Source organism: Fopius arisanus, unplaced genomic scaffold, assembly GCF_000806365.1.
Source record: "Fopius arisanus strain USDA-PBARC FA_bdor unplaced genomic scaffold, ASM80636v1 scaffold00081, whole genome shotgun sequence".
In the NCBI taxonomy this organism is placed as follows: Eukaryota; Metazoa; Arthropoda; class Insecta; order Hymenoptera; family Braconidae; genus Fopius; species Fopius arisanus.
Genome location: NW_011887820.1, coordinates 366,907 through 438,995, shown reverse-complemented (window position 1 = coordinate 438,995; position 72,089 = coordinate 366,907). Strand labels below are relative to the sequence as shown.

The window sequence follows — 72,089 nt, the reverse complement described above, 5'->3', positions numbered from 1 at the left end:
TGCACACCCGACCTAGGCAGGGGGGGGGGGCTGTCGGGTCTCCTCTTCACCTGAGCTCTCACAACCACATATTCGTTTTTACTGGGAATTGCACTGCCCTATCATCTCTGAGATATCCTATTCGATGTCTTTACACGGAAAGAAATATTTAGTCAAAATTACGGAACTTTTAGTTCACTTACCGATTACGGAGTCGATTCGAAAGATTTAAGTGACGGTATCGTAATTTTTCACCGATAATTCATATAAAATTTACGGAACACCTCAGAAAAATTTCATGACTTTAGATAAAAATTACGTGACAGTTCCATAAAATTTCCAACAACCACATTTCGCTCCAGAATTACAGAAAATACACGTAATTTTTATTGAATATTTCTCTCTGTGTACTATAATTCACATTTTAATTCGTTAATCGAAATTACGATCGGAGAAATGATTTCCAAATACCCTTCGAAAATATATATGTGTTTCTGTGACATTATTACGACACATTCAAGTACTCGTTACACCATTGTGTAATTGTAAATTGTGTAATGGTTCCACTAATTTAAGACGTTTTCCAGAATTCCCAGTATGATTCCCGAAGAAATAATATCACTGCAGAGTCCACAAGTCCAGCCAACCAGCAACGAGCGATTCATCACCAAGATGTATAATGAAATAACGAGTACAACACTATAATTAATCAATTAATCAGTGAAGTGATGAAACTCAATGAGCGAATTTTTTTATTTTCACCAAATGTCAGACTCTCGACCACTACCCATTCTAACTGTTGAAATTATTTTTGGAGAATATTTTCATTATAAAAAAGGTTTCATAGAATATTTTTCCCGCGCCATGCATTTTCAAAGGGATTATTTGAATGAATAAAAATTCAAATAAAAATTCTATTTGTTATATTTTATGATCCTTCTGTCGAATTGATAACTAAATTAGTTAATTATTTATCCATACCATACGACATAAATTAATAATTTATTTATACTGGTATTAATATGGTCGCTCTTGAATAAATTTAATACGTGTAAATTGAGGATACTGCAAAACGATGAAAGGAGCTGGAGATTGTTGAGTGATAAATAAATTAGTGCAAGGCTTGTGAAAATCATAAAAAAATCTCAACATTTTCTTCTTTATTGGCTAGTCCGATGAAAAGAGAGACATGTATCCGAATAAAATTTCAATCTTGCTGTGAATATATTTTTACTAAACCCTTTTAAAGTATTGTGCCAAAATTCCGATGGAAGGTAAACTTATAAAAAAAAATCAATTGTAGAAATTCACGAAAGAATGTTTTCTGCAGGCAAGTGTGTGAACTAAAATAGCTCTTACATCTTTTTTTCTAACGTTGATAAATTCAGAAAAATTGTTTTCAAAATAGTAAGATATTCACCATATTTTCCTGTTTGTCTTCCATCTCATTTTCTGGACCTCATGGAGTTTCCATACAATTGAACTTTTTATGAAATTCTCTTGACATATTCTGATAGCGCCTCAAATATCGTCCGCCTATATTTTTTCGCCCCATAATTAAGACAGAAATGTGATTCTTCAAGATTTTTAAATTTTTTTTAATTTAATAATTGCAATGCATGGAAGGTGAAAATTAACGTAAACGCCACATGGGCTATCTATCGAACGTGATCTTTTGTTTAAAGCTCGGGTGGATTATCTAGAAAAGATAATTTACTCCGAAATTCGCATTCCTAATTACTTTGGCAATTAATCGTTTTTTTCAATAATTGTTAGCTAGCGTTCTAGCGGTTGTCAACAACTAGGCCGCTAGCTAACAATTATCGGAAAAAACGATTAATTGACGGAGTAATTAGAAGTCCCAATTTAGGAGTAAATTATCTTTTCCAGACAGTCCATCCGGGCCTTAAATGTTATTTAGTTAGCCTAAAATATATTAAAATTTCGGATTGAATTTATGTTGCGGGAATTACTCGGCAGCTAATCGAAAGATAATGGGAAAAGAGGAAAAATTATTGAAGGGCACTAAATTGCGATACTGATTGAAAGGGATCTATCGAATTTACAAAAGAATGATAAAAAATAGACACCTTATGATTGCTCCTCGCCGGATTGAGTGATAACTAGACGTAAGGGTAAGCTGGGAATGGTTTATATTTTTTTTGTAAACTTGATAGATCCCTTTCAATCAATATCGCGGGTTAGCGCTCTTCAATAATTTTTCCTCCTTTATTACTTTTTTTTTACAACCATTGGAGTGATTCGCGCAACACAAATTTGATCCCAAATTTTTATGGATTATAGGCTAACAAGATCACATTTTAGCAAAAGATTATGTTCAATGGATAGTCCATGCGGGCCTTAATTGGAACATCCCATTCTGTTCATTACATATCTTACTACAGAAAAACTTATTTACTAAGTAGAAAAAATATTCCGATCATCTTAATTTCTCTTCTTGAAACAAGAAAAATGAAACGGAAGTGAGATTGAAGAACAGAAAAATCATTGTGGGATTTTCAATCATTTCAATTAGTAGTAATTAAACCGAGCTTATGTTTAAATTTTACCACATATGACTGTCAAAAATTTGTAGACGGTTGTTCCTTCTAAAGTTAAAAAATGCATCAATGTTGAAAGTTACTTCGGCAATTTTTCAATAATTGAATGAGACATGTAAAAAAATTTTGCTTCGTTTCGTTAGTACGAATTTGATTTACGTTTTCACCAATAGTTTGCTGAGACGTCACACAAGGTAATAACAGCAAGAGGAATTCCTTTCATTCATCTATGAAGCACCGGCCTCGAGTTCACTGGCTGGTGTATCGGGTTCCTCATCGTTGTAGATATTCTCAGCCATCTGCCACACCTGCATTATGTTGTCTTCAGAGACTGAACAAATGACCCAAGGTTCATTGGGATTCCAAGAGAAGTCGCTAATCTTAGCTGTATGTCCACCATGGATGAACTGTTAAAGAACAAACCAAGTAATTAAACGAGAATACCTAGAGGTCTTAAAGGTTTTAACAGGGAAACGTTAGGTAGTTGTGAAAAAATCGAAATCGTGTAATTTTCTCTTGACAATTCAAAATCATCACTTTAGAAATGATCAATATTTTTGCAGTATTTTTTGTATAAGCATACAATTAAAAATTTAAATTCTAGAAGAAAAAAATGTGGCAGTCGATGTACGCTGGGAGGAATTAATAATTAGAACGCTCGATTAAACGTATGGAAAAGAGAGGGATTTATACATGAGAGCTGTAACGTAAGTGTCTCCCGCGACAAGGGCAATAATATTCGAGGGTGTCTGAATTGTCGCGAATTATCGAAGATGTCCTGCGACAAGGACAACGTGATATACGTCATCGGCATAGAATTCCGTTGCCAAGCCGAAATCAAAACAATGTGTTGAACTGTGCAGAATGAACCGATATAAAAATAAATGTCAATATAAATATATATCCTCATATATACATACAAATATATATATATATATATATGAGGAATTCAACATTGATGAGTTGAATGGAATCGTTAATAACAATATTAATTATTGAATAATTGTTTGAGGCTTTAAAACGAATTTCTCTAATATTTTCAAGACATAATTTCATAAGAAATTTTTCGTAGATTTCAAACGAAAAAATAATTATAATTTTTGAATATATCATTCTTTAAGAAAACATCTCCTAAAGTTCACTTGTCGTTTATTCCAGTGAGAAATTGACGAGTAAATGTGTAAAGGAATTGTATTCTGCAACTTTTAAAATTAGAAGTAAGGAGAAAAAAAAATGTTACCAAAAGTTCAGGTGGGCCGTCTTCAGCATCCTCGCTAGACTGCTCCTCACCAATCTTACTGAGATCCCAGACATGAAGACGACGATCAGTGCCACTACTGGCGAGTATTGTCTCGTTATGCGGTGACCATTGAACCTGGAAGATTTCATCCTTGTGTGATTCAAACGAGTGAAGTTTCAGCTTCAAATTTCGCAAGTCCCAAAGAGCGACAGTCTTGTCAGCGCTTCCAGTTGCAAGAATAAATTCGGAGTAAGGATTGAAGCTCAGGCAGTTAACTTCAGCTGTATGGGCATCCACCGTGTGGCTGGGCTTGCTTGTATTGTTGCATCTAACGTGAAAAAAAATCATACAATTTCAATTAATGAAAAATTTATCCTGTACTACTAACGGGGCGTTAGCCAAAAGAAATGCAGGGGTAAAATCAGACAATATGAAAATGATTATGTACTATTATATTATGGAGAAGTCCTTCAAATAGAGAGGAAATTAAAAATGCATGATTTACAGCAACAAATGTTCAGGATCATGAACTAGGAAGGAGTATGAGCATAAATCCCTTCAAAAATTGTGAAAAGTTTACATTATTTCGCACTCTCTAGATTTAAAAATATTTTTCACAATATTTTTAGTTCACTTCCACCCGGCAGAATAAGAACTTTATAATAAGCACATAATTGTACCGCAAAAGTGGGTAGTTAAAATCTGTCACTTGCCCATAACGTAAAAACTAATTACCACGTTTACATTTCGAAGCAAATTTTACACGCGAGTAATTATTAATCCTTAACTCAGACTATAATGAGTGCCCTTCATTTATGGATAATATTGTTTAAAAAAATGGAAAGGTCGAATAATATAATTTTTTTTAAATAGTCGTCTACGTGCAATAAGACAAAAGATTTACTTTTATCGCCTTCCCGTCTTTTCTGGTAGCGCATATTCACCATAATTAATCATACATTTTATTTGTAATTTCCGAAAAAAATGTAGTTTTCTCTTTAATTCTACGAATAATACAGAATGATATAAAAAATGATTTGTATCAGTTTTTTTTTATTTTGAACTTCAACTGGAAGTTGTATAGATATATAATTCAGTTGATTAAATATCTATCAGATGAGTGTTAAATATTGCAAAATTTGTAATGGGTTTGGGGTTGTGCAAACCATTCCAATGAACATTAATGAATATGATAAAAGAGTTTTGAGTGTACTGGCTCTCTTGAGTTTACTGATAACTAATTAACAACATATAATTTACGATAGGTCAATTGTTTGCAAAGATTCGAAAACGCATGAATCGAGTTTTTAAGAATTTATGTTTTAAGTTCTGTTTCCGACGGCTTCTGAATTTTTACCGAAGCTCAATTGTGCGTTGTTATTCATTTTTCTGCAACTACTACTTCCAATTTTTTGTTTAAAGGCCCCATAAATTAGAGAGACCCATTCGCTAACAATCGGAAATTTTGTTTTTTTTTTAAAATAATTTGTGTAATGACTGCAACAGTTACTGCCACACAATTACCAATGGTAAGTGAAAAATGAAATGAACTACATATAATTATGATTTCAATAGTTTACCGAGTATCCCATATCATGAGCTTCTGATCATCAGCAACAGAGCCAAATAGTGATTCATGAAGCAAATGCCAGGCAACATCTTCAACGACAGCAGTATGTCCAGTGAAAATGGTTTTAGCATCAATGACACGATTTTCCTTCGGAGTTGCATTTATATCCCACAAACAAATAGTGTGATCGTCGGAAGCACTCAGAAGATATCCGTTTAGATTGGGGTTCCAGGAGAGACCATAACCTTCTTTTTGATGGCCGCGTAATCTATTTATCAATAATCGAAATAGAATATTAGAAAACATAGTATAAATTACGTAGAGAACAGATAAAAATAGTTTTTACATAGCTTTACGATATGGCATAGTTCTCTAGATTAAAAACGAAGACCTATTTAAATATTTAACGTTAAGGACCGGTTGAATTATCTGGAAAAGATAATTTATTCCAAAATTGGGATTCCTAATTACTCTGGCAATTAATCGTTTTTTTTTCAATAATTGTTAGCTATCGTTCTAGCGGTTGTCAACGACTAGAGCGCTAGCTGACAATTATCGGAAAAAACAATTAATTGGCGGAGTAATTAGGAATTCCAATTTTGGAGTAAATTATCTTTCCAAAATACTCCATCCGGCCCTTAGGCTGCTTTATTGTCTTGATAGCTTCATAATAATGTTTCGTGCAGAATTACCTAAGATCAGGATGACACTCTCCATTAGGATCAGGCTTGCTAGGATGTTTGGTATAATCAAAAACGAGGACATCGCTTGATGGTGTCTTAGTAGCAATGACACAAGGATTCTGGGGCATGTATCGAGCCCTGTTCACCTCTCCTTCATGATTAATTTTTATCTCGATTTCAATTTTTCCACTGACCGATCCAAACCCTCCAAACTCTCCCTTCTCGTTATCATAGTGAGAGGCATCAAACTGGGCGTCCTCATTTGGCAGTTGAACACTCGCAATCAAGAGATGATTCTGCTCATCAGAGGTATGTGTACCCAGAATGAGACGATGGACTGAGTAGTCTTTGCCCTCCGGCCTAGTTACGTCTGGCAACCATTGAGCTGTTAGCGATGGCCATTCCAGAGCATGGGTCATCACGAGATCGTACAAAAAAGGAGTATTTTTCTTCCATATTTTGTATTCTTCGTTTATCACACGCTCTTCAACAGCGTCGTCGAAAGTTTCCGCTTTAAATGAACATTTTAATTAATTGACAAGTTCGAAACACCGATTTTCCGGCTTTCAATTGATAGGTTACGTTAAGGAGGTTCTGCCGGTATTTTATTATTTTTCCTATTTTTCTGAGATTTATTGAAATCTATCGATCGGATTGAGATATAAAAATGTAGCGTTTGTCCGTTACATCATGATTTATCCTTTCACAAAGTTTCATCCCGATACACCAATTTTTATAACTTTTCACTAAAATTTATTGATTTTTTATTAAATTCTAGTGAAAAGTTACAATTAGTGTATCGGGATGGAACTTTATGAAAGGATCCATCATGATGGAACGGACAAGCGCTATATTTTCATATCCCAATCCGATCGATAGTTTTCAATAAATCTCAGAAAAACAGGAAAAATAACAAAATACCAGCAAAACATCCTTAATAGGCCATGTTACACTGACAGGAATAAACATTTGACACCTCGTCTGCTATGCAAAGCGTCTCTAATTTTCATTAATTCATAACAAATTTCTTTTACAATTTCCATGAAAAACCTTATGTCATAGTCCTCTTCTAATGGTTCCTCAAGTTATTATATGTACAAGAAATTTATAAGCAAACTAAAATGTACAATCGCAAATATGCCCAAACAACTCTATATGAATGAGTATGGGCATGTTCTAACTGATTTGGAAAAAAAAATCATCGGAATTTAATGAGTCCCACAGTTCTTGAGATATTGATAAATATGTTCTTCATAATATCTGAGTAATTACTCCACAAGCGGTGTTGAGATTTCGCACCAAACTTGAGCTTTAGTAATTAATCAAATTTTGATTTCATGTTAATAAACTTTTTAGAAACTGAACTATGGAACTCGAATATACACTTTCTAAGAATATGATTTCTTCTTGCTTCCATTTCGCTTCATTTCTAGGTGAAATTATCAAATGTCAATGACGGACAAATACCATTCTTGTATTCGGTACAGAGAGTAACAAGTTTTTTTTAAGTCTTGATTGAAACAAAAAAAAATGAGAATGGTTCAGGGATAGTTAATAACGCAGAATAGTTTCCTTTTTTCTATATGTTACCATAATTCAATTAGTGGGAGAGCACCTACGAAAAAACTATAAATATTCGAAATAGCTTTATAAGCCAATGCCTATTTTTATATATTTTTTGCTTAACAATTTCAAAGCGTAACTTTTTCAGCATGAAAAATACATGTTAACAAAGGTAAATAATTCATGGAGTTAAAAGTTTGAAATCTCGTTCTCCCAGATTTTACCTCCCGGTTTCTTGAAAATTGTCAGTACGTCATTTTGATTTGTAAAGATCTAAAAAGCTTTTTATTACAAACTTGAGAAAAAAAACTAATTTTCTACAGTGGCAATCGTTGTTACTCAGGGATATTTGATAAAGAGGTAAAACTGAAGAATTCAGCCGCTGGATTGATAATTAAAAGTTTTTCCCAGTAAGAAAACAGTAAGAAACTAACCGAATATTCAAAAATCTCCCAATAATGGATATGTTGCGAAGAAAAATAAGAAGTAACAAAGTTGATAAAATCTTTTCTCTTTCAAAGTTACTTGAATTGACTTGAATAATCTTTTTACCTTTATCTGGCGTTCGATATTACCAATCGTTACCAATAATAATGGTATAAACAGTTGGGTAAAGGAGCCAGAAATGTAAATATTCTTGACTTATTCACATAAGGCACAATCTAGCATAAATAATCTAGATCTTGCATTTAATATTTTGTTTTTGAAAACAGAAGGCTTATTAATGCTTCCAAACCTTCCGTGGTGAAATGGAACAATGGCTATCTTGACAACTATTAAAGTACAATTTTAGTTTTCTAAAATTATATAAAAAATATTCCTTTTGTTCGTCCAGCATAGAATGGATCCAGTCCAAGTTTACTCGACCCAAAAAGTATAGAGACCGGCATGAACGATTTATAGAACGAGATTTTTAGCTTGGCTTGAATCTTTTTAGCCGAAAATATATAAAATCCTAATCAATAAGCTAATAGATTTATCAAAACATAAATTAAGAATGGAGCAAGCGGAGAAGGTGAAAAACATATGTACTGTAACACCAAAGAAAAATAAAGTTATTATTATATTATATTATATAAAAACATGGGAGTAAATTTGTTCTGTCAATATCCCTCCAATAGTTATAAAAAAAATAATCAAGAGGAAAAAACGTTGAAGGGGGATAAATAGGGATATTGTTTCCAAAGGATAGCAATTACTAATTTTACAAGGAAATATATAATATATAATGAAAAATATGTAGTTTACCACCGATAACATTTGACATTCCATTTCGAATCTATATTGTTATTAACTGTCAAATGTATTCTTTTCCTCTACCTTTTACATAGGACATGGTGGCTGATAAGCTGGCTGTTTTAATTATTCTTCTGTAAACTCGGCAGATCCTTTCAAATCAATATCGTGATTTACTCTCCTCCAACAATATTTCCTCGTTTTTTAATCATTTTTTTATAGCCAGTCGAGTGGTTTCAGCAAGACAAATTTAATCCGAGGTCTTTGTATATTTTAGACTAGCAAGAATCAATTCAAATCTAGGATTACGTTCAATAGATAGTACATTCGGGTCTTCATCGAGAAGAAAATAAAAATTTAATTAACAAAGGGCGGGACGGATTAAAATAGACTATTTTCAATTAAGACCACTCTCTAAATTCCAAAATAATACTCATTTAATAATAAGAAATGGAAAATTTCTGTATAAAGATATCAATAAACTAAGATTAAAAGAAAAGTGTTGAAACATCTTTTTTGGCACATAATAAGGTTTTTTGCAAGTTCCTTGTTTCCATCTTCCAAAATGACTCTTCAAAACAAAAATCCAATGTTTATCTAAGTTATCCTATTCAATGATCTAATTTCCCTGATTTTTTATACATAAAATTGAAATCTGATTTTCTTTGGTCGTTTTATTTCTGGGAATTTTATTAAACTGACAATTTTGCTGTGAGGTTATTAATGATTTAATTTTATGATTAAGAAATAATGGGGTATATGAAGACCAAACATATCCGCATCGCCTAATCGCTTTCATCCATTGTGATTCCAATTAAGTTATCCCGATAATTAATTTCGAGTATTTAATAATTGGAGTCAAGTGCAAAGGAAAAACGATGGAATGATAGATATCCTGCAGAAATATTTGCCGACCGTTAAAATGATATTGTTCACAGGTATACCTCTGAGTCTACCAATAGCACGTTTATTCATTGCCATTAAGCCTCCACAAAATCCATCAAATAATATCATCAAACTCACCACCATCTTTGTCACCCATGTCTCCAGTTTAGTAATAAATTTCAGCCTCAGATATTATTCGATGAATTCTCCTTGGTTTTACTCAACCGCCAAAATGGATATTAATGCCCGCCAAAAGAACGATACAACTCATATCCACTCGTATCCAAGTGCCGGGGATTGTGAAAACCGATGAACATGAAATTATTTCTAGAATGGCAAATCAATCCACAGAACCGAAACCGGTGTTTCCAAATTCGACCATCCTCTGTGGTTACGATCTTGAACTTACAGTTAAGGCCCGGGTGGAGGGATTTTTGACCGACATGTCCCTAGGGAATTCCCTAGAAAAAAACGCGTTTTACGGGTAACTAAATGCCAGCCCCTGTAGGCCCTCAAAAAATATAATGGTACGGTCAATCGACAGATAATTATTTTTGCCGGGCCGGTAATTAGGTCTCAGGGGTGGGAAATTGAGGAACGAACGTGTAAATTACGTTCAAAGAGACCCCCTAGATTTCACCAAGATGAATTTTCCAATGATCGTTTGGGGAAAAATATGGCGGCTCAATCACTGCGGAATAAAAACACTCCCCACAATTTATACATCCACTTCTCACTCGCGACACGCAATTACCGGCCCGTGGACACAATTATTACATTTTTCGCGATTTTTCCCGGAAAGATTCGATGCACTGAACGCCCGGAATTTAGGTTCGCGAATACGAAGCGATCAGCTCTCAATTTTAGGGAAACGAAGTTTAGACAGATGGCGATAGTGTGGCCTTCTCAATCTCGGAGAGACGAAAATGAGTTTCACGGCAGAAGTGATCAGGAGCGTATGAAGGAGGGGCACTTTTGGGCGAGTAATATCCCAATGGGGGGATACGAATAAATAGGATTGGGAGGGTGAATGGCTAAATTAGGGGTTGGGCAGATGCGTGAAGGTAGAGGGTGGGTGTAAGGATGAAGCTGGAATTGAGAAAGGGGTATGTGTATAAGCATGGTGTTTGTGGGCATGGTTAGGAACGAAATGAAGGGATGACAATGGGATGAATGCTAGCAAAAAATTGGGGGGTTTTATTTTCGCACTCCGACGCATAGGAAACGAGATAATCGCATTTTTATAAATTGAAAAAAAACTGCGCCTATACCCTTCTTTATATGTTGGATCGACGCGTTTCGCGGTGATATGGACGAAAATACCCTTATTTTCGCGCTAGGACCCATAGGAAGAGAGAAAATCGAGTTTTTCTAAATCGAAAAAAAATTCGCTCAAATCGAATTTTCGATACATGGAATCGATGCGTCTCGACGAGATATAAACGAATCTGGCCGTATTTTTGCGCTAGGACGCATAGGAAGCGAGAAAATCGAGTTTTTCTAGATCGAAAAAAAATTCGCACAAACCGAATTTTCAATACATGGAATCGGTGCGTCTCGACGAGATATAAACGAATCTAGCCGTATTTTTGCGCTACGACCCATAGGAAGCGAGAAAATCGAGTTTTTCTAAATCGAAAAAAAAATCGCTCAAATCGACTTCACGTTAAGTGAAATCGATGCGTCTCGCCGCGCCACTCACGAATCTGGCCGTATTTTTGCGCTACGACCCATAGGAAGCGAGAAAATCGAGTTTTTCTAAATCGAAAAAAAATTCGCTCAAATCGAATTTTCAATACGTGGAATCGATGCGTCTCGCCGTGATATAAACGAATATGACCTTATTTTCGCTGTAGGACCCATAGGAAGCGAGATAATCGCGATTTTATAAATGTCTTTTCGCCAGGTGCTTTGTCTCTCAAGCAAGGACGAATAATAAATGCTAAATAATTATAAGTGAATCTTAATTCATCTATAATTAATCATTAATTATCATTTATTCGATGATTATTGAAATTCGCACGAATACATTTGCTGTAACCATTTTCAAAATATCATTGAATTTCAATTAAAGCGAAAATTAAAATAGTTTTTGATGAATAAATAAGTCCAATTATGAAATAGATGGACGATTAAGTTGTTTCAGTTTATTAATTGAAATCGTCCTTTTCTATTTCTGTTATGGAAAAATTCCACTTTATTATCGATAATTAGGAATGCAAAAAGATTATAATCTGTTACAATTCGATTAGGTGAATCAATTATTATTATTGATTTAATTATTTATACAATGGCAACAATTTAGACAATTCTTTCAGCCAACCATAGGTAATATATAATTGCTCAATATCAAATATTCTGAAATGCCTACGATTGGAAAAATTATCTTTAATTACAAAAAAAAATGAAATTTCGTCAGTTCTGTCAGATTTTAAATATATATATATATATATTTTTTTAAATAATCAAAACCTAGCTGAAATTAGCAATTCTCATCAGTAGATCCTTCCTGAAGCTCATCTTGATCCCTCCTATGTTTATCTGGTCCATCGTCTTCTTCTTCTCCTTCACTTTCGCTCTCGGAATCAATCCCTTCTTCGTTCCGGACTCCCGGTGATTGATTAGAGCGGTTGTCATCATCAGTGCAATTTTGCAAAGGGAAATGCAGGGAATTCTCGCTTTTTCGCATGTGCATCTATTTGCACACTTTGTAATTGCACAAGTACCAGATACCTAGACAAAAATGATTAAAAATTTAACCTCGAGAGACCAATAATGATATATGTACGAGAAAGTCTGTTCGTTGAGGTGAATGTAAAGAGTGTGATACGTTCATGCGTCAATTTATCAAGAGTTGGATCGACCTAAAAATTTGAAGTAGGTTCTCTTGTAAAAAGAGTTTTAGTGAATGTACCTTCATTAAAATTTCAGCTGGCGCAGCAGGGAGTGTTGTTTCCGTGGGTGTCAATATCATGATGCCCTTTCCTAATCATTCCCACCCCCAGACCAGCGGAATCAACTTATTACACATCCATTGCTGAAGTTTGAGATAGACTCTTTAATGTGTTCCATCAGAGCAGCTTTTATTGGCAGTAAAGAAGGCAATATATCCTTCTTTGCAGTGGCTACTGACGAGACGAAGATTTTGTATCGAAGTTTATTTATGGACAGATTTTGTTCTTCATCAGAAGTGTAAAGGTGCTTCATAATATGGGATATAGAAGGGATATAGGAGAGCGATGTTGCCTCACGAAGTTTTCCGAATGTTGCAATAAGGAGATGATTTTTTGCATGCCCTTGTTAAAAAGTGCACTTGTTGTATCGCAACCAACAAATGCATGGGCGAATAGAATAAAAGATTTCAAGCATCTGTTGTCGCGAATGTCATACAGCTTCTTCTTTTTGCCAGTTGATGTAATTGTATGGAAATACAAATTCATGTTACATTGGATAAGACCAATAAATAACACAAAAAGGTCAACATCATTTCTCACCATCACTGGATAACAATCGATTAGATGACGACCTCTCATAGTAATTGCTGTATGAACAATTGAGCTGTCAGCATTTTCATACGCCAATTTCGGTAAGAGATGGTACTATTTCAAGTATGCCGAAAAAAGTTGGACAAATTTGAATTTGTTGATGATATTTGCGAAGAACACTTGGGTAACAGTTATCGACATGTCCTCACAGATACCGATATCAGCAGCGACGAACCTCCTTTCGTCAAAGTCTTTCATACGACTTGACTGCGACGATGTCATTTGTATACTCATTAAAAACGATAGTAGAATCAGACCCGATATACTGGATAATATACTTGCGGTACATGTTAAAGATTTAGAGAAAAGTTTTACCATGGCGCCAATTAATTTGCCGCAGAAGCCAACCGCCATCCACCACGAATTTTAAGTTGTTGAACAACGCTGACTCATATATAGCTGCGTTGAAAACCGTATAAAGATCAGACTTGTTAGTCCGTCTCATCCAGCCTTCCTCATCAAATAGATTTAATGAAACTGGAGAGAGTTCGTATTTCAACGCTTGCTGAGTTAAGGTAGCGGTCCCACTGAACAGAATAGAAATTTTCTGGAAAAGCAGATAGGTATCGAGCTTAATCCCTCGATCTGGTCTACCCAGATGCATCGATTATGTCGCTGAATTGAGATTTTTCACTTCGAATGATTGAAAAATAGGAGCTGCCGTTCTTTACCATTTTCTTCATGGATTGCAAGCCCTTTTCAACTGCGTTATGACAGTTAATGAAATCACCTCCAATAACTCCCGCAGACAGTGACACTAATGAGGTTCGGTTATAAAATGGATGGTGAGAATTCAGCCAGTATAACAGTCTTTCAATGTTTGCATCATCTCTTGATATTCTACTGCTCTCAAATTCCACATGTTGCTCGCTGTTGAATGTTCTCACCCCACAATAATCTTCTAATCCTTCCATAATACTGAATGCTGCTGACATGGCAAGTAGATATCGGTTGACTACATTTGGTGTTACTCGATTTAAAGCACATACTACGTAACACATAACACGTTTTTTAAATCGGTTCCGAAGAATCTATTTAGTGTTTGTTCGATGACCATGTCTCTGGATATTTTAGCCCAAGCCTTATCTGTGCGACGAATCGTGAAATATCTTTCCTCGTAAACAACGTGCACTCATCAGGGTCCATATGGCTTTTCAAATCGGCCACGTCTTGAAGGTATATTTGAGCACTTTTGACGTAAGCACGATGGCCACTAGAATTAAATAGTGGAAGAAAATTTGCCACTGATTGCAGATAGAGTTTCCAATTTCCGAGCCTCTCAGTTTCGATCAGTTGTAACAGGACTTTAATCAATTTAAAGTACTGAATCCAGTTTGCTCGTCTTACCATTCTTCTTTTCCAGTTTCCATAATTCCATCTCAAAATCTTTTGTCAACTTCTTAATCATTTCAGTACTGCAATCTCCGCTGGTCAGATTTTTCGAATCCGAGAAGAATTCAAGCATAATCTTTTCCTAAGATTAGCTGCACTCAATTGTTGATCTGTCTTTGCCTCTTCGTTCTCAATACGTGCGCAGATCTTCATTCCTAACGCAGTGAATGTCAAGATATGTGCTCTTACAGCTCGAGACAATGCGTACCCAGTAAGCATTGTTTATAACAAACCGTGAATCATCAAGACCACTTCCAGCTATGGTGTGCCCAGTAGCTTCCATGTATGACATAATCAGATGAAAAATGCCGAGTAAAATGATGATCCTTTTTATAGAAGGATGAGCATGAGATGTGACTATTCCTCTTGTTCTCCAGTAAATAGGCTGATCCAAAGTGATGAAAGTGGTCTTTTTATCAAGTTTGGCGGCCTCAGTAAGAGCATAATTTACAGCTGTATGAAGCGTTGTCGATTTTAAGGGTGGAGAATTGATGAAGGTTAGACAAACGATGCTCGATTATTTGATTAATAAATCACTCTGTGATGATAACACCTTCATAAATCCCCGCCATGATGAACAGTACGGAGATGCTTTCCTCGAGAATAAGTGGAGTAACTCCACGGAATCAGAGCGGGTTTTCCTATATTAAGAGCTTCGATGTCATAGAATATGATTTCATTTCACTTTGTTTCGGAGCTTCATAACGAACGATCGTAATGTGTTTTTGTGCAGCTGCAACTGCCTTACTAGGTATTGCCCTTAATTTCTTCGAACCTCCAAGATACGAAATGTTCTCCGCGGGGGTGTATGGAGCCATTGCTCCGAGGCAGTGAAATGTTTCATATTATGGTCTGTATTATCAAATATGTAGTGCACGAATGCATTTTCATCAACGATCATTTTGTGTGGATCCATGGTCGTGCTCCGCTCGAACAGTTTAATCCGATACCAACTAGCACACACCCCAATCGTTGACAACAAATTGATGATTAGTTTGGAGCCAGTTTTTCGTTCTCAATAAAGGCTGCTGCACCGCTTGGTTCCAAAACCTCAACATCTCCAGACCCTAAATAGTTACAACACCCGTATGGGAACCGACGTAGCTCAGTGGCTAAATGCGAGCCCAGTGTTCTGAAAGTTGTGAGTTCGATTCTCCGTTGAATCGAATTTTTGACAGGCACCGATGAGCGGCAGGCTGCTAATAGTGCAACCGCCTGTACTGACATGGTTTTTTCTGTGGTTTCCCATGTCACTCCTATGTTTTATAGGAGAGTGAATACGGTACAGTGTAGGATCCACAGCTGCATGTATAGGGTGAGATAGAGCCAATTAGCCAGACCAGGGCAGAAATAGCCCGATTTTATTTATTAAAAAAAAAAATATCGCATGGGATCAAATCATTCTGAATCTCACTGAAAGCTTACAGAGACTGCACATCGTTCACTCGAACCTCTGAAATACGGACAAATTGAATCGGTGCAGAACAATAGCAAAAAATATATTCAATACTATATTCAACACTTCAAAATATATTCAACACCTATTATCATTTACTCTCATCGGATTGGCAGAAACTTCAGTTTTATTTTTTTTTGTGATAATACATAATAAGTAACAACAAATATTTACACTAATAAATTATCGACATTTCTAAAGATTTACTTTGTTGTCATATGTATAAAGTATCACGGAAATAGAATCCATTATTTTCGTATAATCTAATTTACAACTGCAGTAATCTATCGCTAAATCTATCTGCTGATATTGTACAGATAATGCAAATGCCCTATGGAGATTTGACAGTAATTTCAATAATTATGCCAGTTATTGCAAAAGGATTTTTCATATCCAACGATTTTTATGATTATGTACATATATCCACAATCATAGATTTCATATAATACTGCGAAGACTCACCGGTAGCCTCCGATGCCTACGACTGCCTCAGAATCGTCGAGCACATAATTTATAAGTGAAATTATTGTTTCATCATTTAATAGGCACTCGCCCTTCTGTCAGATATTACATCTCAAAATATCATTTCCACAGAGCGAACTTCAACATAAATTTTATCAATACTTTAGAACCATGAATAACTTCGTGTTAGAATCTTTTCCGCTTGCATTATTTACTTAGGTTATTACATTGGAGACGTGTCCCTTCAAACAATAATGTACGCATTAAATTCTGCACAAATGTATCTCGCGCTTTTCAAATGAAATAAAAAATTTTTGACAACGTGGCTCTGCACATTCATGTTAAATGCCATCAGAGAGGCAAGTGAAGTACATGAAATAGTTATAGAGAACTTAAATATATATATGATAAAATTTTCATATCGTTGTCAGCGATGATTATCAGATTGCGATGCTGCTGTCTCCTGTGTCAAGATACGCGTAGAATTCGAGAGCGATTCTTGATCTTTCTGGACTATTTTACGTTGCTTCAATCCAGTCGCCAGATATGAAAACACGCAGATTACCGCATAGCAAATCTCTTGAGACTATACAAATCAAAACCAATCGTAGGATAATTAGATTCTTAATGAGCGAGGATATTCCGTGGGATGAGGTAATTATGAAAGTCGAGGATATCAGAGATGAAAATAAAATAAAATAATCGAAATATGAAGGCACGAGGCAGATCGACACAGAGTCTAGCTTTCTCATTGCTAATTATTTTTAGAATAATCCGATATGAGTATTATTGTACCCATATTTTAACGCGCTCTCGAGCCGCATACACACAAAAACACTAATATAACACTTTACACGATCTTATGCAAATTTCATGCACATTTTTCGGTACAATCACTCTATGCGAGAAGTTAGAATAATTACGCATAGAATATGCATAAAACCATCTGATATTATACTGTTAAATTGCCTGATATAATATGCACTGCTAAGACATATTTAACCCATAGTGAAATATTGATAAATGAATTTCAAATAAATGAACTGAATCCCTGAAAAAATGCTCAGGATCAGTGCAATTTTATTGCTTTATGTTTGTACTCAGCTAATGAAAAAGTATGCACTATTATTTATGATTCCCGTATTAACTCATCAAAACTTATACATATGAAAGCTTTTTTCTGTATTGCTAAGATGTATTGTTTATTTTTACATTTTGTTTATACATAAAATCTGCATAAGATTGTGTAAAGTAGTCTTAGCGTTTTCTGTGTGTACTTAATTTTTTTATAATTTGCATAATTGCGATATAAAAAATAGAGAATAGAAGTGAATAGATAAGAATAGAGTGTGAGATCTGCATATTTGATTCGTGAATAATAAATTACTCACCATCGGAGATATATATTTGCGTTGAATAATCTGTCGATTTTTTGGATCTGTAAAAGGGAAAAATAATTTATAATTATTATGTCCTATAATTTTCAATAAAATAAAATAAAATGAAAAATGAATTATTAAACTTACTGTATTGCTCCAACACGAAAACACCCCCCTCCTGGGCGAAGCACTTGCGGATGTGATCAATTCTTACAAAGAACTGCAAATCAATCGATATTGAATTAATAAATACGTTTAAATGCCGACAAAAAACATCACATGCGTTTTCATATTCACTTTGTCGTTCAATAAAATCCTCTCAATTCATGAACCACCAACTGATGAATATTTCTACGTGAAATAATGAATTTTTTAATAGTGCCATTGAAATTTTCAATTTCGACTCGAAAGTCAAGAGATTTTTTCTCAATTCACTTCTCAGTTTCTCTTCAATAAATTTGTTTTTCTATGAGTTCATCAGCAATTTTAGATAAACTATTGGAAACACAAATAATTAGAGGTGAAGTGTGCATCATCATTACAATACTACTAATTACTCATGCATGGGAAATCAGCGTAGCATGCACATTTCTGTTCACAAACGCAATTGCTTGATGTGAATTGTAGGAAAAACAGTTAGCGTATTAATTTGAAAAAAAAAATAAATAAATGTTCTTCACCAAAGGATAAGGTGAGGCAGTGACAGGCAACTCTGGAGATGGCCTAAACTTATCAGAACGTAATTAATTAATAGCTTTGAATTCTTGGTGCCATGTGTGCAACGGAATGTGTGTTTTTCTCGATAAACGAGCGGTGAAGAATAGTCAGCTAGTTAATAACTATCCTCGATGCAAACGAAAGATTTTTCTCTCCTGTCAATATCTCAATATTTCTTTGATTATTCAGTTGAATCTGGATTTTTTTCTAGTCATTATTTTACATGCTACTTCTATTGGAATTCGTGGAGTGTATTAGTGTAATATAGGAACATCGAAAAAACATAGTGTTATGGTGCCATGGACCAACCCATTGTTTCAATCCATTGCTTTCTAATTAGGGCCTCTATGCAGGCTAGTAGCGCACTTATTTAATATATTATATATTTTTTTTCATTAATTTTACATTAAAAATTGAATGAATCATAAAGCGGCGAAATATAAAGAGAAAATATTCAGCATTATTTTGTTAATTTACCAGTCTCAAAAATATATTTTTGAGTAAGAGTTTTTTATTTTTAAATAAGGGTTGTCAATTAAGAAGTGATGGTTAAAAGATCGATTGTTTGAGACTCGATACTCGATTTTTAAATGGATTTTCGCGGGTCCATCTTTTTTATCCTCATGGTTATTTTTAGTTATGTATTTTTTATATCGACTGTTACAAATTGCTATTCTTATTTATCAGAGTGAAAGGAAAATGGAAAATGGATTTTTTTTGTCGAGGAAAAAATCTTATTATCATCCGGTCTCTTGGTCTATTTCGCCACTGCATGAATCATCCCTTTAGTTTCTGTATTTTCCCCGAAGAATAGCAAATACGAAAACATACAGAAGGGATTTGAGTTTTCGATGTCAAACCTCTAAATTCAATTTAGCAAATAACTTAATGTAAATGAAAATCGAACAAAAAAACTAGCACAACTACAAATTTTTTTGATGGATCCTTTTGTTTTCTATGGAGATTGTGCAAATTTTGATAATCGCCAATATCATGCAGCTACTTTTCTATTTGCCAGTGAATTCCTTAATTTGCACTGCCTCCAGAAAAAATTTATGTGAAAATTCACTTAATAATGAATAATAATCGATGACCTAGTTAAAAAATTTTGACTTGAATTGGTTCAATCGATTTCATCTCATTTCAATATTAGAATTATTTAAAAACATTTAATCACAACTAACACCAATTTTAGTGGTAAACAGTCAAGTAGGAGAGAGCATTTCTATTTGTAGAATGTAATGCTATGTAATTCTGAAAAAGGGTATGTAGTCAAATACTCTTAGCACGGCTATATAAAAAAAAACTAATATAGATAATATAAAATGATAAATAAGCATTTATGGATAAATTTTTTAAATGGTAAAAATAATAATGATAAATAACGGCCAACACTGAGTTATAAAATTAATGGATATATTGAATTGTAACAATGAGTCACTTGATTATTTTCAATACCTCAAAATCCTGTTTGTCCAGCGAGGGCAATGTCGTGAGACAGGACAAAAACAGAAAGAGTAGAGTAAGAAATGAATAAATTTTTTTTCCTTTTTTTTGCCTATATAAAAATTATTGTCTGATATACACCGCTACTTATAGTTGTTTCAACTTTCAATGTTATTAATAATATTCAACAAATGACTATTCAAGGACCATCTCAAAAGTTCCCGAAAGAAGTAGAAAAAAGTCTATTTTTGCATTGTTTACATAAAAGAACAATAATATTTTCATATGATTATTAAATGGGCATAGAAAAAAATCTAATCAATTGCTACAGAAAGAATAACATCAATTATTTAAATAGACTTTTCCTAGCGAATTGGAATACCAGACGTAAAAGATTTGCTCTTTTTCATTATCAATCCAAATAGTTATGTAATATTTAATAGGCATTCAACATCCAATACGAAAAAATATATATATATATAATCTTGATCGGATAACGAGTAAAAATTGATAGTATAATTTTTCAGAAACAGCAATCGATGTGGAGTTTATCTCTGATTTAATCCTCTAATCGACCAAAAAATAACGGGAATATAAAACAGAGAAAGAAAAGATGGGCGGTTCAACCAAATATGAAAATCTGACGTGGAAAGTTCTCACAAGTTTTGTCACTGGAATTGGAGAGTTCGCCGTTTTATCTCAAAATTCATTTTTCTTCAGAAAATTTGAGACATTTCGGATAAAAATTATGTTCCTACATTTTCTGCTTCTGTGACATTTAAGAATAATCAAGCGAGAAATGTGTAATCAAGAAAATGAAATGCAGCCAATATTATGCAAATTTTTTCATTCATCGATGAAATTATTTTACAATGATGTGCAAAATTTGACATAGCCTGAGAGCAGGGTAACAGCAGAAAAAAATCGTATAGTTGCTGCCCCTACATGAGATTACATGGGCGATTGATAACTGTTAAGGCTCGGATGGATTATCTAGAAAAGATAATTTACTCCGAAATTCAGATTCCTAATTACTTTGGCAATTAATCATTTTTTAAAATAATTGTTAGCTAGCGTTCCAGCGGTTGTCAACAACTAGGCCGCTAGCTAACATTTATCGGAAAAAACGATTAATTGACAGAGTAATTAGAAGTCCCAATTTTGGAGTAAATTATCTTTTCCAGACAGTCCATCCGGGCCTTAAATTCTCTCTACTTCCCGCCAGTCCGACCAGTCGGCAAGGTAGGAAAAATACTGAGTTAATTGTCCACCTGCTATCTAGGCTATCTGAAATTTTGGAAATCATTCCTTAATGAATCCATCATTTTCTTACTCCCTCTATCTCGCTCGATCATCCTTCAATTCAATTTTCCTACACGGAGAGAAAAATACCGGAAAAATTACGGAATTTTCACGTATTCGTGGGGTGACCTTGCTTTTCGGAAAAAGTACTGGAGGTACCGTAAAATTGTCCTGAAAGTTTCGTAAAAATTCCTGCTCGATACGAAAAATTTTACGGAATTTACAGTATTTTTCCCTTAAAACCAAGGTCACGCCAGGAATACGTGAAAGTTCCGTAATTTTTCCGGTATTTTTCTTTCTGTGTAGGATTTCAATAGTTCCCATCAATCTCATCCAAATTAGTCCTTTCAATCTTTAATATTTCATTCGAATATTGAATTATGCTCTTAGAAATTTATAATCCTCTTGAAGAACAGTTTGAACATAGCTTGGATTAAAATTATCAAAAACTTCGCAAAGATGATTAATCACGAGATCTACTGCGCACTCCGTGCGCCGAATTTGAATTTTGACTTCGGATTCGAGTTGACCAATAGGGAATCAGCCTTACGAGTTTCGACTCAGGCGAACTTCATTTACCTATCCTGCTTTCATGATAAGGAAATGGTAAAAAGTATTTTTCACCGTTGGAAAAATTCCCTCCGGGATTCTGAGCAGGAAATCATCAGAAAACTTGTCAAGAAAAACAATGGAATATTTCACGTAATCACCAAGCGATAATGATTTTTGATGAATTTCCATAGAAATATAAGGAAAAAATTAAAACGTTCAGTTTTTGGGTCTGTCCTAATTTTTCTGGAAACTGTAAAATCCAACAGAGATTTCACAAATCATTATGTTCAAGAATTTTTATGTAACAGTTCATAAATTTTATAAATTTCTTTGGGTAAGTTTTATTGGAGTTTTCTGTCCGTGAATTGTAATGCATGAAGGCTCACAGAATTCAATGGTAAGAATAAAAAATCTTTAGTCAGAGATGACTATTCTTGTGGGATCCACTCAAAGAATTAAAATTTGGAGAGAAGAAAAATCCCACTTTCGGGATTCAAATCTGGTTCTCTGAATTATTTCACAAACACGGTTCTCGCCACAAATGAAAAAACAAATGTTCGAAAAAAATTGATAATTTTTGAAATTTTTATATTTATATTCATCGTTTCTTAAGGTTGTTGTATCGCGATAGTCTCTGCAAAAAGTTTATCCGCTGTAAAACGAGCGTTTAGACCACAATCTTTTGACGGTATATAGTCGCACTTGATTGATTGCATTGTGCATGGATGGCTAAAGCATAATTATATATTTTCCATATTAACTATTTTCAATTATATAAATTTATGGTTTTTCGATAATTATATCGTGTAAACCAACTGGTCAATTGATTTGATTTTTTTCTGTATTCCCTCCTACTATATATATTCCATTTTTTTTTAATTTGGAAAACTGTCAAGCCGTTGATATTATAAAATTTCTAATCGGTGAAACTCTGTTTAAACACGCGTTAAATCATTTGATTTTCAAAAATGTCAACTACAAACGGAATGGGCTATTTTTTTAAACTATTTACTAGAAAATTTATACCGAAAACTGTCGAACTGAAATTTTACGATACAACAACCTTAAGGGTGTCAGGGATATACAGCCAAAGTCAACGTTTTTTTTTATTTTTCTGAGAAACTTAATTATGGAATTGACATGAATTATTATTTAATGATTCACGAAGTTTCAAGGTTGTGCAACCGTTCTTCTCCGTTTTTTCTCAATTTTTAAGAGTAATCAAAAAATTGAAGAGAAAATGCATGAAAATGATCATACCACCATAAAACTTCGTAAGCCATTAGATAACATTATATTATATTACGACAAAACGGCAAAATGTTATACTTTTTTACATCAATACCGTCGATAATTTGCCAAGAAATTTTGAAAACTTAAATTTTGGCTATTGGTGAGTGGAACGCCCTTAAGGTTGTTGTCGCGTAGAATTTTTTTCCGACAGTTTTCGTTAAAAATTTTATGGTGAATAGTTTGAAAAATTAGCAACAAAATGAGCCTTTTTCGTTTGCAATTGACCGTTTTGAACTTGAGATATAAATTTTTGAAATTCGAGTGATTTAACACGTGTTTAAATGGAGTTTTGCCGATTAGAATTTTTTAAAAATCAACGGCTCGACAGTTTCAGAAATAAAAAAAACGTGGAATATACATCGTGGGAGGAAATACAGAAAAAAAATCAAATCGATTGACCGTTTGGTTTACGGAATATAATTATCGGAAATTCATAAATTTATATAATTGAAAATAGTTAATATGGAAAATATATAGTTATGCTTTAGCTATCCATGCACAATGCAATCAATCAAGTGAGACTATATATCGCTAAAAGATTGTGTTCTAAACTGGCCCGTTTTACAGCGGATAAACTTTTTACAGAGACTGTCGCGCGACAACAACCTTAATAATAAATCAATCGTAACTTTGAATTGAAAATTAACCCAATTAAGATTTAGTATTAAATTTGCTGCATATTTAAAAAATTAAAATAATCAAACTAAACAATTGTGGTTCCGAAATTTTTATTCAAATTTATTCTTTTATTTTCAATAATTTAAAAACGTAAATTTTGGCTATTTGTGAGTGGAACATCCTCAATAATAAATTCAATCCTAACTTTGAATTGAAAATTAATCCAATTAAGATCTAGTATTGAATTTGCTCCATATTGAAAAATTTAAAATAGTCAAACTAAACAATTGCGGTTTCGAAATTTTTATTAAAATTTATTCTCTTATTTTCAATAATTAAAAAATTATTGAAAATAGGAGAATTTCCATATTATAAAAACAACTCAAAATGACGACTGAATTTACTACGATGAAAAAAGTAGTAAGGTTAAAAAATTTCTAAAATTAATGGATTTATTTCGAACTTTTAGAATTTTTTTTTGTTAAATTATTTTTTATCTCTAAAATTTTTGAATAAGCATTTGACGGTTTGCAAAAGTTGAACATTTCAGTACGAAATGGTCATAATAATATTACCAAAAAATCTTATTTATTACATAATGACCAATGACTGATCTTCAAAACTCGACAGATCTCTCCGTTCATGCAATTGAAAAAAAAAACAATTTAAAAAACAGTTGGAAAATTTGAAGCCGGATTTCCATACGATCATTGGTGGAACAGCCCATATCATAGATATGTCATAGTATTATTTGGTTACAGATAAAAGAGAGACTGCTGCTGCACATCGAGCTCCATGCAAGAAAAACATTTAGAAATAGTTTTAAAGGGTTATAAATTAATCGTTTAATGAAAAGTAAATATTAATCAATTGAAGAATTTTATTCACTGTTCCATTTTGATTTCTGACTTCAATGTTCAGGAAGAACCAAGAGTAATTTTTTTTTAAGTAAATAACTTTTATAGGATGCTTCGTGACAGAAAGAGAGATAAAAGTCAGTGAAAATGGAATTCTTGAATGTCTTTTATAAGTTGTCAGCAATTTATAATCAATTTTAATTATGAATGGGTCTCTCTTTAAATTTCAAAGGAGGGCTTTAAGTTGTCTTGAATGGTCCTTGCGAAAGAATAGAAATAAAATACAACGAGAATGGTAAATGAGTAAAATGAAGCAATGGAACTAACAAGAAATTATTAGAATAAATAAAAGACCAATCCTGAACTTACAGAGAATATCCGTCTGTAACAGTGTAACCAAATCAATCCGGAAGAGGTCAAGTTAAAAAATTTTCGAAACACAAGTTGTGGAGGTTCAAGGGTAACCACTCTTTCAATTGCAAAAAATATTTTGTGTTATGACAACTTTCTATTTCATTTCAATAGATTATTCATTCCCTCGAATGTGAGTTATTTTCCGTGTCAGAATTACCGCGACATAATTCGTCATACAATAATTTCCTTCCTATGATTTGGCCCTTAAAAAATTCTTTACTAAATTTTTCTTAAAAATTTGAAATTACGAAAATTCAGCTGATTGCCGAGATAATTGATTACTGCCACATTATTGATTATCGATGAATTCAAATGTTTATATTTCGCTTTAGTAATTATCGTTATACTATTTGAGTAATTAATTAAATGAGGATTTGATTATTATTATCATTATTATGTTTGGTAAGTGTCTACTTCAGGTCCACCAAACCATTCTGGATGTTTTTTATTTGATTGGATGAGTTTCCGTTACCTAATTAAGGATCTGGTCACTTTTTTATCCGGAAACAATTAGTATAGGAGATATGACATTTAATACACCGCTCTTTGCGTTATCCAGGGCCACGGCGAGGACGTGGCGGTGTGTCGGCCCCAAAGACACCACATGTTAGCACATTTATAGACAATGGACACACAGAAAGATGGATTTCATCAAATAGTCCTGAGCATTTCACTAAAACTCTGAATGCACCTCTCACTACCATCTACCATCGCTGACTGAACACAACGAGTGATTTATCCGCCGCTACCCTTCTGTAGAAATTCAAAATATTGAATTTAATATCATTGACTCGTCACGTCAACAGCGATAGCAGGGGGAAGGGGGGTTTTAAGGAATTTCAGGGACACCAGAGTTTACTTCAGGATTATTTTTCGATGTATTGACCTCCTTGTTGTTTTTCACTCTCTTCTTTCGTCTTGTTAATGGGAACTGAGAGGATAAGAATGGATTTTTTATCAGAGAAAATTGATATTTCAATGATTTTTTTTGGTGGACCTAAACCATACATTTACCAAGTCTTCTTTGAAACAATACAACATGTGTTTTGAATATTTTATTACTATCTGCTTCCTTCAATATACATTTGCTCGCACTGTTTCTGAAGGAACACTTGGTATAAAAATAATTCCTGAACTTTCAGTGTGATTGATTCTATTTTTAAGGAATATTCTCTAGATGCTTTTTTATTATAATTATCTTCTAATAGTTGACCCATCTTTTGCAGCTTTTCGTGTTATTCAGTCGTCTATTACCTTCTATAACCTTTGATAGTTAAGTTGATCAGTTACGCATAATAGTTTTCCTCGCTTTCATCGTTTCTGTTAATAGTCCAACTAATATACGAGTAGGATAAAAGAATTGATTTATAAGAACAAAAAAAGAACTGAAAGTAAAAAAACGGGAAAAATATAGGCAGAAAATCAGTGAAGATTAATGTGAAGTATGCATGAAGAACGTCTCGTACCTTGCTATTAGCAAAAAGTAGACCTACACCTTCAAGACAAACTTGAAGAAGTCCACCCTCGCCAGTTCGCATGTCTTGAACAGGAAATTCATCACCAAGCTCGCCATTAAGATTTGCCCGACCTCTGGCTGCCGCTTTTTCTATTGCATCTTTTATACAATAATAGAGATCTTTGCACTGCAGAAATAAAAAAAAGATTCATTAAATTTTAACAACTCACTGCAACAATTCCCAAACGTGGTAAACAATTGCGCCTAATTCATCAATGAACACTCGATAACTATTTTATTTTTAACTACTGGGAAAAGATATTCCCATATTTTTTAGCCGATATGGATCTTACAATGAAATTAAGTATTTTTCAGGAGATAGGATTAGCTAGGAGCTTAGATAGGATACGTCATTGAATATAATATAATAATATATAATATATACTCGAAGGTATGAATTTTTAAACAGTTGCAGTGGCGCACATTCGTCAAGAATTAGTGCTTCGCTGAAAATTAATCATAATATAATTGAATTGAAGGATTACCTCATTTTTCTGCCATTTTAATTCTTAAAAAGGCGGCCCATAAAATGGCGGAAAGCGTCAGGTAACTCCTCAATTCTTCTGTTATCCTATTATACAACTCCCATTTTATTTAACTTTTAACAGGATCACGAAAGAATTAACGAGGTGTCCGATTTTTTACGCCATTTAGATTCTTAGTAAGGCGACCACTCTGTTTTAAGCCAAATCGAGCATTGGTAAAAAATCAACTCGTACTGGTTGAGATTGAAACAGATAAAAAATCCCTTGCTCTTTTAATCTAGGGGATATTAATAAATATGTAATAAACATAGGATCTACATCTTCCAATTCAGTTTCATATTCCATTATTTCGGCCATGGTTCTCATGTAATTTAAATTAACGATTACCTAAAGTTCATTTATCCGTCTAAATTATTTATTTCCAAGTTTTCCGAGTTTTCTTGATCCGAAGACTTAACGATAAGTGCAAATGTGCAAAGCACTTTAAAGCCCAGATGGACTGTCTGGAAAAGATAATTTACTCCAAAATTGGGACTTCTAATTACTCCGTCAATTAATCGTTTTTTCCGATAGTTGTTAGCTAGCGGCCTAGTTGGTGACAACCGCTAGAACGCTAGCTAACAATTATTGAAAAAAACGATTAATTGCCAAAGTAATTAGGAATCCGAATTTCGGAGTAAATTATCTTTTCTAGATAATTCATCCGAGCCTTAAAGAAGATAAATATCCACTAATTTATTCCACATTTATTTATTATAATAAATAAACCCCAATTGGTCCGAACCAAACGAGTCTCTTGCGGATTTGCGATTTAACTTTGAGGATTTAATCATTCTGTTTTGGTACTCACTTTTTTGGCATAATAATTATGCAACTCCAGTTGATCTCCATTCCTCTTGGACAGACACAGTACTTTCTTCTTGGGACTGCAGGTCATGTTGACTAAACGCTCGTACCACCAACGCTCGACAATTACACCGTTTACCGATCTCAAAACAAGTCCGTCATGCCGTACTTCGAGAAAACGGAGTTCGCCGTCGGCATCCGTACCGGCATGGACGGTAAACGATTGCCTGTGCATTTGTCGAGACGTCAGTGGCTTCAGATCAATGTCATTTCCATGCTAAAATCCAGAATTAATTATAATTTTCTTGTGATACTTAACAATAACAGATAAATACACAAACAAAAAATCCTCCTTACCAAATTATCAATTTGATCAAGTAGTTGATTCAACTCTTGACTGTAAATTAATCCGATATGACTTTTTCCAAGTAATCTTCGAATTTTTCTCTTCACTTCGAGTTTATTAACATTCAGCATCACCAAAATAGCTGTTAAATTATGGAGCAGAGTGCAGAGTAGTCTGTCCTCATCGTGTTCAAGTCTTCGTCGCTCGCTATCACTCAAACATTTGTACTTCTCCATCATCTCGCCTGGTCCTTGATCCATTCCCATCATATCACGTTCCTGAGACACAGCATCTAAGAATGCATCCTCCCAAAATTGCATTTGGTCCCATAATCGAGAGCGTTCTTTTCCCAATAAACCTTTCAAATAAATCATTTGAGGGGATGATTAATAATATTTTACTTCAAATACAATATCTTCTTTTTTAATAAATTTAAAATTACCTTCAAACAAATATGTCCTGGCTGCCTCAGGACTTGGAGTATTTGCTGTTGTCACTAAATTACCTCCGTGGTACCTGAAGCCCGTGCTGAGTGATGATTTACTGGACCATATGCTTCCTGAACGCTTGTCACGACTATTACCATCCACTTCGCTGTCAGATACAGCACTCCGAATTGATGATTGATTGGCTGGTCTAAATGCTGGATGATTCAATATACTAATTCTCTCTGATGATTGAGAATCACTCGAGAGTGCTGATGAACTTTTATTCCCCTGTGAATTACGGAATTTCAAATCAATGCACCTGTCCCGATAATTACCTATTTCCATAGAAATTCCGGAAAATGATTCTTCAGTGGTTACCAGTGCTTCAAAATTATCGCATATTTTTGGATAGCTTCGTTGCCTAAACACAATTCTATCAATTTTCTTCTTCTGCCATAATTGTTACACGCGTTCCTAGCTGGAGAAGTTTCGGGGCAATATCCGATTAATTTTGACGCACGAGTGGTATATGTCGGATTCTTCTTCCACTCGGATTTCGGCTGAGCACAGTGCAGTGAATAGCTTCCGGATACATCACAATCATACAGAAGATCGATTTGAGAAAAATTTTAGAGGAGGCAAGTGACACTCAAAGAGCTCATAGAGCTTTGCTTATTAATGTCTCGGCTTCTAGTGATTTCCGAGAGTATTGGACATCTCACACAGTATATTCAACATATCTTTTTTTGTCTTGAGACCGTTTTTTAAATTCAAGCTTGTATCAGTAGTTCTCGGTTTGTCATTGGGACGTTTAATTTAATGAAGGGCAGATTATAAATAATTGAGAAAAACCAGAGGACTGACTTTTTGAGCTGTCACTGGTACAACGAAATTATTTATAAATTTTTGAAATGAAACTGTTCGACGGCCACGAATCCTGCGCTCTGATTGGCGGAAATCCGAGTTGAAATAATTATTCATAATGGTGAAGTGTAAAAAGAAAGACTTTTGATGTTCTCTCATCGGGTTAATTATTCGGTGGTGTAATGATTAAAACTATTTTGCTCAAGTCATTTGATACTCACTTCGGAATCGAACGATGCTAATTTACTTAGTAACTTGCCCTTCTTCGAAAACATATCGAGGAATAAATCCGTAGTCGATTGATTATTGTCAGAGTTTGCCGGTGCCGACGAAGCATGAGAAATTTCGAGACGCACTTGCGAAGGATCTTGGGATGATAATTTTCTTGTTACTTCACCGTATTCTGATTGCTTTGATGGTGGATGAGATCTTAAACTATCATGACTACCGTATGAAGTTGTTTGAAGCATAAGCGGTCCTTCAAATACTCCCTCCGACAGATCTTTACTCCAATAGTGGGTGTGAGCAATTTCCATCAGTTGGAAAACCGAGGCCATACCACCGAGACCAAAATTATTGTAGGTGTAAGCGAGACCGTGGGCAACTGCTTGAAGGCACATGAACATTCCTTTGTAGATTCCTCGAGAAATACACTGAAACATTAAATAATTATAATTAGGAGAGACCCCGCTACATGAGTCACCAGATAAAACGAAATGAAAGGGTTAAATGGGACGAATCAGGAGATTCAATGGGAGATGAGTTGAAAAAATCGATAGTAAAAATTTTACCACTATTCAGCATCTCAGTTTTTCCAGACTTTTTTTATGCTTGACTGATAAAAAAATGTTAAATTCCTATATAAGAAATCTTATGATCAGGTGGCGTATTTTTTGAGAATAATGAAAAATTAAAAATAGTAAGAAAAATACAGGATTAAGAGGAAAAATAAATTTTAGACTGTCTCCGATATTTTTTAGCAAAAAAAATAACAGGGAATGAGTTAAAAACGTTTCTTTGCCAGTGTCCCATTTTACCTGGCTTCCGCCTATATTTCACTATTACACTAACTAAAAAAAATAGTTTCTGACAAGTGTAATTTCAATATATAACTCTCGAAGTCGTCAGAAAATCGATTTCTCCATTTTTCAAGAAGATTTCTGTTGGATTTCGGGGTTTTCCCCCGAGTTCAAAATTCACTCTTCTAGTTCTTATATTTCCGGATTTAATAAATATTTGTTTCTTTATTGCTGTGAGACATTTCCTCAATGCTATAACAAAAAAAAGGGAAAGTCCCAGGGGACTGGCGGGTCGCCAGAAAATATAGCATTTGTCCGTTACATCATGATTAACTCTTTCATAAAGTTTTATCCCGCTACACTAATTTTTGTAACTTTTCACTAAAATTTAATAAAAAATCAATAAATTTTGGTGAAAAGTTATAAAAATTGGTGTATCGGGATGAAACTGTGTGAAAGGATAAATGATGATGTAAAGGACAAACGCTATATTTTCATATCCCAATCCGATCGATAGTTTTCAATAAATCTCAGAAAAACGGGAAGAATAACAAAATACCGGCAGAACATTCTTAATCAAATCTATAATCTAGAAGACAAAAATTAATGATATAACTTACCACGTCATCGATATGATCATCAGGACTGATTCGCCGATTCAATCCTTTGTTCAATTTAGTAACAACGAGATCCCGATAGCTCTCATCCTCCATAAGTTTCTTCAACCGATTGAGCTTGAAAAATCCCACCCCCTCACCTGCCAAAACCTGATGTACCACATCCGTTAAAAATGCCTGATTGTCACTATTAGTATTCGTTCTCTCCGTATTCTGAATTCTCTGTAAATCTTCTCTACTATCTCTACTTGCAGAGTGCTTTATAGAAGATGTTTTCTCCACGCTTCCAGTTTTTCCTCTTCGGAATGGTCCAAAAGCCGATGGCTTATTTTTGCCTTTCTGCCCCTGACCCAAAAGACCAGAATTTTTATTCGCTCCTTTATTGCCGAATAAACCACTGAACATATCGCTGGTTTGTGCTGCTATGCCGTTTATATCACTGCTGACGTTGCTGAAGAAGTCTCGACCGATGTCCCGTTTTGCTCGGGTTTCTGGAGCTACCAATTGAGAATTGTTGACATCTCTTCGCTGTTGAATGCTCGGAGAGGGAGGAGTGTGTGGTGGAGATTGCTGAGAGTCTCCCAAGCTCTGTACCAAAAAAAACAGTCTTAGAATTATTCTTAGAATTTTATTATTGAACGTGAACTGAAGAGAATATATCCAAAAACTTGGTCGCAAAATCTTTGTCGAAAAAAAATTAAATATAGTAAAAATAATTTTTTTTAATCTCCCACTAAAATGACTTTCGAATTTTAAACTTCATTCTGAAAAATCTATCTTTAAAAATATTGTCGGCAAAAACCCGTTTGTTTTTGTTCTGTTTTTTTGTGGTTACTCATTTTTGATAAAGGTATTTCAACTCTAGCTTGTTCTCGACTTAGTCTTGAAGAAGTTTTTGCAATCCATTGTGTTTAGCGCAAGTTTTTGACAAATGGCGGCATAATTACCTTCAATAAACCTTTCTTGGTAGCAACTTCCTTAGCGCTTTTCGTCAAATCTCCAATAGTACTCTTGCCAACATAGGTCAAGTCATCTAGAGTATTCTTACTAACACCAGCAGCAGTTTTTCCAGCTTCCATTGCACTTTTCGATGCCTCCTGCACTGATTTGGTGGCACCATCAACCGCTTTCTTTGTCTGCTGAGTCAAATGCTCGAAAGCTGCAAAAGGGCTGTCCTCACCAGCCTCGGTGATCTTCTCTTTTGCATGATGCTTAAATTTATCCATGTGAGCTAAAAATCCATCCTGACTACTTTGTCTCGTAGTTTCCCTGACTAGATCCTTAGCTTGATGAGCGATCTGCTCAAAGAGAGAGCCTTGAGAGCCCTGTCTAAGAACTCCATTACCACTTCCTGAATTTCCACTATTTTGCCGTTGGGGAATTGGCGGTTGTGGAGGAATGTCCGGTGGCATTCCTGTCAAGCTTCTCCGAGGAGATGTGTTTTCACTGACCTGACGACTTAATACAGGTCCAATTGGGCTGCTGAAGCTCGAGGTCTTACTCGTTACATTTCCGGTGCTCGGTTGCCTCTCCAAGCTCGGAATTATCGACACTGGCTGCTGTTGAGAGAACATTCAAAAAGAATATGAGGATTTATGTGGAAGTTTTGATTGTAGAAGGAGAGAGCTTCCTATTTGTTTTCATGACATTTAGTGTTTGATAGAGTTCAGTGATATCAGGAAAAGCCAGGAGTAGAAGCGACAGATAACGAGGTTTTTATGGGTGTCTTCATTGCTAACAATGAACAAGAGGCAAATGGCGAGTTGACAGAATGGGTCGAGTGTATCGTAAACGGTATCTGGACTATTCAGCGAATACCGATACGTCAGATGCCACTTTACCTAATTATATTTCCGCTAAATGTCAATTTCCTAAAATCATTTCACTTAACTCTCAATTTAGTAGCGAAGTGGTAAACTAGAATAAGTGCATTATTTTCGAGTCCAGTTTTTAGCCAATATCTCGCAATTGAAGGAACATTTTCAACAAGGCGAATTTTTAGCATACACTTTTTTAAAGAAAAAGATGAGAGCTAGAAAAAAAATGTATATGAAAATACGTTTAATTGTTAATTAGTTGAAAAATAGTTGTGTTGCTTCGAAATAGTGTCTTCTGCTGTGTGTCTAGTGTTGTTTTATTAATTTGTTTTTCTTATTTTCTCATTGATTTTGGGTGATATCCACGCGATCAGAACATTGGACGAATCATGAATTTAGCGAAATGATTTTGAGGCGAATTGAGATTTAGGGGAAACGATTTCAATCAAATCGCACCGTTAGGCGAATTATCATTATTAAAAGTTGCATTTGGCGAATTGGTATTGGGAGAATTTCACCTAATCCTTCCTAAACGTCTCGGTGATTATACAATTATTTCTAGGATCAATGGTTAGACGCAGTGATTGAAAAGCTTTTTTTAGCAGATCGATCTTCTCTCTCAAAGTTATCGCTTAAAATTCACGAGATCTACTGCGCACTCCGTGCGCCGAATTCGAATTTCTACTTCGGATTCGAATTGACCAATAAGGAATCAGTCTTACGAGTTTCGACTCAGGCGAACTTCATTTACGTATCTCTGCTTTCATGATAAGGATTATTAACTTTTCGTTACTCGTGCTTTTCTCCAGTCTCATTCACTCTAGAGAGATTTCTATTCAATCTGTATTAGAGGGAGTAACAAAAAGCTAATGAAACGTGAAGTTTGAGTTGAATGAACTCCAACACTTAAGGTAATTTTGCAGTTAATCAACAGTTTTATCAGTATCATGAAGAGCGATTTTTTATGAATATAATTGTTCTGCTTGAAAAAGAAAATTGTTCATTGCCGTCTAAAGTTAATGACTGTCGAAATAAATGCATAATTCATCGAATTTTAATGGTTTCCTATACTATCCTATATTCTATTGAATGTCTAGAAGTAATTAGTTAGTGAGAAGAATACAAAGTTTTGTGTAGAACTATCTGGTGCTGGAAACTACCAATGCGCGATGATCCCGACTCTATCCTACCTAGTGCTCGGTGAATTTATCCCACGATAATTCATCACAAGAAATCTTATCCTCTCATTACTCCATCCCGTTTTGTTCTCTCTTTAAAGACCGGTTGGATTATCTGGAAAAGATAATTTACTTCAAAGTTGGGATTCCTAATTACTCTGGCAATTAATCGTTTTTTTTTTCAATAATTGTTAGCTAGTGTTCTAGCGGTTGTCAACGACTAGAACGCTAGCTAACAATTATCGGAGAAAACAATTAATTGGCGGAGTAATTAGGCATCCCAATTTTGGAGTAAATTATCTTTCCGAGATACTCCATCCGGCCCTTAATTTTATTTCATAATCTTTTTTCATTCTTATTTTTGAGTTGTTTGTTGAGTATTTTGGGATTACCGCTGTGTCATTATGGATTGGTTTGATTATTCATTTTTCAGAAATGAAATCGATTATTGAATTCAGACGTCTGCAGAAACCCCACGCTCTAACTTCTTGTGAAATTTGCGCTGAAAATGTTACCTTTTGAATTATACTGTACACTGTCGACATTCATGTACGATCATCCTTCGATTGAATCGTTATTTTTCCTTTTTACATCAGAATCCACGAACGAACGCGGCTTTAATTTACAAACTATCTAATTAACATTTATTTAACAATATTGATATTCGAATTGTGACGTTTTCAAGTTCAAATGTTACTATTTGTTCTTCGTACTTGCGTTACGTTATTTTACGCTATTGGTTTTACTCTTCAAGTTTGAAGAATTTTCATTGAACATGTTCAATAAATTATTGTCTGAATTTCCCTTAATTTATTTTTTCTGCGATGATTTTTCCTGGGATAAATTTGCCGGAATCGATTTACCTAGCTCTATCCTACCTGAATGACCGACATCATCCAAGTCGTACGTCATGTTGCTAATATTTTTTGCTGTAAGTATACTTAATAGACTTCATTGGAATTTTCATAGAAACCTTTTGCTCGCTGTATTGTGAGTTTTCCATGCAATGGAAAATAAATGCTAAAGTTTCCAATAAAAATCTAATGAAATCTATTGAGCAGTGTCTGAATAACTGAAATACATTCGAATGCCAATTGATCAATGAGATGATTCCTTGAGAATCGATGATTCTAATGATATTTTACACAAAGAAATTTAGTAAATAACATAGACGTCCAAACACTGCTTGTATTATCTTACGTGCTTCGGGAGTTGAAATTGTTCTTGGCTCTTTGGTATCAATTCTAACTCAGAATCCCGATTAAAACTTGGACTACTCAAATCACTGTGACTCGACGATGTACTCGGTGGACTGTCTGCACGTGCCTGTACGTCCTCCTCAATTCCTGGGTACTGCAGTGTATCTGGTGGATTGTACACGTTTTTCGGATCCACTGACAAAGACATCACTTGTGGTTGTGCGGTTTGCGATTGACAGTTGTAGCCTACAAGTAAAATATTCATCTTGAAATTCCTTTATTAATTCGATAATGAGTGTATAATTGTGTATTACTACTCCGAAGAATTACTAACGAGTCATTTTCTACATAATTGGTGCTACAAGAAATTAGCATTTGTCCGGGAAAAAAGTTGAAGGTGTTATCATAGCTAATTACCATTTAATTACAAGTGAAGAAAACAACATTGCGAATGGAAGTCGAAACTATAACTGAGAAGAATTAAAGCTTATAACACCACGAGAGGTTTGAAATTATCGGAATATTTACCAATAGATGCGTTGCAAACAAATGAGTGCATTAAGTTTTCCAGGTTAAAAAATCTTTCTGGAAAACTTAATAAACTCATTTGTGTGCAGGGAACCTTGAGGTAAATATTTCCGTAAATTTCAAAGCTCGAGTGGTATTCGGGAGATTATTTTTCCCGCCAAATTTCAGTCAGTAGAATTGCACCATGAGACGAACTTTATATTCAAAAATGAGGAAAGCTATTTGAGAAACACAAGATATTTTAATTCATATTCAGATTAGATCCTTGAAGATTTCCCTTCACTTCCTTATCTATCTTTGATAGAGAAGAATCACCAAATTTATTCATTTTTCAAGAAATACTCGATAAATAACACAATTGAATTCAATCTGTCGATTCCAATCAGTGGTTAACCCAATCCACTAGTTTTTTGTTTTATATTGACGAGATCTACTGCGCACTCCGTGCGCCGAATTCGAATTTCGACTTCGGATTCGAGTTGACCAATAAGGAATCAGTTTTACGAGTTTCGACTCAGGCGAACTTCGTTTACGTATCTCTGCTTTCATGATGAGGATAGGTAAGTGACAAAATTATCGAAAAATTATCAGTATAATACCGAGTAACCTCGTCAAATGGTGCAATTCTATTAGCTGAAATTTGGCGGGAAAAAATAATCACTAAAATTCGTTCTGATGAGTGATAAAAATGATAAATTTTTAAAATAGGAAAAAAGTGAAATTTCCTTTCCAAAGTTATCTGAATTTCCAAGCAAGTAAATTAGAATTGAATTTTAATTCAAAACAGTCGATAAATTTCCGTTTATCTTTGAAAATCAATCCTAATTCAAATTGAAAATTTAAATGAATAAAAAAAATGCAGGTTCATCATGAAAACTTAACGTCAAATACAATTTTAAATATATTGCAATTTTGCAATTTTTTTTAAATGCAATTTTAAATATATTGAAAATCCGCGGAAATTATTGCCTCAATTTTCCACATTGTCACTATTCTACGAGGGATCACTCGATTGAGAGATTGTTCACTTGGTGGAGTATTGATTGATGATTGATCGATGACTAATTTTGGTGGACCAACGATCGACTATCATCAAATGAACACTTGGATGAATCGGGTTGCTATCGAGTCGCTCTCGAGTTATTTGTTAAAGATTTATGGTGGAAAAATATTTTGAATTGTTAAATGGTACGTACTTGGTGATAAATCCGACGACACCATCTCAGAGACAAAATCACTGAGGGAGGAATAACTTGAGCTGGTGCTCTCTGCGCCCTCAGAGTCCGAGCCACTCTCGTCGGTCGGCTGATTCTCCATTTCCTCAATGTTCTTCAAAGCGCTGACCAGCGAGCTGCAGGTCTCCCAGACCGAGAATTGAATGGGCTCTAAAGAAGCGGCATACCACTTGGGTTTATCTCCAATTTGTGCCGGATCAAATACCCCAGTCTGAACCCTCAAGAACGCCACATTATTGGGAGTGAGTGACCACTCAGCCAAAAACTCCACAGCCTGAGTTCGCGCAAATTTATCAAGGAATTCACTGGTTCTAGGTCTCGATCTGAGGAACGAGTTTATTTGAAAAGCAACTACAGGTCTTGGGTAGAGCCTTAAAATCCTGGTGTGCTCTGTAAAATTAGCGAGTAGATTCTGGGAGTTGAAGAAACGAACCATTGCAACTCTAGTTGCTACGTCCACAGAATCGACATCATTGCCGTAGATGAATGGATTGAAGGGAGGTTGAGGTGCTTTTTGGATAGGTGGTGTGAAGTTTCTACTAGGTGAAGAGGCTCCAGAGGCTCCTGGTGAACTAATTGGGCTGTGGCCTACACCGATGTCCATGCTGGCTCGATGTTTCGTAGAAGAGACAACGCTGAGGGTTGAGTGATGGGACGAAGTGCTCTCTCGGCGTGATGGAGATGGAAGACCTGGTTGGGGGGATATGGAGGATCTTTGTGAGCCTGGAGCACTTAGAATCATGTTGGAACCAGCCTGATCCATCAGCTGCATTGCTTGTCTCAAATGATTCTTCAGTATTGATCCCTCAGGTTCAGGTAGCGCTGGGAGGTGCTCACAGGGACCTGTAGGTGCTGTTATTTTATTGCTGTCGAGATCTACTAGCCAAATGTCATCAGGTAGCTCAAAGTTCTTCTTGTACAAGAGGAATGATGCCGGGATTCCGATTACAAAGGGTGTTGGAGCCAGCAGAAGCTGTTCTGCGCAGTTCATACATGTTGGGAGTAATGGGATTGCTGGGAACATGTACTCCAAGGGATAGATCATCGTCACGAATGCCATCACTGACATTGAGAGTGCGTTGTAGTCACGTGATTGCATTACTATCTGCAATTTTAAAATCGATAAGTTATGAACGCACCGTGGGGCTTCAATTTCTGGGTGTGGCTGTAGCTTTAGTTTGCCATCTTTCCATTCACCATTGGTCATTTAAAAATCTATTGTTTTTGTTTTTTTTTCTGATTTGCGATGAACAATTTTATAGGATTACTATTGTGTCATGATAATGATAATAATTATTTTGTAATTACTTCATTGAATTTATAGTATTAAGCCACAATTTCCATTCTTCTTTCAGAAATGTTAGATCTAGCGATTGCTAGATACTTTTGATAACTTTTACTGAATTAATAAATGAATGCTTCCTAATTAAACAGTAGGAATTACAAAAATTCAATTATGAAAAATTAATTTGAGATGAATAAAGTGAATGAATAATTAGCAAATGACCGACGAGTGATAGCAAGTAAAATGATCTATCTTTTCCAAAGATCACTAATTACCAAGACAATTAAATATTCCTTTGTAATGGAATATTTAATTAGATGAACGAGCTACCGGGAGTTTAATTGATAACGGATTGGCATAATCAATGGTTAATTACCTTGTACTCGAGGAGTATCAGGGTCAGGACTTTGAGACAAATATCCACGCCGAGAAGCTCAAGGGGGAGATGGAGAGGGAAATCGACGAGGGAGAAACGGACGTGATCTGGAAGAGCGAAACAAAGAGGGGGTTGAATCTGGGGCGAGACGATCTCCATTTCGAGACGAGTTTTTTCGGGTACGGGGACAGGAGCACTCAGCAGCCGGAGAATCCAGGTCTCTATTTCACGGACGTCATGAAGCACCAGAGATGAGGCGCCCTCGAAACATTGATTTGCCAAGACACTCCATACACTGTCTCTATGAATAACAAAGTATGAGTTTTTTAATAATTTTTAGTGAATATTCAGGCGTAATAATGTAATGATTTTTTAATATTTCAATATTTTTTCAAAATACTATTTTCAAATTTATATCTATATTTTCAAATTTTAAAGCATTGCTATTGAAATATTTAAAAAATAATATCATAAAAAATGGAAAACCTTCATAAGCTGGGGTAATATCAATGGAAAGAGGAAGGGGAATTAAAATTAATGATCAAGGGGTGAAAATGTACAAATCCATCAATCGGTTGGCGAATAATCTGCAAAAAGATTGTAATGAAACCGGATACATACGGACATATTCATCCACGGATATACACACATACGAACGCGATCTAACAATCGCATTTTCAGTTCTCTTCCTTTTTTTATTTTAATTTACGATATTGACGTTAAAAAATCCACCGGTTTTCCGTTTTGTCATTATTTAATGCGAATATTTTCCTTTTTTTTCTAAACTTCAAAAAAAATCACAAAACTAGAAAAAAAAGCACTAAATAATCAGTACCACCAATGATTAGCCAAAAATTTGTTTTCAAAACGTGAATTTCAACTAAAAAATTTTTGAATATCCTTACTAAAAAAATCTGGAGCTTTGACAGCTGAAATTCTCAGAGACAACGATTTTTTAAAGAACGATTCGATGAATAATCCAGTAGAAGAAATAAATGAGAAAGAGCAAGATGACAGCAATTGACAGTTAAACGAATGAATACCAGATTGATAGAATTTACCTATTGGCTTGTCTCGAGGCCCCAACTTTCTGCGGTGACATGTTGTCATTGCAGGCATCGATGATCCTCTTCAATATGAATAAGCACTCTCGAAATCTCGAAAAGAATGGATGATGCGAGATGATACAGAGAGAAGTCAACGAGTGATTCCTGATCTTTTGTCTTCTTCTTGATGCTCTTGGTGAGGGTGAATGGCTACCACCACTCTCACTGTCTCCACTAGGAGCTGTTATACCCAGACGAGGTGGTCTTGTTGTCATAGGTGTATCTGAGTCCCTCCTGCTAGGATATTCTCTGTCGGAATCACTTGGCCCGATAACACTGCTCCTATAGTCGCTGGAATCATAAAATCGATAAAGCGCTCAGGGCCAATAAAAAAATGGGGAATACGTGAAATTAATTGGAACACAAGGTCACCTCGAGAACGCTGAATCTGAACTCTTTTCCATGCTTTTTCTCCAACTCTCTTTACGCAATTTTGGATCATTCTTGTCTTTTCGGATTCTCATTCCTGGGCTGATTGAGCTTGTTATTCTTTCCACTGGACGATAGAAGTTTACACATGTTCCGTAACGAGTTTTGCCTATTTTCCGAAAATATATAAAAAGTAACAGTTTGATTGTTTAAACTAGACACATAAAAAATAATGTACACTCTATATTGTATGTTATACTTTATAAGCTACTTAATATGTCCTGAGGGCGTCATTTTCCCCTGTTTTTCAATGTTTTTATAGTAGCTCTAAGGGGCGTAGGGTATACATTTGGAAATAAAAATAAGAAACATAAAGTTTTGAGAGAATTAAAGTATTGAATGTTGTATTTTGATGATGAATAATTTTTTAATGACTGAAAATGTCATAAGAGTGCAATAATTCTCTTACATTTTTTCTGAACTTCGAAATTCATAAAATTTTATAAATAAATACTGGAATATTATTGCACGTTGAAAATTTAGACATCATGAAATAATTATAAAATGCAAAATTGTAGGTTTGTTTGGGCCAATCTGATTAACAATTCGTCAAAAAGATTTTCTAGTCTCTTTAATTTTTTTTTATTACTCTGAAAGGTGCAATGAGATCTGTATTATTTTTACCTGAATCCTTATCAGTGAGGGTGAAGGTGAATGACGTAGCTTCTCTCAAAGCTGTACGTTTTGGGCCAACACTGGTGCATCCTTCCGGTTGACAAAAGTACACCATGTCCAGAGGCAAAGGAAAATCCTTATGATCCTCCAGTGGATAACGGCGCAATAATTCCGGCACCTGGCATCACCCGCAATCATCATTAGCCCAAATTTTATCAATAGCAAATAAACTGCATTGAGGGACTATTAAATTAAAAAATAATTGGTTTCAATTGAATAAATCTGTTCAATATTACTCATTGAAATGTTCTAGTTCAACTGTAAGATTTCTTCTTTACAAGAATTCATATTTGAAATGAGTATTCGTCAAAATATGAGAAAAATATTTTTCAACTTCTTGATATAGTTATAAAAAAATAATATAATAGAATTAAATAATTCGATTTTCTGTTCTTTAAATTTTATATAACAATGTCATTAAGAGCATAACTATTTGTTTTTACACCATATTTGTTAAGAAATAGAAAATTGAAGCGAATCTATCAAAAGATTAGATGAATTAAATAATTATTTACTCCAAAAATATTTTTAATTATTTGTTATCTAATTTAATGAAAAATAAGAATTTTTGGGGGGAAACAAATGGATTTGCTACATTTTACAAAATTTTTATCTTAGTGTGAACAAAAGCTAATGTACCTGAACAGGTTGCCTGGAACCTGGACATGACCTTGCCCCGACAATGGCCATGTAATCCATCAGTCGTGGACACAAAGATTTCTTCTGCTCGTCCATTTTTTAATTTTAACGTATAGATTTTTAATACCAGTCACCGAATTTTATTTTTTTGCAACATTGATTCGGTAGAATCGATTGAATAAACGTCACTTTGTTGTTGCATCATCAATTATCTGCAATAAATTATAAATTTCCTTCAATTTTTGTTAACTCGAAAAAATTTAATGAATTACATCAAATGATAATAATAATAATTATTATAAAAAACAATATATTTTTACATTATTCTGAGAATATTTTTCAACTATAAAAACGTTTTCTCTGACTTTTTCAAAAAATTTTTATCCTAACGACATTTTACCAAGAGAAACACCGAAGAGATTGTTCGTAATTTTCAAGTAATTCTCCTTTTTCAAAATTATTCTGCCAACATTCGCGAGATAATTTGTTCACTCAATTAAACTACAATAACAATTTAATATAAAAATGGATTTTTCGTTGTGTTTGAGGATAAATTTTCGTTAAATCCCGCAATTTTCACGCGATAATTGTCTTGTATGATCGCACCCACAGCAAGACTAACTACTGACATACCATTTAATACCCACAGCCCCACCACCAACTGTTCGACTAATTAATTCCTCCTAAAATGTCAATCACCGACTGACAGGAAGAGAGAAAAAAAAATGGTATAAACTGATAAGAACATTATAAAAACCTTGAGAAACCTGGGAGTCCTTGAGAACGTGTCATAAATGTCAAAGCCCTTCTACTCCTTTAAAAGCTCTTGATGATTTGAAGAATAAATGAATTTTTAGAAATTAATTACGTCCGCACTATCGGAAAAATAATGAAAAACTGACTGAAATAATGAAATACTGTCGATGACTTTCCAACGAAACGATCAATAAATGTGCCAGGACATCATTGAGTCAAATAGTTCATACTGAGCCGATGAAAAGCTTCAATACTAGTTGGGGGTCTTGATGTTGGGAATATGCGCGAGCGCAGGAGAGCCTCCGCGCAGCTTTACTTTTCCGACGAATCGTGTTAAAGTAAAAAATGTAGAATGGCGATAAGGAGGAAGCGGGTGTTCTGGTTACGCGCACAAGTGCCATAAGAATGGATCAATACACCTACATAGCCTTGTATCACCAAATCTATGTTATGTACTACATAATAGGCGAGGCCTCTCTCAAATCAACTCGATCATTTTATTCATTTTTTTTGTATTTTTGGGCATTTGCATTTTTAGATTTCTATTTTTTTCATTCAACTTCTGAATTTTTTGTGTTATGACCATTTTCGCAGCGAATCTGGGGGTTTCTGATATGTATGTGGCAATTCTTTTTTAATGCATCCGGAAAATAGCAATAAAGTATTGTTTGCTTGTGTGTAAGTATTGAAAAGTCCCAGTCGCCGGTGTTCATTAAAATTCAATTTGTATATTAATTTTCTTGGTTTTGACTTTTTTCGCAACAGAATCCATTTTTCCACGGTGATTGACGAAGAAATTGAATGGAATACATCGATGATGGTTTCAAATGTATCGATGTGAAAACAATATTGGCCAAAATTTGTACTTGGGAAACATTTGCATTATGGGCCTGTCGCGGGATATTCTACTTCAATTGATTTGATTATTGATTACAGCTTAAGACTCGGGTGGATTATCTAGAAAAGATAATTTACTCCGAAATTCGGATTCCTAATTACTTTGGCAATTAATCGTTTTTTTCAATAATTGTTAGCTAGCGTTCTAGCGGTTGTCAACAACTAGGCCGCTAGCTAACAATTATCGGAAAAAACGATTAATTGACGGAGTAATTAGAAGTCCCAATTTTGGAGTAAATTATCTTTTCCAGACAGTCCGTCCGGGCCTTAAAATGATTGTTTCGATGCTGTACTCTTGAAATTAGGAGATAATTACCATAGCTATATATTTTGCTACCATTTTTCGATGATTTTTTCTAATGTCAAATTTTTCATTGATTTTTTTGTCAGCTACCTGATTTTTCCATCTTTTCGGGTTTTCTTTCCCTATTATCTCCCAAATTCATTCGATTATGCGTGATGAAAATATTTTGCTGAGATTTTATCGAAATTTTAAGATTATTGCAGACAATCATTTAACAGCGTAAATTTTATTAGTAAAAATAATTGTATTATTATGGAAGATAAATTTCCCAAGGGTTTATCTAGTATTGTGTCCTTGAGTTTTATCGCTCCAAGGGTGTAATTATAGCCGACGATTTTTAGGGAATTGAAGGTTTATTAAGGAGGACATAGTAAATAAGACTGTGATGCGTTTTTAGATTGTCTAATAAATATTTTCATCATTCATAAATAGGAGAATGTCGAGAATCTAGATGAAGAGCTTTTTTGCCGGAAATTCCATGTCATGGAGAATATTTACGACTTTCTATTGACTGACAAGGTGCGGAGATAATAAAAAAATGAAATGTACATCTGATTTATGTTTATTTGTCCTTTGCTGTGGGAAATTTTAATTACCAAAAATTTTGTTAATATCTGCAAAAAGAAAAGTTTAAGACAGTCGCAAATAAATTTCCAACTGTTCTCAAAGATAAAATTATCCCGACGATGAATACTTCAATTAAAAAAATATGATTTATTTGATTGCCTCACTTCAAATTAATAATTAATTTGATTGCATTAAAAAATTGGAAAAAATCCTGTCAATATCTTCAGAAATAGACATTTGGTGTTAATCACCAAATTTTTATGATGTGAAAATTATGATAATTATCTAAGTCGAAGCATTTTTTAGGGATTCTTTTTCAAAACTGCAAGAATGGCACAAATCGAAAATATTCACCGAAAAATCTCAAAATTAATAGCGGCAAAATAACAAATTCTTATCCTATTACCAATACAAATATACGAATAAAGCAGAGTAACATATTGACTTTAAAAATTAACAATTTTCAATTTATTCACAATATATCTCAACAAAGATAGAGACGCTCTTTGAATATAAAATTTGTTTGTCACTCATCTCTGATTAAATTACAATTCAAAGAAAAAAACGAGACAAAATTCAAAACGATTTAACAATAAGTGATTAATAAAACAGTTGTACATGGCTCACTCGACTATTTCGATGAAAATTATAACAATTTTGATTTTTAATTCAACTGAAGAGAAGGAAAATGAAATTTGTTGGTTTCAATTATAGTAAAGGGATTAAGATAGATATATGGACAGATAGATTTCAGTCATTAAATTATTACATTGCAACTCTTAATTTTTCATTAACAACACCATTGATAATATATTTCCGACAAACGCCACAAATTATCCTTTCGACTACATTACAATTTGTTCTTATATATGTATATCATACTATATACATGTAGAGAAAGTGATGAAGACCAAATAAATTATCATCATTTTTCCAACACAAAATATTCGAAATAAGGAAGAAATTTGTCAAATCGATTAAATAAAAACAATAAAAATGTAATAACGGAAGGCATCGATAGCAAATAAATGTATAAAAATTTAAATTTTCAATATAAAAACCCCTTCTGAAGACATCCAAGTGTGAATTTTATTGGTGATTAAATTTTCTCCATTGGACCAGTTTCATAGAAAAACGCCATTAAATTTTTTGAATGGCTAGATAATTTTTAAAAAGATCGCGTAACATTGAGCTTACAATGATTATCAAGATACTTTTGTAATCAATGAAACAAAATGAAAGATCTTCATATTTTTAGACTCTAAAGATATGTAACGAACCACTTACGTGAGGTACTTCAACGTCAAACGAATAAAGACGTTCTTAGAATTATATGAGACATTATTATTGCCTTCTGAAAGTTCAAATTATGAAATTCTCGTTCTCTCGAACATCTTAGTATACAGTTCTACTAATTACTCTCATTATCCCGCTAATAACTCCTGACCATTTCCAATCTTGGATCTCTTCAAATTCGACAATATCAAAGTGTCACTCAAAAATGAAAAAGCAAAAAATTGAACCCACACGAGCTTCAAAATTTAAAAACAACCTTCAAATAGATTTTCAAATCTTCTGAAATATCAAATTAACCCGATGATGAATGATTCCGTTAAAATAAATTACTCGTTTGATTTTCTTATTTATCCTTAGATGTTTTTAAAGCATAAATTGAATGGACAGTAGAATGTTCAGTTTAATCCTCCCCTCTAGACGATGGTAAAAATAAAATAACAATTGATTGAAACAACAATTGTACACAAATAATAAAATTTGGAGGCACATGGCATACCATTAATAATAATTCCTCCATTGCAGTAATATTTTTTTGATATTTTGAAACTTGTCCTAACGTCCCCCGATTCTTTCTCCAGAATCACTCATCATTGAAGTTTTCATATTTCACTCCAAAAACAATGAATGTAATTACATTCATAATTTAAAAAATTGCCTCGTCCCTAGTCTCAGGAATGTTATAGAATTCTACTCAGTCTGAAATACTAATGCAACTGTTAATTCTGAGAAAAAATGTATTTTTGTCAATCATTCATTTACTCGAGAGAAATATCCTGATTAGGTTTTCATTATCAAGATCATATTGCTCTCAAAGATGATAATGCTAGATATGACCTTGAGTGAACTTCTCGGAAATTCCCAAGTTTTTGGAAATCTTATGGTCGATCTAATTGCGTAGAGAATCCCTTAGAGTCGTAATTGACAAAATCATCTTCGAGAGTTATATAATTGTCGCAATTGAAGACGAATGGTCTTGGAAAAAACTCGATAGGAGAAATACAATGATAAATGATGATGAGAGGGTGGGGTAATGCGGTTCTTTTTTTCTGTAATTTTTTCTTATAACACAAGATTATTTAATTCAGAACCGAAGTGATGAAGTGATGGAATAAGTGGAATTCGCTCATAGCTCAGTTTTCCATGAGTATCTCCAAATCAAGGGAGAATTTTCATAATTGAAAAATGTAATTAAGGTGTCGATTTCCCCCTTTTCCGCTTATTCTATGACTATTTGAAGGCTGTTACATGCCAGGGGTAATGAATTTTCACTATGCGAAAAGAAATAGTGGAAAAATCCACGTCCAATTTCTGACATTTAAAATATTTATTAAAAAACTGTGTTACCCCACCCTCCCCTAAATACTCCTCTCGAGTGAATGGATAGATATATTTTTCCAGTGCCCCACCTCGAGGAAAACTTTGAGAATATTCAGAGATATTATTTAGAGATGAAATTCCTCAGAACATTTGTCTTCTCTATTCTATCATGATTTATTAGCACTGCAGCAGGTTGAGCAATCGAAACAGCTGGTGTGCTATCTTTTGATAGACCATGAGGGTCGCCCACTGTTCGCTGATTCGTTGGACTTTGTCAATTGCTTCTGAAGTACAGTAACAGTATCCTGAAGGGCCTGTTTCTCTTTCAATAATTCAGAGATGTAGTCCTGGGCACCATTGAGACTCGATTTTAGAATCTCCAACTCTTGATGGGATCGCCTCAGTCGTGAATTCTCCTCTGAAAGTTTTTCTAAGGCGGCGAGTCGTCGTTTCAACTCCTCATTGTCTCCTTTCAACTGGCTTGATGACTGTCTCAAAAAATTCAACTCTATTTCCGTCTCATCGCTGATAGTACATTTATCAATTCCATTTGTTAAATTTGCTAGTAAGCGTTTATCACTCTGGGGTTCAACGTGGAATATTCCTTTTTTATCTCGCAAAATTTTGAGATTTGAGATTACTACGTCAATGGGAATCGGTCCTGGGGATGTGATGTTGTTGGGGGGACGATCCTCGTTCAGTCGAAGACTTATATTCTCCAGAAATATCTGAAAAATGAATGTAAATAGATTAATCCGATTAGTGGATTTATTATTAAACGGATTAATGACGCGAATATTTATTCCCTGAATATTAGATACCGGTCACACACATTGAATCTTTCCTATTCACTTCAGTCAACTCACGGAGAGGACAGAACGAGTATTACGACTTTGCGGTAATTATTTGCGGAAATATGGGAGAAAGTACAGGGAGGCAAAGTTTTTTTCACCACCAATTCACTTTTATTGGATTTTAAGGCCCAAAAATAATCAGTAATACCCCAAGACCTTCAAAATTATCGGATATTTTCCAAATCTTTCGTTGCGTGGCAATGAGAGGAGAAATTGAAAATATCGTAAATATCAATTTCAATAAATTTATCAATAGTATCAAAACATTTTTTCCACACCGACCCATTTTTAATTAATTTGTTGGTATGAGATTTTTTTTATCTTCACCGTTATGTCACGCTTAAAAATTCACGTTTATTACTAATTACCATAGCATTCGATGTAATTTATGGGAACATATTGTACAGTATTTTATAGGCCTCAACGAGTTTTTTACAGTGCAGTTCGAATTCTTCAATCGCTCTTGATCAAACCATTGGTTTGATCAAGAGCGATTGATGATAATATGTTGACGTGTCACGTTTTGAAAAATATTCATTCCATTCAAATAAAATCTATACTCATGTCTTTTATTTTCGTATACTAACTCATGTAATAAACTAAAAAAAAAGTACTTGAATTGTTTAATTTCTATAATTTAGTGGCAATTTATAAGATTTTGTTTGAAATTATAGAATTTTAATGTTAATTTAAATGTGATCTCATATGCAATTTAAAATCGCAAGAGGAAATAAGAATGATAGAAAAACGATCTAATGCCGATTTTTTAATCAATATTAAAGTGATTAGATCGATTACATGCAAAATAGACGACGTTCCTAAAGAGAAAAACAATTCTTCCCAAATGGCCAGGCCCTTCAGCACACGTAAATATTCTGAGAATATAATGTCCCGCCCTTATTTTATGAATCCCCTCTCCTTTTATTAATTTGTAAAATGACAATATTTACCTCCATAGGCAGCGGATCCGGAATGATCTCGTCCTCCACGAGATCTGTCAAACCAGCCACATAGCTCATAGACAGAGCCAAATTGACATTCATAATCCTCGCCTTCAACTCATCCTGGAACATGGCCATGAGTCCCTCCTTGCTGTGCAGGTGACTCCCTTTCCGGCCCAGGGTGTCTACATTTTCCTCCCTCAGCCCATGAGAAAGCCTTATCCTAGCGCATGCCCCACAATCAGCATCCGAAAAAACCTCAACCCAGCCCCTCGATCTAGAGCTGAATTTCGACTGAAATTCATCCCAGGGTATCGATGAGCATTCCTCACTGGCAATTTTAGCGACCTGAACCTTGATAACCGAATCAAAGCCAGAGCTCTGCTGGATAACTTCAACTTTAGACAATTTAAATGTTATCATCGAGACTAGATCCTTTCGTTTACAGGCAGAATCCATTGATTTCTCACTCTGTGTGTCTGGAGTCTCTTCAACAACCTCAGTAGCTTCCTCCACAGTAGTTATACCAGTAACATTAAGCCCTCCAAAGAAGGAATCCCCTTCCTCCAATTTATCCGCAACATAGTTCTCAGAATCCGAGCTCATGTCACTCCTCATAGAGACAGTGTCACTGCTACCATCCTCTGGAGATGCCTTCAATGCGGAGTCAATGGATGTCATTAGATTAGCAAAGCCCTTTTTCATAGATGATAAACCAACATTGAAGTTATTTGGTATGAAAGGAGTTGTCTCTGATGGCTGACGCTTTAGCCTTGGGAAGTCCAACTCTTGGATTGAATCGGGTCGTTCCTGCTTGAACGTGACCACTTGTTGCGTTGGGTGTTCCGATAATATCATCGAGCAGACTTCACTCTGTGGTGTTTCCACGTCGTTCGAAGTGTTCAATCGTTTAGAGCCGAATTCCATTCGTGCTGCGGTTGCCAGTGGATGAGGAAGGGACGTGGGGAGGAGATCCTCGGCGATGCTGGACGAGTCTGGTACCACTGACTCCAGATCTCCACCTGAGTTCTCTTTTCCTGGTGTTTGGGATGGCATTATCAAGGTAACTTCCACTTGTGGGATGAGTGCGCCAATTGTCAGGGAGCCAGACTCCACATTGAGGATTCGATTCGAGTCCACGCCGAGGTAGGTACTCATCTCCGTGAGGGATTCCAATTGGCGGAGGAGGAAGAGGTACTGATAATGATTCAGTTGGACGGAAATGAGATTGCTTATGTACGCTAAACCGTGGATATTTGCTCCAATGGATTTTGAGGTGGCGGAAGAGGGTGAGGGGGGAGAAAGGTGTAGCCAAATGGTGACGGGGAAGGCGTCCAGGAATGGAACTGGCCGGTTAGAGCCAACGGCTCGGGCTCCAAAGAAATCTGCCCACACCGGCTCCAAACTGCAGCACCACATGTCCTTTGAGTCAATCCACAGGAGTTTTTTTGTCAACTGTTTTGTGAGCTCTTCAATTGTTGAAGCATTGAAATTTGGAGGGTAAGATCGTACGTTGTCTGTGCCTAGGTGAGAAAATACGGAATTTATCCATCAATTTTTTTAACGAATAAAAATAAATTAACCAATGAATCAAAAAGTATGAATTAAAAAATAATTGATATAGAAACTTGGAATTCTGTATAGACAGAAAATATAGGGGAAATTAAATCCAGCAATCATTAAATAGATCACTTTATTTCGAGTAAGTGTAGAGAGAAAGGAATTTTACGTGAAAATAGAGATTTACCTGCACAGTGGCTCAAGAATTTCTCAGGGATCACCCGAAAATCCGTATCCTTGCTGGGGAATTCACTCGAATAAAACATTTGACCCATTTGAAAGGCATTTAAACACTCAGCTAAATCGGCTCTTGATGATCTCTCTGTGGATCTCACGTTCGTTACTGAAACTCTTGAAATTTGAAGGTGAAGGGATTTTGGTCGGTCCCTTTGATTCGGGTAATCATGTTGAGTTTCCAGAACTATCTGTTCAAATCATAAAATATTTGCTTCATTATTTTTAATCTTTGTTAATTACCAGACAAAATTTGTCATAAAAAATTAATTGCCCCACCCTTGGTAATATGGCCTCAAGTTTAACATCGAAATACATCACATCTGTATCTTCCGTATGATTCTCAGCACTCAGAAGAGATTGATATAGATTCAACACAAATGAATTGAACCACAAGCAGCTGAACACGTCGTAATTTATTTGCAGAGGATTCGCCTGGACGTAGAACTTTGGTGGTGGCACTGGTAATACAAATGGATTTTCATTAATATTGTATAAAAAATGGACAAAGTATATAAGAAGTGGTGGAATGTTTTCAAATATAAAATTGTCAATGGTTAATTGTGAATGAAAACAAAACGTTAAAACATTAACAGTCTACAATAATTTAGATACAATGAAAACACAAATTTACTTGATAAAAATAATTACTTTCTTCAGTGCAATTAAAATAAAAAAAATAATTATGTTCAAGTAATCAAGCAAACATGACAATTTTCTTTTTTTTTAAATATCTTCAGTCAATTTATTTTGTACTCCTTTACCCTCTCGATGAATTTTTCGAATTTAAAATAAACGAAAATTTGATATTTCACCACTTCTTCATTGAATTGCTATAATTTTGAAATCTCACATGGAAATGAAATATCTCCAGGGTAATAGTAATATGTAAACTCGGCGTGAATAATGGTAACATCGTCAGGTAGACAGAATTTGTCTCGATCCCCTGCAGACAGAGAAATGGAAATTATAAAACCATTAATGACTATCAAATGGAAAACATGAGGATACAGGGACTACCGTACAGTGAATTAATTACAATATTATTGAATGTTCAAAGTTTGAAGAATTTATGAGAATCGTCCAGAAGTTGACATTCTACTATCAATAACTACTGCCAACAAGTTGAGGCAAATTTTCATACAAACATAGTAAAAAACCTATGTGAATTTTAACGGTGAATGGATACATTCAAATGCGACGTGCTCTATGCCACTACTGCATCGAGGATTTTACCTGTACCTGTCATCATATGCTTCTTCCTCGTTTGGGCTGTCCATTTAACGAATAAGTGCACAAAATGGTTATTCAAAGACCAAATAAATTACCTTGTAATAAAATAAACTATTCATTTAAGACGATATAAAAGACGACAGTAATATGAAAGAAAGAATTGTAAAAGTGATTTAAATAATTGGAAATAAATTCACCTGTAATGAATTCCTTCGTTGTAGGCTTTCGCGTTGATGTTGTTACTTTGTAAACAGTGAAATCATTTATTCTAATGACAATACAGGTTGTCATGAGGGTTGATAATTGCTCGAGAACAAAATTTTTAACTACATTTCCACTCGGCTGGGTTTTTTTCGTCTCGGATGATATTAATGAGCTCTGCTGGTCCATACTCTTTCGTTTTTCCTCCCACCCTTGTTTTTTCTCATCACCTGAAAAAATTTAATTAGTTTATTTTGTTTTGATTTACATTATTTCCTGTAACACAAGTTGAATGGCGTAATCAAGTAGTGAAAATTGCATTTCGAAACGAATGATTTGCGATTATTATACAGTTAGAGCGATGAGTGACAATTAATTCTAGGGAGCTTGGCAATAAATAAATTATAGATCTAGCTAGAATTTTTTGTTGTTATTCTAATCGAAAAACTTTGGAGAAAAGAATGATGAATTTGTAAATTCATTATTATTTCACAAGTTCATAATCTCTTTTTCAGGAATTATACATTGAAGAAAAAAAAACAATTTAGATAACGCAATGATTTTTTCCTTCACTTTTATAAAATGGTGTATTCCAAAATTAATATTTGTAAAGTACTCCTCAGGTAAATTTCGAATTGTTAAGAAAGTTCGATTCAGATACTTTGTAATCTTATGAATATATAAAAAATGATTAATCTACTAATCACTAATATTTTTCATAAATTCCCAGATATTTGTAAATTATAAACAAATTTCTCTTACAAACTTAAAAATTTCGGTTTTAAATTCGTGTGCTTTCAATTTATCTTCAGTTAATTTGACTTATCTCATTTCACCACTTGATTACTGACTAAAAGAATTTAATTTCCATCATCTTTCATTACTGTGATCGGTGCTGACACGTTTTGATGGCCCATGACTCTGTCCGATATCGATGAGATCCATAAATTGTCCACGGAATGCATTGAGAGACTGCTGTAACCATTGAGCATGGGGAGTGGCATTCTCCTTGTATTTAGCCCAGTGTTTTCGATCAGCCATGGCCAAGTGATAAGGATAATAATCTATTTGAAATTTAACTAAGGATATCTGAAGAGCGCCGCCGTCCTGTAGGTCAGGGTGAGACGAACGACCAGCTATTCCATGAAATAAAAACAGAAATTATAAACTAATCCTAGAGATATCAATACAATTATTGTTATCTTATCAATAGCCTCTCCTATAATTTTATTTATCATTCGGAGCGTATTTTCAATAAGTTTCATTTCTCCCATCAATATTCACCAGTTGCCAATAATTAAACGAAAATTGAATCAGCATTTCTACTAGTTTGTTTTTATAAATCAAGTTTAATTCTTGTATTCTATAATTAAGTTCTTTAATGACGTGCGTCGTAGTTGTCCAGTTGTCATTCAGAAAATCAATTTATAAAATAGACTGCAGGGAAAATATAGTTCAAACAATTGGAAATTTTCAATTGTAAACTAAAACTACTAAAATTTAATGTTCTAAATGAATGGGTAGAATAAAAACCAGGAGGAAAATTCCAAGTCAACAACAGTTACGGTTTTCCCTGCATAAAAATATACTAGAGGGCGGAATATGAATTCTTTTTATCAGTAGTTTTCCATTTAATTTCCAAACCACAAAATGCCTCGACAATCAGAAGAGAAATCGTTTACTGGCGGAAAAAAATGGAACGTTAATTAAGAGTAGTAGTAAAACTTACGGCCAGGATCATCGCACAGATGGAGATCAATTCTCTGACATAGAAAATGGTAACAGGTTTCAACTACATCATATCTCATAAATATCTTGGATATTGCTGTATTGCACTGAATTTTACTTCTCGCTTGCTGCGATACCTGAGCCTGATACTCCGGTAGAAGCTATAAAGAATGAAACGTTTTTCGTTACTGTTTTTTTAAAAGAATCGAATTTTTATTACTGGCAAAATATTCAGAGGAAAATGCCAAGAAAACTTTCTGTCGGACTTTCATGTAAAATTGGAAATTAATGAATGAGGACAATTCAAAATTATTTAGTGTGATTGATTCATCTTAATTATGACATTTTCCTCTAGTCACTCTCAAATAAAAAAGTTCCTTGACACGTCCGTCTGTAATCGCTCATTACAAAAATTATTTTTAATTTTTCTGAAAAATTAAAAAAACTGATGTGTTCTTTAATAACAAGAAAATGGAAATTTCAATCTTTTAATGTCTTAGGAATTGTTTCAAATAATGAAATAATCCATTAAAAAATTGTAAATAATAATAATTACTCCAATAATTATGTACTTATAATTATATTAGTGAGCAATGATCATGAAGGGAATCGTGTGGTTAATTAATGAATGCAAACCTCAAGTTTTCTTGCTGCTTTCACTTTCCTTTCCAACATGGTGGCCCTCTCAATGAGTCCACCAAGAGAATCAATGAATCGTAATGCAGCCTTCAGCTGCGAATCCGTGAGGACCCACAGTAGATCATCCAGAATAAGAACCAAACGTGATCCCAAAACAAAACAGTCAGACAGTCTCTTTTTAATAGTAATACGGCATCTAGCTTGATTAGTTAACAAACGTAGTGGTGTCAAGTCTTTGTCTTTTGTACTTTGTGCTTCTATTCTAACAGTCTGCCATTCCATTTCCTTGAATATAAGTAGTTGCCCTCTATCAGTATCTTTAAGTCTTGTCATTCTCAAATCACAACGCTGCCAGGCCGGCGATTTTGACTCAACCGTTATTCTCGCAATCTGTAATTTTCATTTAAACATTATGTAAGTGCAATTTTGCTAATTGCAAATTTTTTCATTCATCTTAAACATGAAGAAAAAAAGTCATTCAATTAGTTAATTAAAGGAATTAGAGTAATTCACTTCTGAGAAGTAGATTCAATTGGTATTAGTAAATTTATGGGAATATATGGATTTTCTCAGTGTTAGTAAATTTACTGGGGAAAGTAATTATTGTCCAGAGCTCCTACAATTGAATGCAGGAATATGTGGATTATTCCGCAAATACCGTCTGAGCTAAAGGATCCGAGTCGGGGGCTTTTTATGGTAGATATTGAAAATTCCTACAAAGAATGCCTGCTGAGGAATTCGTATGAACCATGTAAATTAGTTTGCAAGTCTCAAGCTGATCGATTCAATCCCGATTGACAATGAATAGAATAATCTTTATAACCCTTTAAGGCTCGGGTGGATTATCTAGAAAAGATAATTTACTCCGAAATTCGGATTCCTAATTACTTTGGCAATTAATCGTTTTTTTTCAATAATTGTTAGCTAGCGTTCTAACGGTTGTCAACCACTAGGCCGCTAGCTAACAATTATCGGAAAAAACGATTGATTGACGGAGTAATTACGAGTCCCAATTTTGGAGTAAATTATCTTTTCCAGACAGTCCATCCGGGCCCTAAATTATCGAGAAAAATTCTCTCAAAGAATTCTATAAATCAATTATTCATAATGTCCACGGATAGGATTTGTGAAGCGTAAACGGAAAAAGGAAAAATATAGAAATTTATGAATTGGTTTATCTTATTTTATCTTTCAAAAAGGGCAATTAATCATTCCGTTGTTATGATAATTTAACTAGTCCGTAATAGTGTGAAGATAGTACATACCTGAACATTTGCAATGAAAGCAGGACTTCTGAACGTAACAGTAACTGTATTAACAGCAATTGTGATCCCATCGATGACTTTATGGATAAACGAATATTTTGTTGCCCCTGGAAAGGCAGTTGCATTGTTTGGTGACGTTGGGCTTCTCAATTCCTCGCAAGTTACCAGTTCGATATGCACTTCATCTAGATGCTGATGGGCCATAATAATAAACATTAACTGTGGTTATAAACCAAAATTGAATTATCAGAATTGAATACTTTCCCGTGAGTACTGCATACTTGGAAAAATACACTCTAAGGCCCGGGTGGACTATCTATCGAACGTCGACTTTTGTTTAAATTTTATCTTTTTAATCTAAAATACATTAAAATTTGGGATGAATTTTGTGTTACGGGAAGCACTTGAATGGACATGAAAAAATAATGAAAAAAAAAGAGGAAAAATTATTGAAGGACGCTAAAGATTGATATTATTCAAAAGGGATTTACCAAAAATAAAAAATTTACTAAAAAATAATAAAAAAACACGTAGCTTACTATTGCATCTAGCTGTCACTCAATCTTCTGGAGAGCTATGGTAAGCGTAAGTTTTATTATTTTTTTGTAAACTTGGTAGATGCCTTTTGAATAATATCGCTTTTTAGCGCCCTTCGATAATTTTTCCTCTTTTTTTTCATTATTTTTTTATAACCATTAGAGTAGCTCTCGCAACACAAATTTGATCCCAAATTTTAATCTATTTTAGGCTAAAGAGATAAAATTTAAACAAAAGATGACATTCGATAGATAGTGCACCCGGGCCTTAAATGATTAATAACAACAAAATCACATGAAATTTCTGCAGAATCCTTCATTCATGAATCACCTCATGTTTCGGATATTTTTGTAATTCTCTATTTTTAGCTCCATATGGCACTGAGAGCTCGTGGAAATTTTGAACATTCAAATTGTACTTGTTGAATTTCCACGTTTACCATGAAAATTTGCGCTTTCATTAAAAAATGGTGATTAATTATAGGAAATAATTAGAAAAAAGCTTCCATTCGGAAGCAAAAAGCGGAAAAATTGGAGGGTAATAAATCGGGATATTGATTTCAAGGGAACTGTCAAGTTAACAGAAAAATGAGAAATAACTGAAAAATAAGGGAAACAATGATTGCTAATAATTACTCTGCGGCTAACAAACTTTCTCAACAAAAGGAAATGATTTTCTTTTATGATTAGAACACATCCAAACGTTTTCCATTGTCGCAAAAAATTCGTTGGCAGTTTCCCCTTCGACTGACTGCCCACAAAATTATTTGCAGATTACCAATGAACAAGATTCGCCACTCAAGAGAATTATCCGATTATCTTAGATCGTCAAGGTCCTTGGATGTTTTCCCATAAGAACAGTCACTACATAATAAACCAAAAGATCCAAGTCTAGATATTTACACAAGTGGATTCCACAATGATTTCAATAATAATACTTCATAGTCCATTGAATACTCAACGAAAAATTAGCGTTACGACAGTATCTATAGTGCAGACTCTATACGCTTCACTTCAGGAGTAATTTATAATTTAAAAAAAGTGCAAAACATTCCGACACTGATATTGATTGTTCGATTGATTGTTGATGGATAAAAAAGAATTCATTGAATGTTCGAAAGACGCCGGCGTTCCGATTCCACAGGAAAATTCGATACCTATTCTCGTTTCAATCATTGGAATATACAATTTAATAGCATCTGGCAGTCTGAGTAACCAGAACTGAAGTATTAATAGTATTTACAATATTCATGTCCTTCAGATCTCCATAATACATCATGATCGATTGCCCATCGTCTTGACCCAGACAATCATGTTTATCAAATTGTTTGGACAACTGTTTTAAAAAATTGATGCTTATCTCATCTATTCACGCTATTGATAGCCAATTAATTATGACTTTTACTCTTATTTACCAAAAATATAGGAACACTCTTGAGCTTGGTCCATTGTACACGTAGATTAACTTTGTTGCACCAAGCACTCGTCAATTTCAGCCAGGATGGTAACTCCAGTAGATCAGTCAACACCGCTTCGTCCAGTTCTAAGTTTGTCAATTCACCTTCCCCTCTTAATGTACTCAAGTTTATTTTATCAGCTGACAGGTTCTTTGTGAACCTATTGATAAGAAAGAATTATTAAACATTACGATGTCACTCCAGTCGTTCACATTGAAAACAGTTCTCTACATGCATGAGCTTTTCGTGACATTTTGGCTGCAAAAAGGTCATCTGATCTTTAGATTTTAGATCAATTATTCCAAATACACTTGATTAATCAACAAGCTCCACATATTCAACTAATTACGCTTTTTCCATATGTAGCATAAACAATTACTGCTAATTACTAGAATTAGAAGATAATGAGCGAATAGAAGAATTAGTTAAGTTTGTTGGGGGGAAATTAAAATTTTTGTTGTAAGTTTTGTTGATAAATAGACACTCGATATGATAATAAGTGAAGCAATTGATCATCTGAGTTGAAAGATATTGGATAAAGAGATGAATTGATGATTATAGATAAGAATTACAACTTCAAAGTTTTTTTATGTTTATCAGTGAAAAAAATGAATGAAAGAAAATGAATTTAAATCGTCACACAATAATCGAAGATATGAGATATAAATAGGAATAATGATTAAGCGATGGATTTTCATTTGAAACGCAATAACAAGAGTTGATAAACAACAAAAAATGTCAAATTTCATTGATAAAGAAATTAAAAGCATAATCCATGCATTTTTTTTAGTTGATATAAATAGAATGCAAAAATATTGAATAATTATTAGTAGTGTCTCTCTGCCTGGTTCGTGTATAGATTTAGTAATTGAATGAATGACACGTGGGTGAGGATCTTAAATTTCACCTTCTGTGGTTAGAAAGCGATTTTACTCTGAAGTGAATCAGAAAGTGGAAATGTGTCACTTTCTGTCAGATGGTACAGATAATATTACAGCAATTGGAAGAAGAGAGACAGAATTTTTAATAGTTATGACATTGAAAATTTGTTAATTTGCATTAACTATACTGAGGTCAAGGACTATAACGAGAAATGATGACAAACCTTGATAGATGCTTGAGCAGCTGATTTTTTATTATTGAGACCATTGTATCATCACCAACTAACAAAAAATGTGATATTTTGTTGAACTAACAACTAGTATAACTATCTACATTGGGACCAACAGTTCTCCACATGTTTTGGCAATAAAATTGTGACAGAGCTAGTAAGTGAACGCCTTGAACGTTTTTTCTTTTCCTTTTTCCTCGGAAGAACTGCTTGAATCACTAGGAGAGCTGATTATTCACTCAAGACAATATCACAATGGGTTATCAGTACTTTAAGTATGTCTCATGTTGAATAATATTGAGGGGTTGAATGAAAATTGTTTAATTTGTTATCACTGAAACTATTAACCCTCTATCGACCAACATTTCTAGACTAACTTATTTCCTCCTAACCTTCACTCCGTCATGAATCATGATCAACTGAGCTGGTTGACATGTTTGCGTAATTGTCCCTATTCTTTTTGTCGTAACTAGTGATTATATTTTAGGCTGACAAGGCAGATTCCCGCTAACTCGTCCCGACGTTGACAAAATGGCGGACTTGGGGATTTCTGGGGTAATATTTACGCGGGAACAACACAGTCTCTCTTCCGGTGTTCAAAAGCAAGTTCAAAGGCGATAGCGTTTAAAATTCCATTCACAATAAATCGTGACAATTCGATGACAATTAACAATTGTCAGTAAAATTATGAGGACTCTGGACCCAATGACGTGAAACCCGGAATTTTTCCGGTTGAGTCTGTGATTTCTATAACAAAGTGGAGAAGTGAAAAACTGTTGTGGGTTTTGGGAATGTGTAAAAGTCCGGAGATAATTATTCTATTTATTATTTTTTATGCGTGTCTCGTGGGGATTTTTCGAGCTGATGACTATCTGGAGCCCTCGGACAGTTGACAAATGTGATTTCAGATAATCATTTGCCTTTTTTGTTAAGTTAGTGACATTGACCTGACCTGAAATTTGAATTCCGAAATATTCCGGAATTCAAAAAGGATGGGATACAACATGAAAAATATGAGAATAAATTGACTTTAAAAACATCAGTCCACTTGTTTTGGAGTCAGTGTATTTACTAATTATTTATTAATTTATTACAAAATCAGGGGTAGAACTACTGAAAATACGTCGTGCAAATTTTCTATAAATTCGACTAAAAGAGTTACTTAAGAACATTTATAAAAATTGCGTTTATACAATCAACAATCGGATGTGGAAAATTTGTATTGTTCCTCGAGGAAGGCTGATGCCAGTTCAGCTTCATTAAAATCGTAACATCGAAGCTCTTAGCTCGTTATTTTTAAATATAAAGGAAGTTTCTCGGGTTGAGAAGACATTTCAGAATTCACCGGGTCGTGATTTTTATTCCCATTGAGGTGCAACAGTTAATGAATTCATTAAATTTCTGGTTGTTGGAGACTGAGTCATTCATCTGCACAGAGTGGCATCTAGTTGTGTCAGCCATGGTAGCAGAAGTTTTATTTTTCTTCTGTAGTTGGGGTCCTTGGAGATGGGATTGTGCTCTAGGTAAACCGTCTGAAGCTTTTTGTTTTCAGCTAGAGCCTCCAGTGCGGCCCAGTCCTCAATCTTGTTGTTATTCATCTGTAGGAAAGATGTTATGTCTTTAATTGTAATTATTTCGAGATAATTAGAGAGGATAAAGAAAAATATCCAGTAGAACTTTTTTCTAGGAAATTTCAGACTACAAAAATGCTATCTAACTTTTTTTTTCAGAGTCACTGGATATCAAGATTAATAGAGAAATCAACGTTAATGTGCAATTACCCATAATTCCTCGAGGAGTTCCATCTGGCTGATTCCCTCGATTTTCTTGATCTGATTGTCTGCCAGATCCAGTGTTGTTAATTTCGTCTGCGCTTTGAGGTTTTCAATGCAAGTCAATCCGTTCTCGGAAAGGTACAGTTGATCCAGCTCTATAAGTTCCTCCAGATTTTCTATTTTCGTGAGACGATTGCTCTGCACACTCAGGAGCGTCAGATTCACCAGGTGTGCCAGATTCTCCAATTTAATTATTTTATTTTTACCCAGGAAGAGATTCGTCAGGCGCTGGAGACCCTGTAGATTTTCGATTACTCGAATTTTGTTATCCCCTAGTTCCAGAAGAACTAAATTCTCCAAATGAGAGAGATTTTCAATTTTTGCGATTTTGTTGGACGACAGAAAAAGCTCCTGGAGTTTCTTCAAGTTGTCCAAGTTCTCTATTTTCTTCAGTCGGTTGAAGGACAGGTCTAGAATCCTAAGAGAACATCAATGAATGTTTTAGAAATTCAATATTTTTCATAATGATCCATTTGCGGCTTATAAAATTTGCGACAGAAATGATCTTTTGACATTTTTTCATAAAATCAATAGTTTTTGAAGATCAATTGATATTTAACAAAGAATTTGGCTGGAGCCACCGAGGCGTACGAACGTGTTCTCCAAAGTTTTCCGCTCAGCTGAAGTGTAAATATTTCGAATGAATGGGAACAAACTCGAAGGAAACACAGACTCCTGCGAAAGAGCCTGCGAAACCAAAGATCCCCAAGACTATGCGGAACACAAAGCAATAGTTGTACAAACGAGGAAACTATGTCGTAGCAAAAGGACTACATCATTTCTCTCATTTGCAGAGAGCATTAATCAAACGTTCCACTGAACATTTCCTTCAACAATATGAGAGTTATCCTAGTAAATAGACGTCGTATCAATAGTACTAGGTTGTAGTAAATATCAAAAAATATTCCTCAAATATTTTCTCAAAATTTTGGGAATTTTTTCAGATTCTTAGAGCATGGCGTTTTTTTCCTAGCTTTCAGCTTAAACAAAAAACTAACTAATCATAGAAAAAAAAATTGCGATTGCTTTTTCAGCTAGCTAGATTAGATTAGATTTAAGTACGCGGATGGTCGGACTAGCCTCCCCAATGCCACCGAACTCAGATTAGAGTTATTGTAGCTCCGCTTGTTTTATGCACGGATTATAACTAAATCTCATTAAAAATCGCGTTCAAAATCTAGGGGATCGAGGTCATGGGTTGGCCGAGTTGGCATGGAATCCCCCATATATATTTTTTTAAAAAGATAAATTTTTTAGTTTTATTTTTTATATAAAGCGGTATAAACTTTAAGGTTTCGGGCAAATAAAAAAAAAGAAGAAAAAAAAAGAAGAAAAATAAAAATAAAAATTTTCGTAGAAAAAAAATTAAAATTAAAAATTCTTTGATTCAATTTATACATCAATTTCCTAGAAGTATCTTGATATCTAATAGAGATGCGGAAATTTTGGTTTTATCTTTTATAGACTTTTTTAATCTCCCAGTCCCACTCCACAAAAGATGACTTGGAGAAAATTTTGCTAATTGTATTCTATGAAGAGATTTTCCTTGAATAATTAACGAATGAACTTCTTGGGTTGCATCTTTCGAGAGATTTTGATTAAAATTATGATTTTATTCGGTTTCTACTCACTTTAAATTAACTAATGCATCCAAATTCTCGATCACAGTAATTTGATTATCTCGCAGTTCCAACTCCACGAGTGTCGTGAGAGTATCGAGATTTTCAATCTTCTTGATTAAATTCCAAGTGAAGCACAGCTTTTTTATGTTTGTCAGAGGCTCCAGATTCTCCAGTTTCGATAGCCTCGAGTGATTAAAATCGAGTTCCTGAAATCCCCAGGAATAAAAACAATAAAGAGTCCACCCGGATAGGCATAGTGAATCGGCCCCCAACCAATTTCAAAGCACCCATTTTTTTACATATTTACGACTCAGAAAGATAAATCTGCGGAAAATTTCAGATCTTTATCATTCCTGATATTGATTATTTAAAAAACCCGTTTTTTACTCTTATCTCTTTTTCCATTCTAAAAATGGTTTTAAAAATCTGGAAAAACTCTTAAAAAATCAAGAATACTTCAAAGTTGTAGAAAATAATTTTTCATATTTTTGCCTTGGTAAATTCTATTTTGTATCACTTAATCTTTTATTCTTATTAATTTTGATGTGTACAGATTTTTCTACCACTCTAAGAGAATTCGAAATGATTGTACTCTCAATTCCTTTAAAATTGAGGGGAAAAAAGTTTCAATATTTTGCCTGCAACATATTTGAAAGAAATAAAAACTGCAAATTTCCACGTTTTTTCGTCAAAAATACAAGCAAACATTATTCCTAGAGGTTAATTAACTAGTAATTACAACTATGCATATATATAGTTGATTAACTTGTAGGAGTGATCTCTACATGGATTTTTAACAAAAAATGTGGGGATTTCCATTTCTCAGTTGTTGAAAAATGTGTTGCAGGCAGACGTGATTTTTTTTCCTCAATTTGAGAAGAATTGAGAGTACAATCATCTCAAATTTCCTTAGAGTAGTATAAAAATCTGTGCACATCGATATTAATAAAAAATAAAAAGATTAACTAATAAAAAATAGAATTTAGCAAGTAAAAAATATGAAAAAAAATCGACAATTTTGAAGTGTTTTTGTTTTTTGGGATTTTTCCTGATTTTTAAAACAATTTTTAGAATGAGAAAAAAATGAAATTGAAGACGGCTTTTTAATTACTAACAGTCAGGAAATAGATAAAGATCTGAAATTTCCCACAGGAGTATCTTTGCGGGAGATAAATGTATAAAAAAATTGGCGCCTTGAAATTCGTTGAGGGCATTACATTTTTCTTCAATTTTCTTGCATCTAACACAGTTCAATATCAATCGTCCCGAAAACTCTTGATTGTAAAAGAAAATGTTAATATTTTCTTTTTAATTAGTCATTAAAAAGTTTTCCATCATTTCCCCCTAAAATCAATAGTTTTCGGAATAAATACACTAAATCCAATAAATATTAGACTCGCCCAAACTGGCAAGTTGAATTTTGCAGTTTAACAATACAGATTGTTTAAAAAAACAATTGATTTTAGGAGAAAATACCACAAGATCGATTAACTATTTTCACTTCAAATCGATAGTTTTCGAATGATAAGAACAAATGTTTAATCCAATACGAATCACTAGAATGGATAAATTGAGATTGAAAACTGAAAAGATGGATTTAATTTTCGAGTTTTGTAAATAAAAAACATCTAAACTTGGAAAAGTACCTCAGAATCAGGATGAAGTACATAAATTTTCTCAGTTTCCTCGTCCCCACTGATTTTTTCTTTCTCCGGCTCCACTTCGACGGACTCTTCACTTCTGTCATCATCTGAAAATTATTAAAATATTCATTACCCCATAACCTCGTCCCTCCAAACAATTATATTATTACAAAAAAAAGGGAATTTACCTATTACCACCGCTTTGTCGACGTTTCCATCGCTTTTATCCATCTTATCATGTGCTAGAATAATTTGGGATCGAGTGCCAATTAATTAATTCTCCCAACAATTGAACTGTTACTGTTCTTGTTCATTGATTCTCCAGCGTTATTCCACCCGCAAATTGTTTGGAGGGGGCACTCAATGCTTTGCGAAGTCTTCAGATCGGAATTTATCCCCATCTTCTCACCTAGGGGAAATGCGAAATTTTTTTTCTCATAAAAAAAATTATAGTAATTTTTATTGATCAATTAAAATATTGATATTCATATTTTTGGAGGGGACGGTATTTTTTTCGATTTTTAATTCATTTCATCGAGGTTTTTACAATCAAATATTCAAAATTGTTGAAGAAATGATTTATCTTCATGAGAATTGGACTTGAGTAGTTGGTAGTTATTCAACTTGTGCGCAATCCCGCGGCGCAGGTGTGTTGGTACCAGTGAATTTAACTGTTAATTGTCGTTTGCAGGTAATGATTGTGCGTTTAATAATGGCAATTAAATTAAATTTCGGTATTAGAGGAATTAAAAAATGAGGTGAAGGTGACAAGTTAATTTAGTTGGCTTACTGACTGGTTTTTGATTAATATCTCAGAATCAGAAGGACATAGCGGATTTTTTGTATGACCTTTTTTGTTAATCTAGATTTTTTCTACAGAATAAGTTCAGAGTTCATTTTGCTATCTCCTTCAGATTAAGAGATATTTCTCAAAATTGGATGAGGAAACCTATCATTTCGATATTTTTGGGAACAGTTGTTGGGGAAATTTTCTTATTAATTTATTTATGACAATTTTAATTAGACAATTCTAACGATAATACCTCAGAATTGAAATCATGGATATAAATGACTCTTATAACAGAATATACGAATCCTTGTGATATCATCATTACGTGGAGTCGGCGGCTATCGATGCAATTATCAGAACGGTGGGGCCCAATTGACAGATTTAAATGAAAAAAGAAAGGAAAAAATTCTTGTGTCGATTACTTCCAACATGACAAGTCAAGTCGAGCGATTCCCGATGAAGCAACCGTTTCCTCTACGCACCATCGAACATTATTGCCAACCGTTTCGTTGAAACTTGGTTAAAAAAAAAAAGAAAATAAAAAAAAACTCGCCTTAGCTAATCAAGGAGTCCCCTCTCGGTTTCGGGAAATCAATCCCCAGTGTTTTAGAAAGCGAGATAAAAAAATGAAATGAAAATATCTCACGATTCCAGTTATCATTTTCACAAAAGCGTTGAAATAATTAATACAAAAATTGCCATGAACAAATTGAATAAATGAAAATCTAAAGTTGATGTTAACTGAATTATTAAATCACTATTTTATCCCGTAGGATTTTCATTATATCACAGAGTAATAATTATAGATAATGAAGATTATGTTAACAAATTACGAAAAGAAGATATATGAATAATGAAATTTTGATTTTGATTAAATAGAGATGATTTAAAACTTATATAATAATATCCAAAGAATGCCCATTTGTTGGAAATAAATAAACATAAATAATAGATGAATTGTTTATCACCTGAAATCCTCCCGTTGAGGAAATTTTTCTCATCGGGGTAATGATTTATAAACGTCGTGGAAAGTTGATCCTAGAAAAAGTGAGGATTAAAAATAAAAGAAGAGAGAAAGAAAAAGGAAGGAAAAACCTAAATAAGACGGGAGTGGAAATTTTATCGAAATGAAAAGTTTTTCTGGTTTGACGGTGTTGAAGTAAAAGGAAAATGGACTCATTATGAGTTATCGTTTTAACACCAGGAAACTTGATGTGAGACTGGATTTACCGGATGATTATTCTGGTGTTGGAGTTTTCTGTCTGTGTATACAACACGGCAATTGCTATTTCTCATTATCGAAATTGAAATACCTTCCATCAAATTCAATTAAGTACAAAACACTTGATTCAATTTGGTATTTATTTAATTCTCATTTCATTAATTTCAATTGCATCAGGCTGAAGTCATTGGATTTTCATTTCCTTATTAACAGTTGGGGCATTTTATTGCATCGTAATTACTAATGGGATTCTTCGTTAGGATTTTTTTTTCATGGAATTTGACACGCCAAATGACTTTTGCACCGTCAATACGGGGAATTAATAAAAAATTGATGGTTTTTTATTTTTATTTTTATTTTTTTAGGGAGACTCTCCTTTCATTTCAACGCATGGTCGCACACCCGTATTGAGAGTTAAACACACCCACTAATATCTAATCCGTTACTATCTTTTACTCCTAGGAGATATTTGCTGGTATATGGTGTGTCGTTGAGAAAGGCTTGGATTATTTTGCTAATGTATTCAGGAATTCCGCGGGGATTCGAGAGAATTAATACATTGAGAAGAAAAATTACATCTACTAAAGTCATTCGTTTGATAATAAAAAGTCTCTTTATTCGATTTTCATTAACGTTTTGTGAGAAAAGAGTTTCTACTTCTTCCTTTTAATTTCCTTTATTCCGAGTATTTCTGGACATTTAGCGTTGTATTTGCATACGCTATCTAAAAAAATGTTATTGGAAATGGGAGGATTAAATAATAAAGAAAAACGCAGTTGAATGTAATTGTCACTCAAATATACTTTTATTTCAATGTCACGAGGAAGGACTTTCTTTACTCTCTGGTGAACTCTAGAAGACTAACTTTAATTATGAGTATGCAAAGGCAAGAGAAATTAGTCACCAATATGAAGAAGAAAGAATCCTCTGTTCTTTCTTTCTTCCTAGGAAAACTGTATTTATGTTTGGGCCTCTCTGACTCCACTTACATCGATTGGTTTTTGTTTATATAAATATTGAGTTGCTTAAGATAAATAGTTTATGTTAACTCAATATTTCAACAAAAGTTATAAAAAATACATACATTTTTTTTATCAATTATGTAGTATCTGTAGATCTACGACAATCACTGACGGTTTTCAGATTTTGTTTTAAGGTGGTTGTCGCGCGACAGTCTCTGTAAAAAGTTTATCCGCTGTAAAACGGGCCAGTTTAGAACACAATCTTTTAGCGGTATATAGTCTCACTTGATTGATTGCATTGTGCATGGATAGCTAAAGCATAACTATATATTTTCCATATTAACTATTTTCAATTATATAAATTTATGAATTTCCGATAATTATATTCCGTAAACCAAACGGTCAATCGATTTGATTTTTTTTTTTGTATTTCCTCCCACGATGTATATTCCACGTTTTTTTTATTTCTGAAACTGTCGAGCCGTTGATTTTTAAAAAATTCTAATCGGCAAAACTCCATTTAAACACGTGTTAAATCACTCGAATTTCAAGAATTTATATCTCAAGTTCAAAACGGTCAATTGCAAACGGAAAAGGCTCATTTTGTTGCTAATTTTTCAAACTATTCACCATAAAATTGTTAACGAAAACTGTCGAAAAAAAATTCTACGCGACAACAACCTTAATGGAAATGGGTCAAGAAATAATTATAAGAAAAACACAGGAAATTGAACTTTACTTTATTTTATTATTACTATGACACGAGGAAGTGACGTCTGTACTCTACAGACTGCTGGAGTAGATTAAATACCGGTCACCAAAAAACCAAAAAGACCAAAAGAATATTATCATCTATTAACAAAGAACTCTCAGTTCATTCTCCTTATGAAGTCATTGTTTATGTTTATAGTAACACTCCGGCTCTCTCCACTCCGATTCGTTTTTGTACCAATAATCTTAATGAGTAAAATATTCTCAATAATAAGTCATATAATCCAATATGTTTATTTTTTTTTCTATATGTACAGGACAATTAATATGACGAAACGATTTTTTGTTATTAATTTATGCATAATAGCGGTTAATTCTATAGCGTTGGTACATATATACCAGTGGTCTGCATGTATATATGACTAGATATTGACACAAGAATTTTTAAAATTTTATATATTATTTTCATTATTTAAAATTGGAATTAAACTCTAATAAATACAACAGGCTAGATCATTAATTTGTTTAGATTAATTTTGTATTGAAATAAAAATTCTCTAATTGATTTAAAATTTTTTATTGCCAATGCGGATATTCTGTCAAGCATTCCCACTTTCGGTGGATCACAATAAATATTTTTTAGATCAGTTAATAATTTAATAAACTACAAGAAATTTGCCGGTGTTTGAATTATTAAAAATCAGTTGACGTCTTGAATTATTGCAAATGGAGAAATTTCATTTAAATATTATAAAAATTGAAATAATTACTCTCGATATTTCAAGGAAAATGAAATTGAAAATGAAAAAGCTTCACCAATTTGCAGTAAATTCATCCGCACTTTGTTAATTAAAAATCAGTTATCTTGAATTATAGCATATGGGGGAAAATTCAATTAAATTGAACTGAACGATTGGGTCGTAAATTCAATTACAATTTCCATTAATCGAGAATTGGACTGATTATTAATACTGATTATTTTTTTCATCCCAATTTCAACCAATCAAATGGTGGCATTTCCTGTCACGCGGTACAAGTAAAACGGTTTTACTTCGGATATTTTTCGAATATCTCCCTGTTTGTTGCTAAACAATGAAAATATCCGATAAACAATTTGTACGCGTTTCAAACCCCAAAACTGTCTAATTATAAAAATTGAAAATTGAGATTTCCTAATAAAATTGTTTTACTTATACCATATGACGTGAAATGCCAGACATTTAATTCCTTGAAATTGGAATGAAAAAAATAATCCAGATAAATACCCCTCGACCTTGAAAATGAATCAGATATTTTTGAAGGTCTTGGGGTATTACTACGGAATATTTCCCGAATATTTTGTCTCTTACCAATATACGTGAAAGGAAAAATTGTTGGATCATGTTAACCGCTGATTGAAATTGACAGATTGAATTTAATGGTGGGGTTCATTGAATGAAATATCAATCTCATTTTTTAAAATCTCTTTTGTTTAAAATATGTTTTCTCATTTTTTGGATATAGACATCATCTCGTGGTGCGATTCTATCGTCTGAAATTTGAACTCGAGTTTTGAAATTAATCGGATTTTCCAGAAAAATCATTTTCACCTGGAAAACTTGACACGTTTATCTATTTGCAACGAACCAATCGGGAAATAGTCGATAATTTCGAGTCTCTCGTGATATTATAAGTGAGAATTCAAGAAATTGCAATTAACTTTTTATTTCATCAGACGCGTAAATTGTTTATAAAAATTTGAATGATGTATTTAAAGTTTGAGCAGCTATTTGAGGAATTCCGTTGTTCCGAGAATTTTTAATTGACAATGAGTTATTTTAGTTGATTTATTTCAACTTACAACAGATAGTTTTTCTTAAATAATAATGGGAGAAAAAAAATAATGCGCAGTAGATAGACAAATGATGTTGACGAAGGATGAATCGCCCTTGCAAGATAATTGTATTCAGAAGAAGCGATGATTTATGCAATCGTAACAATTTTTTTTTACTGAGTTATTGCTTCCGATCGACACCTTCGTACAATTTATTGTGATGCATCACGGTTGCCCACGCATTGTATCATCCAACAAGATATTATTCCCTCGTTGAATAATTCCCACGATTTTTCCTTTCGCGTGTTATTGCAATCGACGATCTGCTCAACTGCCCATTGAAATTATCAACGTGCATTCCACGATCGCGTCCAGTAATTCACTCCATTTAAATTGTTATTATATTTCAATCAATCGCTGATACACTGACTAAAAATATTTCTCACTCCTTGTGGAATTTCGTTTGTCCTAAAAAATTGATTTTAGCCTTGAAAAAGGAAGTCAATTGCGCTCGCTATGGAATTTTTCTCTGAAGATTATTAAACTCTCGTTTCCATCATTTTTTTTTTCGCAGATTACATCGCGTAATGAGACACTCGCGGAAAAAAATTTAATTGTTTAATTATTGGTGTCAAATCAATGTGAATCAGTCCCTTCATCTTCACCTAGGATTTGATAATCGAAGATAATCGAAATGTCAGAAGGTTGATATGAGGAATAATGAGATAATGAGTTTGATAAAATAATAAAAAATATTCAAAGAAAAGTTGCTTGATTCTAGTAATTGGCGCGGCTTGATTCAAATTCGTTCATTTACTTGATTTAATTATTTTCACATTTTTGTTCTCTGAAAAAGAAAATAAAAATTTTCGAATGCCACTGAGAGCCAGTCATTTATAATAATCAATTCTCTATTATTAAAAGGACAAACATCGAGATTATCGACATCTCAAAAGTCTGTCTCGCTTACTCCTCATGCATTCAATCGTCTGAGGCAGCTAAATTCGATTAAAAACTCATTTAATTTCTGAATTGTCAATCATGATTTTTTTAATTACAGCGCAATACAATTGTAGCGCGCATTCGGTCTCGTATTAGTAAGTACCCGAAAAGTATTGCAAGGAAAAAAATGTACTCTATTACCATACGAATTTATTAGATTATGGAGATCGAAATAAATAAACACTTGGAGTATTTTAGGACTGAGAATTATTACTAAAAATTATAAGACTCTAGATAGTCAACTGGTACTTTACTGAACGAAGACTTACAACGAACTAACTAAAACATTACTAGTGAGGCCCACATTAAACTCCTCTCCAGAGGGCACTATAATTTCTCCTTCCACCCTTAACCCCTGGATTTTTCTTTCTTGACCCTCTCTGATCACCAGATGTATTTTGGGAAAAACCCGCAATGATAAAGTTCTTTTGGGATTTTCCCTTCTTTTTTGTTATAATATAAAGGAAAGATCCCTCAGCAACAAAGAAATAAATATTTCCTAAATCCAGAAATATAAAAACTCTAGAAGAGTGAATTTTGAATCAGAGGGGAATCCCCGAAACCCAAAAGAATGAAATCAAGTTAACAAAATCTACTCGAAATGAGTAAATTCTCAACTTGATTCAATTCAATCCAATGATATCAATCAAGTGATAATTCCAAGTTGACTCAAGTCGTCAAAGCTCGTTCGAAATTATTGGACATTTTTTCGGCGTTAATACAAACAGGCGATCGGTTGCAACAGGTCACAGCAAATAACGAAACACTTAGACCTCACACCCTGGACGAATTGGTGATCAGGAAGACTCTATTTACATTAGGACATTACACTAGGACATTATGAGCCTAGCCAGATTTCTATCGAATCCTTAACCTAAAATTGTTAAAATTAGATAAAAGATCGTATAATTTCCCTGAAAATTAATAGAATTTCAGCTTGATTCAAGTCAAGGCATATCAGGTAATAATTCCAAGTTAAATAGAGTCGATAAAATCCACTGGAAATTAGAAGATTTTCAGTTTGATTCAAGTGAATTTATAACATAATTGAATGAAGCTAACTAAATCTCCTTGAAATCGGTATGCTCTCGACTTAATTCAATTAAATTCGAGTTGAAATGATCATATCAAGTAGTCGCTCCAGATTGAATGGAGAAAATATATATATTTTTTTTTTGGGTGAATGGCAAAAATAACGAGAGAGTATGTGTATCGCGGGCTTACATAAACGACCACGCCCTGTTCCACCGTCATCTCGTCGTGTGTATTCCTCACGAGGCTGTAGATTCTTGTTTTCACATACACGATTGCACCGGGATTTGCTAACAAAAGCCCGAGTGTTTTCCGGGGGCTCTGATACTAACGGGCCTACGCCTCGACCTATCGATCGTTTCGATTCTCGCTCGCGGCACCATTTTCACGTGGGTGGTACATGTGTACTAAACGTCGAGATGCATTACACCAGGAAGCGTCTTTACCGCAATTTCATGATATCGCGTTATTTACATTTTTTATTTTTCAATCTATTTTTTCAACATTTTAGCGCACATTTTTACACTAGGACAAATTATTCTAATTTTATAGTATAACTTCCGATGTGTTTATTAAAAAATGTATTTTTGTAAAAAAAAAAAAATAAAATTCCTGTCATTTTGTGGAATTTTGACCAAGTAATTTAATTTATCTCGAATCCTGTCAAAACCCCTAAAAAGGACAAACATCGAGACTATTGACATCTCGAAAGTCTACCTCGCTTACTCCTCATTCATTCAATCGTTTGAGGCAGCTACATTCGATTAAAAACTCATTTAATTTTTGAATTTTGTCATCTTGTGGAATTTATACCAAATAATTT

At 34.0% G+C, this 72,089-nt stretch overlaps 5 protein-coding genes across 18 annotated transcripts in view; 1 reads left to right on the top strand and 4 right to left on the bottom strand.

Moving 5' to 3' along the window:
• The window catches only part of Slob (Slowpoke binding protein), an 18,566-nt gene extending 17,360 nt beyond the window's left edge, over positions 1-1,206 (top strand). For 7 of the 9 annotated variants that reach the window (XM_011311023.1, XM_011311024.1, XM_011311022.1 and 4 more), the window contains one exon: positions 567-1,206. In XM_011311023.1, coding sequence (XP_011309325.1) covers positions 567-684 — 118 coding nt within the window. In that variant the 3' untranslated portion in view covers positions 685-1,206. The remainder of the gene's footprint in view (positions 1-566) is intronic. The other 2 variants (XM_011311026.1, XM_011311025.1) reach the window with 1 other exon arrangement.
• Positions 1,207-1,849: 643 nt separating this feature from the next.
• Positions 1,850-10,178, bottom strand: Caf1-55 (chromatin assembly factor 1 p55 subunit). The gene is made up of 5 exons (XM_011311020.1): positions 9,856-10,178; positions 6,043-6,544; positions 5,361-5,618; positions 3,781-4,108; positions 1,850-2,947 (listed from the first exon to the last, which is right to left on the bottom strand). Exons 1-5 carry the CDS (start codon positions 9,872-9,874, stop codon positions 2,768-2,770), a joined length of 1,287 nt encoding a protein of 428 aa, XP_011309322.1. The 5' UTR covers positions 9,875-10,178; the 3' UTR covers positions 1,850-2,767.
• A 6,051-nt stretch (positions 10,179-16,229) lies between these two features.
• Rab3-GEF (Rab3 GDP-GTP exchange factor) lies at positions 16,230-42,703 on the bottom strand. Of its 6 annotated transcripts, XM_011311017.1 has the most exons (20): positions 42,496-42,703; positions 41,739-41,950; positions 41,049-41,217; positions 40,368-40,533; positions 39,951-40,286; positions 38,890-39,190; positions 37,190-38,333; positions 35,467-35,711; positions 32,219-32,830; positions 31,275-31,859; positions 30,084-30,288; positions 29,857-30,002; positions 28,786-29,059; positions 28,355-28,701; positions 28,002-28,274; positions 26,617-26,793; positions 20,127-20,135; positions 18,099-18,171; positions 17,964-18,010; positions 16,230-17,158 (listed from the first exon to the last, which is right to left on the bottom strand). In XM_011311017.1, the coding sequence occupies exons 2-20, from the start codon at positions 41,832-41,834 to the stop codon at positions 17,000-17,002; spliced, it is 5,364 nt and encodes a 1,787-aa protein (XP_011309319.1). In that variant the 5' UTR covers positions 41,835-41,950; positions 42,496-42,703; the 3' UTR covers positions 16,230-16,999. The 6 variants fall into 6 exon arrangements, with proteins under 6 accessions (XP_011309319.1, XP_011309315.1, XP_011309318.1 ...); XM_011311013.1 differs by having other exon boundaries at positions 29,857-30,288; XM_011311016.1 differs by having other exon boundaries at positions 29,857-30,288; positions 39,951-40,277.
• A 4,160-nt stretch (positions 42,704-46,863) lies between these two features.
• Positions 46,864-59,068, bottom strand: LOC105270215 (UHRF1-binding protein 1-like). The gene is made up of 12 exons (XM_011311012.1): positions 58,629-59,068; positions 57,482-57,683; positions 55,531-55,722; positions 54,263-54,655; positions 53,628-53,787; positions 52,783-53,034; positions 51,895-52,128; positions 51,318-51,410; positions 50,744-50,925; positions 50,418-50,655; positions 48,680-50,193; positions 46,864-47,603 (listed from the first exon to the last, which is right to left on the bottom strand). The coding sequence occupies exons 1-12, from the start codon at positions 58,670-58,672 to the stop codon at positions 47,094-47,096; spliced, it is 4,014 nt and encodes a 1,337-aa protein (XP_011309314.1). The 5' UTR covers positions 58,673-59,068; the 3' UTR covers positions 46,864-47,093.
• A 622-nt stretch (positions 59,069-59,690) lies between these two features.
• Positions 59,691-71,562, bottom strand: LOC105270214 (protein phosphatase 1 regulatory subunit 7). The gene is made up of 6 exons (XM_011311011.1): positions 71,459-71,562; positions 63,923-64,143; positions 63,738-63,841; positions 62,101-62,297; positions 60,416-60,887; positions 59,691-60,232 (listed from the first exon to the last, which is right to left on the bottom strand). The coding sequence occupies exons 2-6, from the start codon at positions 63,963-63,965 to the stop codon at positions 60,059-60,061; spliced, it is 990 nt and encodes a 329-aa protein (XP_011309313.1). The 5' UTR covers positions 63,966-64,143; positions 71,459-71,562; the 3' UTR covers positions 59,691-60,058.
• Between the last annotated feature and the right edge of the window lie 527 nt (positions 71,563-72,089).

What these genes read in the sequence shown, in the direction of transcription:
- Caf1-55 (XM_011311020.1), bottom strand. An exon ending in CTCATGATATGGGATACTCG is followed by an intron (nt 4,109 to 5,360) that starts GTAAACTATTGA and finishes TTTTCACGTTAG; the next exon opens with ATGCAACAATACAAGCAAGC. An exon ending in ACGGCCCACCTGAACTTTTG is followed by an intron (nt 2,948 to 3,780) that starts GTAACATTTTTT and finishes GTTCTTTAACAG; the next exon opens with TTCATCCATGGTGGACATAC.
- Rab3-GEF (XM_011311013.1), bottom strand. Translation starts at nt 41,834, where the DNA reads ATGGACGAGCAGAAGAAATCTTTGTGTCCACGACTGATGGATTACATG. An exon ending in TCAGATTCAGCGTTCTCGAG is followed by an intron (nt 40,287 to 40,367) that starts GTGACCTTGTGT and finishes TTATGATTCCAG; the next exon opens with CGACTATAGGAGCAGTGTTA. An exon ending in TGATACTCCTCGAGTACAAG is followed by an intron (nt 38,334 to 38,889) that starts GTAATTAACCAT and finishes TTAAAATTGCAG; the next exon opens with ATAGTAATGCAATCACGTGA.
- LOC105270215 (XM_011311012.1), bottom strand. Translation starts at nt 58,672, where the DNA reads ATGGTCTCAATAATAAAAAATCAGCTGCTCAAGCATCTATCAAG. An exon ending in CTGCTCAAGCATCTATCAAG is followed by an intron (nt 57,684 to 58,628) that starts GTTTGTCATCAT and finishes TCTTATCAATAG; the next exon opens with GTTCACAAAGAACCTGTCAG. An exon ending in AGAGTGTTCCTATATTTTTG is followed by an intron (nt 55,723 to 57,481) that starts GTAAATAAGAGT and finishes ATGGCCCATCAG; the next exon opens with CATCTAGATGAAGTGCATAT.
- LOC105270214 (XM_011311011.1), bottom strand. Translation starts at nt 63,965, where the DNA reads ATGGATAAAAGCGATGGAAACGTCGACAAAGCGGTGGTAATAG. An exon ending in CGACAAAGCGGTGGTAATAG is followed by an intron (nt 63,842 to 63,922) that starts GTAAATTCCCTT and finishes AATAATTTTCAG; the next exon opens with ATGATGACAGAAGTGAAGAG. An exon ending in GATGCATTAGTTAATTTAAA is followed by an intron (nt 60,888 to 62,100) that starts GTGAGTAGAAAC and finishes ATGTTCTCTTAG; the next exon opens with GATTCTAGACCTGTCCTTCA.